This window comes from Malus domestica, chromosome 06, assembly GCF_042453785.1.
Source record: "Malus domestica chromosome 06, GDT2T_hap1".
NCBI lineage: Eukaryota > Viridiplantae > Streptophyta > Magnoliopsida > Rosales > Rosaceae > Malus > Malus domestica.
Genome location: NC_091666.1, coordinates 17,657,911 through 17,729,999, shown reverse-complemented (window position 1 = coordinate 17,729,999; position 72,089 = coordinate 17,657,911). Strand labels below are relative to the sequence as shown.

General features: G+C 39.9%; 4 protein-coding genes and 1 pseudogene across 10 annotated transcripts; 3 read left to right on the top strand and 2 right to left on the bottom strand.

The window, feature by feature from the left end:
- Positions 1 to 8,868: 8,868 nt before the first annotated feature.
- Positions 8,869 to 9,499, top strand: LOC139196681 (major strawberry allergen Fra a 1.06-like). The gene is made up of 2 exons (XM_070823045.1): positions 8,869 to 9,081; positions 9,201 to 9,499. The coding sequence occupies exons 1-2, from the start codon at positions 8,898 to 8,900 to the stop codon at positions 9,497 to 9,499; spliced, it is 483 nt and encodes a 160-aa protein (XP_070679146.1). The 5' UTR covers positions 8,869 to 8,897.
- A 16,628-nt stretch (positions 9,500 to 26,127) lies between these two features.
- Positions 26,128 to 31,073, bottom strand: LOC139197033 (uncharacterized; annotated as a pseudogene).
- A 4,156-nt stretch (positions 31,074 to 35,229) lies between these two features.
- LOC103437156 (uncharacterized) lies at positions 35,230 to 41,818 on the bottom strand. 5 transcript variants are annotated; one of them, XM_070823484.1, is made up of 13 exons: positions 41,437 to 41,818; positions 41,237 to 41,345; positions 41,014 to 41,046; positions 40,494 to 40,618; positions 40,165 to 40,299; positions 39,057 to 39,133; positions 38,611 to 38,873; positions 37,742 to 37,798; positions 37,471 to 37,639; positions 37,290 to 37,347; positions 37,121 to 37,206; positions 36,974 to 37,030; positions 35,230 to 35,891 (listed from the first exon to the last, which is right to left on the bottom strand). In XM_070823484.1, the coding sequence occupies exons 1-13, from the start codon at positions 41,609 to 41,611 to the stop codon at positions 35,796 to 35,798; spliced, it is 1,440 nt and encodes a 479-aa protein (XP_070679585.1). In that variant the 5' UTR covers positions 41,612 to 41,818; the 3' UTR covers positions 35,230 to 35,795. The 5 variants fall into 5 exon arrangements, with proteins under 5 accessions (XP_070679585.1, XP_070679587.1, XP_070679589.1 ...); XM_070823486.1 differs by having other exon boundaries at positions 37,471 to 37,536; XM_070823485.1 differs by lacking the exon at positions 35,230 to 35,891 and adding an exon at positions 36,732 to 36,864.
- Positions 41,819 to 51,908: 10,090 nt separating this feature from the next.
- LOC103437157 (plant UBX domain-containing protein 8) lies at positions 51,909 to 56,832 on the top strand. Of its 3 annotated transcripts, none has more exons than XM_008375612.4 (11): positions 51,909 to 52,108; positions 53,114 to 53,184; positions 53,290 to 53,878; positions 53,977 to 54,057; positions 54,131 to 54,246; positions 54,323 to 54,530; positions 54,647 to 54,835; positions 54,907 to 55,038; positions 56,098 to 56,241; positions 56,326 to 56,382; positions 56,552 to 56,832. In XM_008375612.4, the coding sequence occupies exons 1-11, from the start codon at positions 52,025 to 52,027 to the stop codon at positions 56,657 to 56,659; spliced, it is 1,779 nt and encodes a 592-aa protein (XP_008373834.3). In that variant the 5' UTR covers positions 51,909 to 52,024; the 3' UTR covers positions 56,660 to 56,832. The 3 variants fall into 3 exon arrangements, with proteins under 3 accessions (XP_008373834.3, XP_008373835.3, XP_017188481.3); XM_008375613.4 differs by having other exon boundaries at positions 56,481 to 56,832; XM_017332992.3 differs by having other exon boundaries at positions 51,910 to 52,108; positions 53,086 to 53,184.
- A 2,838-nt stretch (positions 56,833 to 59,670) lies between these two features.
- On the top strand, positions 59,671 to 63,035 carry LOC103409544 (scarecrow-like protein 28). The gene has a single exon (XM_008348366.4). The coding sequence runs from the start codon at positions 60,577 to 60,579 to the stop codon at positions 62,626 to 62,628; it is 2,052 nt and encodes a 683-aa protein (XP_008346588.2). The 5' UTR covers positions 59,671 to 60,576; the 3' UTR covers positions 62,629 to 63,035.
- Positions 63,036 to 72,089: the final 9,054 nt, after the last annotated feature.

Genomic DNA, 72,089 nt, shown 5'->3' with positions numbered 1-72,089 from the left:
TTGTAATAAGGTGGGGTGAAAATACCTTTGGTTCAACCGTCGGCCTCAGAATTTGGATCTGGGTTGGTTGAACTATTTTAGGACCATGTTGAACCGTCTAGAGGGCTACGGGAGCAGGTCGGGCACATGGGCGCTAGGCCGCCGCAATTTGTCCTACTTGGCCTCGAACTGGAGGCACGTTGGGCTCGAGTTAGGCTACATCTTGTGTCACGGTTGGTGCGGTTTGGGTTGTCTTGGTCTGGGCAACTTGCATCCAAGTGAAGGTAATAGGCGCTAAGGGCTGCTGGCGAGAGCAAGCAGCTGCTTAAGCCTGCGTCTGTTGGCTGCTTGCTCCATGGGCATTTTACCCTAGTGTTCCTCTCGTTAAGTGGAAGATGCCCTGTTGGCCACTACAGTGGCGATTGCCGCTGCTGGCATGGCCATGGTACCTCATGGTGGCAAAGATGTTATCCTTGTTGTTGTGAGCCTCCAAGACCGACAGTGTGGAGCCACGTCGCAATCTTCATCAGTTGGTCCACGTCCTTCAACGTAGGGGATCCCATTGGTTGTGGTTTCTGAATTCCCTACAATTGTAATCTTGGATTTACGAACAAAGGAAGTTGAAAGGGAGAGTCTTCTTCGAGTCTTCAGATCAAAGCTCTCAATGAAAGCACCAATTTGCAGATACAAATAATAACACCCAAGATTAAGGCCAAAAGCCTCATGCACTTATGATGAATGGGGGGCTTTGGCCGAAGAACCTCCGATGCCAAAGTTAGAATTATAGAAATAATGTGTTTAGAAGTTTGCGAGCAACAAAAGCCTCTTGAATTTTAGAGATAAATGAAGTATTTATAGGAGAAAAGAAGGAAGTGGGCCGGCCCTAGGGTGGATTTTGGGTGGAATATTCTAAGATATTTGTGTAAATAAATATCTTGGAGTAATTAGGTAAATATCCTAAATAAATGGAATTAAGATAACTTACTTGAAATAGGTCTTCTCTTATTAGAAATGTATTTATGATAACAATAAGAGATTATTCTATTATAAATACCTTTGACTTTTCCTACGGGCAGGGATGCCTTAAATAGTCGTTGATCTTTGCCTACTCTACCTCAACTGCGCGTAGTGAATGAGGCTGCTCCATGCTCATTTAATTGGGGCAAACTTGTCTTTCTTAGAAAATAATCCACGTGTCAGCTCCATGATTTTTGAGATTATTTTTGGCTCTACAGAGGGAATCAAACCTCACAATGTTCCTTGATGGAATACTCAAGTCCAAGGATGATGAAATTTTCTATTAAATATTAATGGTCCAACATTCAATGGTGTATACTGTATGTGGTGATCATTGTCCGTAAGCTCTTCTGGGATATTTATCACCTCGTTTTGATAAGAGAATATTCCCAATGAGTATTATATCACCTCATTCCCTCTTAGTGTGACTCTATGTTTGCAAGATCGTATTTTGTCCTTACTCCAAACTTGAAACCCATCACCTACTAGGAAAATGAAGGATCAAGTCAGAGGATCCATTACAATATGTATTTTGATGGAAGTATGGTGGTAAAAGGCTTGTCCATATGACTCGGTAGACCCTCTCGATTTCCAGCAGTCGGGGGTTCTTCGTATTTTATAAATTTGAGAGCGTAAACAGTCGACTGAATGTGATCATCATAGTATTTCTTTACATTGCAATGTTCGTACACCATTCTTATCACGACTTGATTTATTTCTAAGGTCACTTTTGCGTATAATAGATCTACACTCTCACCAGCCATAATAGAAAGAACAAATTATCATTAGGTAATTAGGAACAAGTGAAAAGTGCAATAGAATATGACTTTTTCTCTATATTTTGTTGAATGACATATTTTAAATAACGTGTCGACAAGAATTAAAAAAAATATTGATAACATGTCAATAACCAATGATATCGAGATATTATTGCAAAAATGTAACATATACCTAATTTCAAGACGCAAAACCTAACAATTCAGTGGGTCTAACCTCCCCCCCCCAGACTTAGCAATTGGGTCATTTTCGCCGCCTCTGCACCTGCGGTGAGATGACGTCATGCCGACTTCATCATTATGTCACATTACAATTTTTTTTTTTGTGAAGATTAGTTGATTTTGACTGAGGTTGTAATTGCCTTAGCTCAATAGCCCGTACAATAATTGCCTTAGTGGGGTGGAGTTGCTTTAAAAAATTTCAGCAATTTTAACTGCTTCTTGAGCAATCTATGGTACGAGGTTGTTGGCATCAAGAACAAGGGCTTGGAACAACTTCATGACTAAGGTGAACTTAGTTCCATGTGTGAAGACACCCATGATGCTGGCTATTACGAGCTGAGAAATTAAACTACCCTTCTTGGAGATTCTTGCTTAATTAACCCCAAAACATAATAAAATTGAAATACGAAATTTAATGTGCCAATCTATATGTGCAGTAATAACAGTTTATTCAGTTGTATAAAACCAAATTAAGCGCTCCAACATTTTCCCCCTTATTAATAAAAAAACTTCATTTTAGTCCTTGAAAAATATTTTAGAATGAAAAAAAAAATCATTTTGAGACAAAAACATTCTGTAAGATTAAAAACTAATTTTAGTCGCTTGATCCAATGTCCATGTCATCATACATTTAATCACTTGATATATTAGTTATTTTTTATCCTAATCTGCCCTTTTCTTCCTAATTTTAATGTATTAATTACATTTTATCCTAATTTTCATTTTATATATTATAATATACTTTTGTTAAAGACATTTAGGCAAACTAATATTTTTACATAATATACACCGATACACTTTGTGTTCTTCATTTAGGCATACTAATTCATTTAATATATTTTGGTATATCCATTTCGGTAAGACATTTAGATATATAAATTTATATAACAAATTTCGATACAGACATTTAGGTATATTGGTTCATTTTAATGTATTTTGATACACTTGTGTATTTCAATATGTTTTGAGGATGAAAGTTCATAAACCCCTTTTATTAATTTTGGACTTTCATGGCCAACCATTAAAAAAAACATCAAATGAATCCTGTTTATACCATATTTAGGGCCTCCGTATTTAGACCTCGTATAAATACTCGGGGGACTTAAATGTAATTATGTAATAAAGGAAGGGGCAAATATGTAATAAGTGGTGAGTCCTTATTCTATAAAATGACCCCTCACCCTCACAATTAGGGGAGGCTATTTTCTGAAGCCTTCTCACCCTTCTCACATCTCCTCTCACTCTCAGAGCTCTCTCTCTCTCCCTCAAATAAATACATAATCAGTGTGGACGTAGCCCAAACCTTGGGATGAACCACGATACATCTTGTGTTATTTACATTACTTGCAGATTCACGGTCGGATTTACGTTGTTCCAATACCTCCGGTTTTGTGCATCAACATTTGGCGCTGTCAGTGGGAAACGACACGAAAACCTATGTCGGTTCTCTCTCATTTTTTCATCTCACCACTGTGAATCTGCACAAACGCCAGAACCCAGAACCTCCCTCTGAAGGATGATTTTGTGAAAACATGTTCATTTGAATAACATCTATAGCATGCATTTAACAATTAAAAGGCGAAATCATGCTTTCATGCATTCAAAAACAAAACATTACCCATGAAATTCAAAGCCTAGTAGATTGGTGAACCAAGACTCAACTCAAATCAAAGTGAGTTGAGAAGTTTATACCTTTGTAGATTCCTCTTTGCATAAGCAAAGGCTAATCACCCAAAGAGAGGGCCTTCATTCCTTGCTTCTTAGATCCATGGATTTGGATGGAAGAATATGGTTCTCCAAGTTCCCAAAATTGAGAACCTCTAAGTGTCTGCACCAAGGTTAGATTGGAGAAGAAATGAGTGACCTTGGAGGAGTGGGATTGCTAGCTAATCCCTCCAAGGGGGCCGGCCTCTTTAGAGAGAAAGGAAAGCTTTGTGTTCTCTCCAATTTCCTAAAAGAAACCCTTAATGAATTTCGGCTATAAAGTCCTTTATATAGTCCCTTCAAATAAGTGACCTAAAGAACCAAAAAGCCATTCTTCTAACATGGCCGGCCACTTTAAGGGATTTGGGCTTTTGGGCCCTTGTGAATCTTTATTCATTAAGTTGTCATACAACTTAAGTCCATGGGCTTTGACGTTCGAAGCCCATTGGGCCTTAAGGTCCAAAACTATCTCGAGGTCTTTAACGAACTTATTCGTTTGATTAATTAACATATTAATTAATCCTTGCCATAAATAATTAAACCATTTAATTATTCTTACTCATCTCCATTGTTTCTTCAATCTCCACCTTACACGGTGTACGATCCATTAGGTTCCTTTTAGCGAGGCAGTGGGCGATTAAAACTCTTTCAAATCGATTGTGAATTGAAACTTACTTTCAATTCTCCCTTTAGTGTTTATACACGTTTAGGGCTTCCACAAACCAAGAGTGACACCTAGCAGCATATCATGGTTACCCAAGCTAATCAGAAGAGGTTGAGAACCTATTCAGTTTAGGATTACAAATGCAATACGGTCTTTCTCTAATACAATACTCTTGACCACATTGTTTGGTTTGATAGTTTATTCATGTCTACTATCCAATGTAATTCGTGTGCTTATATGATTACCTTGAATGTGATTTGGAACGACTTTCCTAAATCTCACTCATACTCTGGCCAGAGATTCTTAATCATATCATAGAGTATCTCCCTCAAACGGTTTGAAGGTTAGAGATCCCTTGTTGCGCATTCACTTGCCTCTATAGCTAACTGGCTTAACCCCAACTATGCCGTGGACACCCTTCTGATGGAGTGACTTTGACATAATCAAAGATCAAGGACTTAACCACAAGACAACTATGATGCCTCAGGTCAAAGGACTACTTTGCATTATCCCAACCATGAGTTCTTATGTGACATGAATATGAGAACTCTTCGTTGATCGTGTTCAGTGAACTCATTCTCTATTGAGCACCTACGTACTAGTCTTGATGTCACACACACCAATGACTCGAGACTAGTCACTCTCCCTGAGAGAAGACACAACACGTACTGATCTTAACGGACTATCAATGCCCAATTGGCAATCCTATGATCAGGAACGTTTAGGATGTGTCTACGAAAGAATGGTCTCATGAATCTAACTTTTTTAGATTGCATTCTCCCAATCACATATTCTTTGGACTTATCGTTTAAGCATATAACATTTATATGAGACGGCTCAAACAATAATCTTTGCCCTTGATATTAAACTAGATTAGTTTAACATGTGAAATGTCTGTAAAGTATCATCATATGATTGGTTTTAGGGCACATTTCCAACACCCTCCTGGAGCTTTTCCCAAAAACCAAGCTCTCTCTCTTTCTCTCTCCAAATATGCAAAAATCCAAGGCAGAATACATAACTCTCGTATGTCCGCATGAAAAATCAAAGACCAGTCAAGAACCCAGAGATAGAATCTTCATCATCTGCAAATGCATCCGCTGCATCAACTTCATCGTCTTCTTCACCACCTTTATCTGGGAAGTGGAGTAGAGATCCTGAAGATGAGGTTTACCTAAACAGTTCCCACTCTTATAAGCGTTATCTCAGCGAGATTATGGCATCTAGTTTGAGTGAGGTTTACATCTTGGGTCAGGTCAAAGGAGTAAAGCGTGGCGAAGAAATCCCCAAAACGGTGTCGGCTCAACCGCCACAGAAGCAGAATCCAGCCCATGTAAACGAAACGGTACTCCAGCGCTCTTCAGCTTCAGCTGCCACGGAAACGAAACGGGTTCCCAAGCTGTTCACTTGTACAACCAAATAGTACTCCAGCCCATGTCGTCGTGCATAGCCTTGCTGCCTCCGAGCTCTCTGCCTCTGCCATCTTTTTTCGCCAAGAAGGGCACTAACACAAGCACCGAAGCTGCGGCAAGCGAGCTACTGAAGCTTCTGTACTTGAATTTGTAGTTGGGCCGGCTAGTCCATTAGACCTCTCCAGCGTTCTTCTCACGGCTTCCTCACGTCTTTCCCAGAGGGAGGACAATGAAGATCTCCAGTGCTACCAGGATCGCTGCCCTCACAGAGAACCTCTCATAGGCCATCTCCTAAAGACCAATGATTCCCAGGGGTAGATCTGTGAAAACACGGAGTCAGCCATGGACATTCCCTGCGACGACGTCGTCGTGATCTAGCCTGGGAAAACTCCCGACGAGCCGTCCGTCTTCACCATCAAACTGCCCCGACACGTTCTTTCGATGACAATTTCAGTATAATGTGGTCTGAGAACCATTTTACAAGTTCAGCAGGAATGCAAATTGGAAGCACCGACAGAAACAATACTTTTGGGACTGTGGAGATTGATAAATCTGGGTTATTGTGGTGTTCTTAATGATGGCTTTAACTTTTATGGCTTTTTGAATCGATGGCTCACTTGAAGGGATGGCATTTGCATATCCCACAAAAAACCTGTAAGGTTTGTCAAGCACCACCCCACACGGTGCCAGAGCAAGCAGTGAGGATGCCCATCACCATCTCTTGCGAATACCACGAGAAAAGCAAAGACAGAGGTGCAAAGCAAAAGTGAAAAGAAAAAGGAAAAGAGAAAAGAAGAAAAGGGGCAAAATTATAAGGCTCATATTATTACGATTCCTTTTGTCTACAAAATGAAGAAACGGAGAGAGTGCAACGGAAAGCAGAAAGCAGAAAGCAAAAGTAAGAAATAAACACCCCATCAGAATGATGTAATTTACTTTTTTGACAGATGTATGATGTAATTTATTTTTTATCTCTCGGAGACATCTGTATAAACCCCATCAGAGGGTAAAAAAAAAAACGGCAAAGCCCAAAATAAATGGGCTAGAATGTTGTGTAGAGGGCAAAGGCCCATAAACCCAAAATTATTCGGCAACCCGCCGCTATTACCACCAATCAGGTGATCAAAAGTACGCCCAGTACTCCAAAATTATTCAGCAATCTGTCGCTATTACCACCAACCAGGTGATGAAATGTAGAACCCGTACTCTAATATCATTTGGCAACTAGCCATTCATGCCACCAACCAGGTGATGAAATGTACAACCCGTACTCTCCTTCATGCCACTAACTAGATGATCAAAAGTACGCCCAGTACTCCAAATTATAGATGAGCATTACTCATGTCATTCATACGTAAACATTCAAGAGCATCACTTATGACAATCATACATAAACATTCATGACCATCATTCATGTCAACATTCATGAGCATCACTCATGTCAACATTCATGAGCATCACTCATGTTAACATTCATGAGCATTACTTATGACAACATCCATAAGCATCACTCATGTCAATCAACATAAACATTCATGAGCATCACTCATGTCAATCAGCTTCAAAAGCTTCATTTACAGAGCTCTAGCTTCAAAAACTTCATTTACAGAGCTCTAACTTCAAAAGCTTCATTTACAGAGCTCTAACTTCAAAAGCTTCATTTACAGAGCTCTAACTTCAAAAGCTTCATTTACAAAAGCTCCAGCTTCAAAAGCTTCATTTACAGAGCTCTAGCTTCAAAGCTTCATTTGCAAAGCTTCACCTACAAAGCTTCAGTGCAGGGTATACAATTACCGCATCCGAACAACCGCCACTTCGGCCCATACATGGATTCAATTTGAAGTCTCCAGCCAACAGACTCTATTGACCGAAGACTTGGGGGACTACATTATGTACCATATATTGGGCCTCAACTGGGCCTCATGAAAATACTTGGGGGACTTAGCCCATTATTTATGTACTGAGGAGCGAGCCCTTGTTCTATAAAAATGACTCCCTCACTTTCATTTGAGAGCACTTATGAAAAATACTTGGGGGACTTAGCCCATCACTTATGTATTGATGAGCGAGCCCTTATTTTATAAAAGGGACTCCCTCACTATCATTAGAGAACATCAACTCTAGCCCATCATTCATGTATTGAGAAGTGAGCCCTTATTCTATAAAAGGGACTTCCTCACCTTCGAACGCCACAAGCCGAGCCAACCAAGGCAACATAAGCCACAAGCCGAGCAGCCTTGCAACATGTGACAGTTGAGCATCATTTCAGATTGAGCACTGCCTCATATCGAGCATCAGTTCAAGACAACATCTAGTTACTTCAGCCCACGCATGGACTGAATTTCAAGTCTCCAGCCAAAAGACTCTCTTGACTGAAGACTTGGGGGACTTAAATGTAATTATGTAATAAAGGAAAGGGCAAATATGTAATAAGTGAGGAGTCCTTATTCTATAAAATGACCCCTCACCCTCACAATTAGGGGAGGCCATTTTCTAGAGCCTTCTCACCCCTCTCATATCTCCTCTCACTCTCAAAGCTCTCTCTCTCCCTCAGTAAATACATAATCAGTGTGGACGTAGCCCAAACCTTGGGGTGAACCACGATACATCTTGTGTTATTTACATTTCATGCAGATTCACGATCGGATTTACATTGTTCCAAGACCTTCGGTTTTGTGCATCAACAAATCTCGTCGGTGGAAATGAGTTGAACTCTTGCATGACGGCGTAGGTTTGAACTTCGTCGGTGACTAATCTAACATCTAATTTAACAAAATATATCGTTCAACAAAAAAAAAAAACATCAAATGAATTGAAAATTCAAATTAAATTGTAAAAAGTTAAAGACCATCCAGAACCCGGCCCCAATAAACATTTTGTTTAATACAGAGTCTAAAAGCAAGTGTTGAAAATAATTCGGCCCCGAGTGCTTTCTTTGATAGTTTAGGACATATCTGATTGATTTTTAGTACCAACTTGGATAAACTGGTAGACAAACAAGAAGGACCACCATCGAACCACAACATCAGACTCTTAGTTGTGATCTATAAATACCACCCTCAGAATTCTATACTAACCAGCATCAAACTTTTCTTTGATCACTTTCCATATCCAAAGTTCATCATGGGTGTTTTTACATATGAAACCGAGTTCAGCTCTGCCATCCCTGCACCTAGATTGTTCAAGGCTTTTATCCTTGATGGCGATAACCTCATCCCAAAGATTGCTCCACAAGCAATCAAAAGCACTGAAATCGTTGAAGGCGATGGAGGTGTTGGAACCATCAAGAAAATTACCTTTGGTGAAGGTTAGCTAGACAACCCTCAATATTCTCTCCCTCTGTTCATATGTTTTATAGTTGAATGAACTCCAAGTTATTAATAAGACTTTTTTTGTGTACTAATTTTTGTTTTAATTCATTTGCAGGCAGCCAATACGGGTATGTTAAGCATAAGGTGGATGGGATTGACAAACACAACTTTACATACAGTTACTCTATGATTGAAGGAGATGCCTTGTCTGACAAGATTGAGAAGATCGCTTATGAGACCAAATTGACCGCATCTCCTGATGGAGGATCCATCATCAAAACCACTAGTCACTGCCATACCAAGGGTGGTGTTGAGATCAAGGAAGAGCATGTTAAGGCTGGCAAAGAGAAGGCTTCCGGTCTCTTCAAGCTTCTTGAAACCTACCTTGTGGCCAACCCTAATGCCTACAACTAAATCTGATGTTATGCATATTTGTAATTTGTGTGTTACCCTTGTTGTCTTCTTGACATAAGTTCAAGTTTTTTATTTTTTTGTTTTTCATTCAGTGATGTTTTAGTTGGAAAAAGACTAAGGGTATTGATACCTTTGTTTCAATAAAATCACTATAATAATAAAAAGTTAAATGTCCAATACTAGCAATACAATGATTGAAGATATAGGGGAATCGATCCCCTCTTGAGTTTAGGAGGTTGAGCCTCCTGAGCAAATCACACGGGCTACAAACAAGGGATCCCTCTAAAAGTTATAATAATTGTAGCCGTATGATCAAAATCCAAAGGCCTATGGGATTTGCTCAGGAGGCTCAGCCTCCTAAGCTCAAGAGGGGGATCTGTTCCCAAGATATAGAACCATATTCTTTATTAGACTATCAACGTTGATTGTTATACTATGAACATCTTGTTACAGAATAAACATAAGTTATTACCTATTGTTGTCATTCACTTTGAGCTACCATTTAATGGATGAGTGGTGTTAATGTCACCCACCAATCTAATTTTCTCACCCCACCTTATATACCCATCCATCACTAAATGTTAAAAAGTAAAAATGCTCTTTTCTCACCCACCTGATTCTAAAAAACCTTGATGTACCTTTTCTTTAGGGTAAATTATATAATACCCCCTCAGGTTTGAAGGGAAACCCCCTATAGTCAACACTTATCAGCAAGTAGGGAGTGGAAGCCAGATCCAACCAAATGAGAAAACCTCGACCTTCGGAACGGCAGCGGTGCCTCCCCCTGCTTTACTTAATACTTCACCAAGTCAACAGACATATCAATCTCAGGGCAAAAGGAAAGATTTCTATCCTTACCAGTCTCATTTTAGTAAAATGAGTAAGGGATACTATCGCGATAACCAAGGGTATCGCCACGATAATGCCCACCCCTAGGCAGTCAACACAGTGGGCTAAGCACGTGTTAGGACAGGCTCTACCCCAAGGTATGAGACATACACACTTTTGAACGCCACATGCGTAGCCATTTACCCTAGCATAGCATACCTGATACCGAAGCCAATGTTGAGGCAATCGGGTTACAAGCCCACGAAGAACACGGGCACGTTTTGCTGCTACCACGAGCATAACGATCATGACGGCGAGAAGTGTATCACCCTTCGTGATCATATTAAAGCTTTGGCACGTGAAGGAAAAATTGATCAATTCCTCCTTCACCCTCCAAGGGGTAACTGTAACCAACGCCAGATGAATGTGATATATTCCATAAGTGGTGGCACACCCATATCTAAATCTTCCAACAGGGCTATGAAAAATAGTGAACGAGCTTTAAGGTCTGGCCACCAAGTGTTTCACGTGGAAGACATCAGGGGAGGTAAGTATCAAAAGCCTAACTAGGATCTAATATGTTTCTACCCTGAGGAAGAAAGAGGTATCATCTACCTTCACAATGACCCACTGATTGTGGAAGCTCACATAGCCAACTTTGAAGTACGACGAATCCTAGTAGACACGGGGGCTTCGGTCAATATCATGTTTAATGAAGCTTTCAAGGCACTTAATGTAGCTGAACACTTGCTCGATCGCTCGATTTCTCCTCTGATAAGCTTCTCTGGTGATATCGTGCAACCTATATGGAGCATACACTTACCTTTCACCATTGGTACAGGCCCTTACACAGCTACCATTACCGCTAACTTCCTGGTAGTTGATTGCCCAACGGCATACAATGTCATCTTTGGATGCACATGCATCAATGATCTCAAGGCCATGGTATCCATACATATATTGTTGATGAAATTTCCAACCCCCTATGGCAATGGTTACATCAGATGAGATCAACTTAGTGCACGGTCATGTTACAACACTTCGATCAAGCAACAACACCTGCCTGTGTTTAAAGAAACCTTTTCTATACATGACCAAGTCATAAAGACCAGCCCGGACAAAGCCAACTTAGATCTTCACGGTGGCAACAGTCAACCCAACGATCGTTGAGATGACTCTTTCACCCAGCAAACATAACCCGCTGAAGAGTTTGAGAAGGTTTCTATATCAAAAGATTATTCAGATTGCATGTTGAAGATTGGCACCACCTTGTCACCACTTATTTGGTTGGCATTGATCTCTTTTTTACAAGAGAACACTGAGCTCTTGGCCTGGTCATACTAGGACATGCCAGGCATCTCTCCCGATATTATATGTCATCGCTTGAGTATTGACCCCAAGACCAACCTGGTGAGACAGAAGCGAAGATCTTATGACGCTGAACGATACGAAGCAATGAAGGCAGAAGTTAAAAAACTCAAAGGCATAGGCTTCGTTCGCGAAGTCAATTACCCAACATGGGTAGCAAATGTGGTCCTTGTTAAGAAAAATCCAACCAAAGAAAGTCTCTTGCTCCAAAAGGTCTTGTGGAGAATGTGTGTCGACTACACCGACCTAAACAAAGGATGCCCGAATGATAGCTTTCCTCTTCCTCTCATTGACAGACTTATAGACTCTACGGTAGGGTGTGAACTCCTGAGCTTTATGTATGTTTACTCAGGATACAACCAAATCCTTATGAACCCTCCGGACCAAGAACACACAGCTTTCACTACTGACAGGGGACTATATTGCTATAAAGTCATTCCCTACGGCCTAAAGAATGCAGAAGCGACTTATCAGAGACTAGTCAATTCAATGTTCGCCAAACAGATTGGGAAGAGCATGGAAGTTTACGTTGATGATATGCTAGTCAAGAACAAACATGCTGACCAACTGATGCGAAAATTAACTTAACACACAAATTTAACCCTTTTTGACAACTGTAGTATAATTATAAGTAGGGATCGTTATGGACCGGGGATTATGAGGGCTTGCTAATAACCTCTAAACTGACTCAAAAACATAAAACTAAACTTAAAAATACTTAACAAGACTCACAAGACTCAAAGCAAACTTAAAATACTCAAAACAGCTTAAAATAACTAAATAAACTTAAACTAGACACTAGGAATAACTTTGGACGAAAATTGACTTTTACTTGAATCAAAACATTTAAAAACACAAATTAAAACAGATTCTAACTAATTAGACACACTAAAGTCAAGGGGGATTGAGTTTTGGACGAAGTTTAAACAAACAAACAAGTATGAAAAACTAGACAGATTGTAAAACAAATTTGAGAAATAAGATGATGGAGGGGAATTATGAATGATAATGCCCCAAATTAACTGTGACATCACTAGTTAACCCTCAGATTTTCCTTGTTTTATTGGATTGGATGACATCATTCGACAACCCAAAACATTCTTTAAAAGTTCCCTACATGACATCATAATAGAGATACAATCAAAGATCATTACGTTTAATGAAAATCTTAAGCATTGACAAAGCACTTGCAACTATGACATCATGTCACTCATGCTAGGAATTAAACTTAACGCGATCGTTTATAAGCGACCTCCACTACATGTGAATATAAGTTTGTAACGATTATGTGAAACTTCCTTATATTCTAGCAACGGATTTATGCATGCCAATTAAGTGTCGACCCTTAATTAACAAATACAAATAAGTTATCAATCAAATAGTTCAGCCAATTGCATTCACGATTCAAGAGTTCATAACTAGAATTTATCAAATTATATTGCACACATAATCATGGCTTTGAAATCACCCCTAGCCAAGAGGGGCTTAGCCACTCATATTTACAACAAAACGAAAGGAAATGAATTTAAACATTAGAAACAAAAGAAAGAAAACACCTAAACGCTCCAACCATCCAAGTTGGACTGCAAGCACGTCCAAGCACTTTCCTTCCCTTCCTTTGCTACGGCACAAGGTGTTGGTGAGTGTTTGAATGTTTGTTTGTATGAAGGGATGGATGTGAAGATGAATGGATGTGTTTGGATGAAGGTTGTGTTGAAATGGGAGTGAATGATCTAACAAAGTATGAACTCAATTTATGTTACACACACTTCCTTTTATAGAGGAAGTGCATGGCAATGGAGGGGAACATGCAGTCGTGTAGCAATTGAGTGCAATAATGCATGAAATCTGAAATGATGGAGGGAACAAGTAATGGTGTAGCAATTGAGTGCAATGATTCAATGTAATGATGCATGAATCTGAAATGATGGAGGGAACAAGGAATGGTGTAGCAATTAAGTGCAATGATTCAATGTAATGATGCATGAAATCTGAAATGATGGAGGGAACAAGGAATGGTGTAGCAATTGAGTGCAATGATTCCATGTAATGATGCATGAAATCTGAAATGATGGAAGGAACAAGGAATGGTGTAGCAATTGAGTGCAATGATTCAATGTAATGATGCATGAATCTGAAATGATGAAGGGAACAAGGAATGGTGTAGCAATTGAGTGCAATGATTCAATATAATGATGCATGAAATCTGAAATAATGAAGGGGACAAGGGTGATGATGCACGGCATAGGTGGAAATTGGAGTGATTTATGGCAGAAAATAGGAAAGGGATGTCTCCCTTGCACGGCAAGGAAGAGAAATGGTGAAGGATGATATGGCTTAGACTTTTAAGGCAGGTTTAGGACTTGTAGAATATGTAATGAAATGTCCCAAAGTATTTAGAAACCCTTCATGTGACTGAATCTTTGGTAATTTAGATTAGAAAAGGTAAAGACAAAATAAGGCAAGTTTGACTAGTCTTTCCTCTTTCTTGATGGTTTCCTTGTCTTCCTTGGTCCTCTATTTATTTTCTTCCTTGGTCCTCTTTCTTGACGGTATCGGCTTCAGTAGTAAGTTCCGTTCTCATTCGAAAGGATGGTAATGTCGAACGGCCTGTCTACTACTCTAGCAAGGCCTTACAAGATGCAGAGACACGATACTCTAACATTGAGAAATTAGCTCTAGCATTGGTCATGTCTGCTCAAAACTTCTCCCTTACTTCTAAGCACACTTCATCATCGTGTTTACCAATCATCCTATTCGACAGATACTCCAAAGTCTTGACACTTCTAGGCGAATGATCAAATGGGCGATATCATTGGATAAGTTTGACATCTCCTACCAACCAAAGCCAGCTGAGAAGGCCAAGCAGTGGCAGACTTCATCGCCGACTTCACATATCCTGTTGACATTGTTTCTACGCCTAAAGAAGTTGTTTCATTACCCTCAGAAACTCAGAAAATAGAACCAACAACCCCAACATGGAGTCTATATGTTGATGGTTCGTCCAACCAACAGGGTTGTGGAGCAAGACTAGTCTTTACGACCCCTGACAAAGTGGCGATGGAGTATGCTCTTCGTTTCACTTCATGGCGTCAAACAATGAGGCCGAATATGAAGCCCTCCTAGCAAGCTTACGTTTGGCCAAACACCTTGGGGTTAAACGAATTGATATCTTTAGTGACTTCCAATTGGTGGTTAACCAGGTCACCAATAACTTTGATGCTAAGGACAGCTTCATGGCAGCATATCTGGCACAAACACAATTGTTGCTCAAGCACTTCCACTACCAGATCACCCAAATTCCTCGAGCGGCAAACAGTCATGCAGATGCTTTGGCTCGCCTCACCTCAGGGGTGGAAGACAAGATTGGGAGAAAAATTCAGGTCGAATTGTTGGCAGCACCAAGCACCATGGATGCGAAAGTGTGCAACTTACAATAGGGGGATAGTTGGATTACCCCGATTTATAGATTCTTTGCTCATGGCACCCTTCCAAATGACAAAGTCCAAGTTAAGCAGATTCGATACAAGGCTACCCGTTACTTAATCATTAACGACCAACTCTACCAGCGAGGTTTTAACCTACCATACCTAAGATGCCTTATACCCGCAAAGGCGGAAATTATCCTTTGGGAAATACATGAATGAGTCTGCGAAGATCATGCTGGATCTCGATCCCTAACACACAAGGCTTTTCGCCAAAGATATTACTGGCCAACACTCCACCAAGATGCTATCAGAATATCTCGCTTATGTGATAAGTGTTAACGCTACGCAACTATTCCTTATTCCTTTCCCGAGCCGCTCACTCCTATGATCAGCCCTTGGCTCTTCGCCCAATGGGGACTTGATTTGATCAGCCCAATGCCTACAGGGAAGGGTAAGGTCCGCTATGCAATCGTTGCAGTGGACTACTTCACAAAGTGGGCTGAAGTAAAACCCCTTAGCAACCATTACTGAGGTAAAAATATAAGACTTCGTATGGAAGAACATCCTTTGTAGATTCGGCATTCCTAATGCGATAGGCACTGATAACAGGCGACACTTCGACAACAATAAGTTTAGGATGTTCTGCTCTAAGTTTAACATCAACTTATGTTTTGCCTCCCCAGCTCATCCCCAGTCTAATGGACAAGTTCAAACCATCAACAAAATAATCATGCGAACTTTGAAAACCAGCTTAGACAAGGCTAAAGGTTGTTGGCCAGAATTTGTACCCCAAGTTCTTTGGTCATACCGCGCTTCGTATCGAACATCAACAGGAAAAACCCCTTTCTCACTTGCCTTTGGTACAGAGGCAGTTGTCATAGTTGAGCTTGAGCAAGCAACGTTCCGAGTCCAGAACTACGTGCAAAGCAAAAATGACAAACAACTTACCCTCAACTTAGATCTAGTTGAGGAACACAGAAACCAGGCTCACTTGAGGAATGTCGCCTACAAGCAGCGCATGTCCAACTACTACGACTCAAGGGTCAAACCTCGTTCTTTCAAAGTGGGGGACTGGGTATTGAAGAAAAGATTACTCTGCGACAAAGTCCCGAGTGAAGGAACATTTAGTCCAAACTGGGATGGACCATTTGAAGTTGTTGGCATCAGTCGCCCTGGCTTCTACAAGCTTAGAAGCTCTGATGGCAAGACCCTTGGCCATCTATGGAACGTTGATCACTTGAAGTACTATTACAAGTAAACTCACATTGTACAAGTGTTAAGCTTTAGCCGTTCGGCATCCTATGTAACGAAGACTATTTGGCATGAATTCAATAAAGAGGTGATTTAGACAACTCGGTCCTAATCCTCTTACATTCCTAGCAATGAAACACTCGGGTTTAAAGCTTCAACATAAATGCTTCCAACATGAAACAAAGTCTATGTCAACAAGACTACAAATAAACGAACAGCTTCACAGTATATTCGTTCAATCATACATTCCAACACATTTATACATAAGCCAACTGTGCTTTGAAAGGGTTCAACACACTTTGTGTCATTCGACACTTGCTACAATGTGCCTCGACACCTTGCCCTTATTCTCACCAACCAGGTGATGAAATGTACAACCTGTATACTCCTTCATGCCACCAACCAGGTGATGAAATGTACAACCCGTACTCTCCTTCATGCCACCAACCAGATGATGAAATGTACAACTTGTACTCTAATATCATTTGGTAACTTGCCACTCATGCCACCAACCAGGTGAAGAAGGAACTCATATTCATGCCATCAACCAGGTGATGAAATATACAACCCGTACTCTCCTTCATGCCACCAACGAAGTGATGAAATGTACAACCCGTACTCTAATATCATTTGGCAACTTGCCATTCATGCCACCAACAAGGTGATGAAATGTACAACCCGTACTCTAATATCATTTGGCAACTTGCCACTCATGCCACCAACCAGGTGAAGAAGGAACTCATCTTCATGCCACCAACCAAGTGATAAAATGTACAACCCGTACTCTAATATCATTTGGCAACTTGCCATTCATGCCACCAACCAAGTGAAGAAGGAACCCATCCTCGTGCCACCAACCAGGTGATGAAATGTGATGAAAGGTGATGAAGAAACTCACCTTCGTACCACCAACCAAGTGATGAAAACAACTCATCATTCCACCTACCAGAAGACGAGTAGTACAACTTGTACATGTGAACTTCTAGCATTCATAAATAATAAAAAACCCTCAAGCTTAACAACTCAACTAGGGGAGCACTTATGCCCAACAAGAGTTATAGTCACCAACAAAGTCTTATTGCATGCCAACAACAACTTTAGTGCATGGCATACTAAGATCAAGCTATTCAGCCCTATTGCATCTCCTTCAGACATTTCCCCTCTGTAACAATGCAAACACTACAACTCGTAGAAAACTTCACACACTCTTGATCAAGATAGTGTGAAGCAAAACCAATTTATGGTGCCAACAAGAGCTTCATCAAAGGAGTTCAACCACAATTCTCAAAAGCTTCACACACTCTTGATCAAGACAGTGTGAAGCAAAACCAATTTATGGTGCCAACAAGAGCTTCATCAATGGAGGGCAACCACAATTCTCAAAAGCTTCACACACTCTTGAACAAGGCAGTGTGAAGCAAAACCAATTTATGGTGCTAACAAGAGCTTCATCAATGGAGGGCAACCACAATTCTCAAAAGCTTCACACACTCTTGATCAAGACAGTGTGAAACAAAACCAATTTATGATGCGAACAAAAGCTTCATCAATGATAGGCAACCACAATTCTCAAAAGCTTTACACACTCTTGATCAAGACAGTGTAAAGCAAAACCAATTTATGGTGCCAACAAGAGCTTTATCAATGGAGGGCAACCACAATTCTCAAAAGCTTCACACACTCTTGATCAAGACAGTGTGAAGCAAAACCAATTTATGATGCCAACAAGAGCTTCATCAAAGGAAGGCAACCACAATTCTCAAAAGCTTCACACACTCTTGATCAAGACAGTGTGAAGCAAAACCAATTTATGGTGCCAACAAAGGCTTCATCAATGAAGGGCAACTACAACTCGTAGAAAGCTTCACACACTCTTGATCAAGACTGTTCGAAGCAAATTCAATTTATATGGTTCGTCCAAACCTTCAACTACTACAAGGTGTGGCTTGCATCACAATCTCTTGCTCAACAGTGTGGAAGCAAAATTTGTATATGTTGTCTCTCCCACATTTTCAAATTTCTAGTTTCCCAAAAAATAATAATAAAAAATATAAAAAAAATTGGGAAATTCAACAAAGCTTCATCAATGGAGGACAACTACAAATTCTCAAAAGCTTCACACTATCTTGATCAGAATAGTATGAAGCAAAATCAATTCATGGTACCCAACAAAGCTTCACCAACAAAAGCTTCATCAATGGAGGACAACTACAAATTCTCAAAAGCTTCACACTATCTTGATCAAGATAGTGTGAAGCAAAATCAATTCATTGTACCCAACAAAAACTTCAACTCCAAAGCTTCACCTACAAAGCTTCAACTCCAAAGCTTCACCTACAAAAGCTTCAACACAACACAAAAGCTTCACCTACAAAGCTTCAACACAAAAGCTTCACCCACAAAAGCTTCACCCACAATAGCTTCACCTACAAAAGCTTCACCAAGAAAAGCTTCACCCACAAAAAGCTTCACCCACCACAAAAGCTTCACCCACAAAAGCTTCACCCAAAAGCTTTACCCACAAAAGCTTCACCCACCAACAAAAGCTTCACCCACCAACAAAAGCTTCACCCACCACAAAAGCTTCACCTAAAAAAGCTTCACCCACAAAAGCTTGACCCACAAAAACTTCACCCACAACAAAAGCTTCACCTACAAAAGCTTCACCCATCACAAAAGTTTCACCCATAAAAGCTTCACCAACAAAAGCTTCACCCACCACAAAAGTTTCACCTACAAAGATTCAACACAAAAGCTTCACCTACAAAAGCTTCACACTATCTTGATCAAGATAGTGTGAAGCAAAATCAATTTATGGTACCCAACAAAGCTTCAACCTCAAAGCTTCACCTACAATGCTTCAACACCAAAGCTTCACCTACAAAGCTTTAAAATATATATATTCGGAAATTCAAAAATTCAAAAATTTGAAAATTCGACAACTTTCAAAAATTCAAAAAAAATTGCCTAGGCCTCCTCTTCTTTAGGCCTAACAACTTTCATAACAAATATATATGAAGGAGGAGTTTTGGGCTACCACTTAGAAAGGAAATGCCTCATTCGTCAACTTCCTCAACTGGAGACTTGGGGGACTCCTACCATATGCTAGTGCACCTTGATACTCGAAAGTCTCACGACCACTCAATGACTTAGATTTTTCAAGTCTCCAACCGAGAAGTTTTCCTCACTCGGGAAATTAAAGGAGCACTACCTCAACATACATGCTTCACTCATAAAGCTTCAACATACAAGCTTCAATAAAAGAAAAAACTTAAAGAACTTATTGAAGAAGGCCTTGGTGTATTTAACACAATACGTTGAAATAAAGCAAAGCTTGTTTATTGATATCTCCGCTAAGTTACAAATATGTACATATACATGAATCAAAATAAACAAACAAGAGGGAGCCTTCACAAAGGTTGCTCAAAAGAAGTCTCAGCAGTCTACAGAGCCCCAGAAAGATGAGGCACCGGAGGGTGATTATTCGAAGCCTCAATACTAGGCAGAACCCCAAAAGGGTGAAGCACCGAAGGTTGATCATTTAGAGCTTTATTACGCGGTACAGCCCTAGAAGACGAAGGCAATAAATGCCTTTGGAACAAACCCATAAACCTCTGATGATCAAGTAAAATCTGACCATCAGATTCCTATAGCTGGTCGAGCTTTCTCTTCATGTTTATAGCATAGTCATGTGCGAGCCTGTGCAACTGTTTATTCTCATGCTTGAGCTCTCTGATCTCCTGTTTGAGACTTATCACTTCAGCCGCCAATGATTCAACTTGGCGAGTTTGAGCAAATAGGCGTTTAGCCATATTAGACATAGAACCTGCACACTAAACACTGAGAGCCAGAGAATCCTTAACAGCCAACTCATCAAACCGTTTGGAAAGTAGTCTGTTATCTTTGGGAGTGAGAAGGTTCCTGGCCACCACCGCAGCGGTCATATCATTCTTCATCACAGAGTCTTCAACGGTAAGAGGACCAGTAAGGGATAAAAAGGATGGGCGCCATATGTTGTCTTGAGAAGGTATGGCAGCCTCTTCACCAAAGTTCAAGTCAAAACGACGGTCGGATGGTCCAGACATTCTCAGAAATGATGAAGGAGAAATGAGGTGCAATAAATCTCTGAAGTACAAAAATAAGGGGAAAATTCCTGCAAGCAATAACTCTCTGAACGTACATCTTAGACACAATTGGTGCCCCTATTAAAGAAAGGGTAACAGGGCCGTTGTCAAAAATCGAAGAGGCACCACTCTCCGGATTTCGAGAAGCAGATTTCCTGAGTAGACAATCCCCACACGCAACATCAGCTCCTCGGGTACCACAAGTAACTTTGCCAAAGATCTCTGACAAATTTTAGACACATAAATTTTGAAGGTCCAGCTACCCTACCATTACCCATAAGGGTAAAGGAACAACACCACTGCTTGATAACTGGAAAGTCCATGTGTGTGTCAACCTCTGTGCTCCGTGGCAAGGCAAACTGGCAAAAATGCCCAACCTTTACTCACATCGAGAAAACACTCCCAACAGGATTACTTGCTCAAAAATCGAAGAGGCACTGCTCCCCGAATCTTGAGAGCTAAACTTCCACCAGGATTGTTTTCTCAAAAATCGAAGAAACACCGCTATCCGACTCTCGATGGCCAGACTCACAACAGGATTGCTTTCTCAAAAATCAAAAAGGCACCGCTCTCCGAATCTCAAAAGCCAAACTCCCAACAAGATTGCTTTCTCAAAAATCGAAGAAGCACTGCTATCCGACTCTCGAGAGCCAGACTCACAACAAGATTACTTTCTCAAAAATCGAAGAGGCACCACTCTTCGAATCTCGAAAGCCAGACTCCCAACAGGATTGCTTTCTCAAAAATCGAAGAGGCACCATTCTCCGAATCTCAAGAACCATGTCCCCGACAAGATTGCTTGTTCGAAAATCGAAGAGGCATCGCTCTCTGAACTTCGAGAGCCAGATTTTCTTGGATAAAGCTTATCTGTAATCTTCACATGCAACATCAGCTTTTTAAATACCACATACCACTTTTTCAAAGTGCTCTGACAAAGTTAAAACACGTGAATCATGTAGCTCCCACTACATTGCTATGACCGAGAAAGGTAAAGGTACGTTACTACTCGCTGTTAGGACAATTCCTATATATGTCGACCTTCATCCTCCACAGCCAGGAAAACCTGCAAATAAAAAAAATGCTTAACTTTTCTTCACATTCGAGAGGGCACTCTCAGCAGAGTCTCTCGAAATGCTCAGCTTATTTTCCCCCCGATAATACCTCTGCAAACAAGCCACACCAGAGCCAAAGTATCTCATATCATCAGGGTTAAAAGCAAGAGTATCCCATATCATGCTTTTTCCCTGTCTTTTCCTTTGGCCTTGTTCTTACCTGCAAGACAAGGAGAAAGAGAGCAATCAGTCAGCACTTGGAATCAAGCTTCCAGTCAAGAACTGACTACTTGGAGCCCCTTGCCTGATTACTTACCTAGCATTGCTCTCGAGTACTCATCTTCAACATCTTATGCTTCCAAAGAAGATACCACATCTGCCTGAGGAACAGATAGGGCAAATGAGAAGGATACAAGGAAGCATGTGGAGACAGTGTAACAGAACACGTGTCGATACATCCACTACTTTGTCAACAACAAAAGTATCACATATCATCAGGGTCAAACGTACTCTAGATTTGATGGACTTATTTTGACCCTCAAATTCTTGAGTCCGCCTTATACTCTAGAGGAAACCAGAAAACCCTCCAGCCTAGTTCAAGAATAAGCCTGTGGAAAGTTACTTCTTCAAAAGCAAAAGTATCTTATATCATCTCTTCTCCTTTTTCTTCTCTTTATCCTTCTTGCTACCTACAAGATAGGGAGAATGAGAATAATCAGCCAGAACTCGAAATCAAACTTGCTTGGAACTTTGATTGCTTACCTTGTCTGTCACCTCTTTCGGCAAATCTCCTAGCTCGGCAACTTAGGGGACTCCTACAACATGGTTTGTATTGCGCTTGACCAAGCCTGAAACTACAAGTAAGCTTCAAGTCAAATTGATACATTACCTTGTGCATCTTCACTGATTAAAGATACCACCCCTGGATGGAGGAAAAGTACTTCCAAAGAAGATACCACATCTACCTATGAGACAGATAAGGCAAGTGAAGACGATACCACACTTCGGTACTTAGAAGTTTCGTGATTACTCAATGGCTTGGATCTTACAAGTCCCCAACCGAGGAGCTTCCCTCACTTCGAAACTTAGGGGAGCACTGTTTGTACCATACTTGACCAATCCCAAAACTACTGAGCACCGGTCAACGTTATACCATCAAGGACCCAGAAGAGTTTCCCTCTAACCAGAATCCAATCAGAGCGCGACACGTGTCGACATCAGAAGCTAATAATATGGGAAGGACGTACGGTGATCACCCCAAAAACCTTCACTTACTTGGAGTGGCATTTGATGCTTCATATATAGCTCTTGTCTAGCAAAAAGCCAAAGATCATAGCGTGTTCAAAAAATTTAATGGGCTTGATCCCAGACCCAATGGGACAAAGAAAGTGGGAGAAACGAATGAGGATAGCATTTCTCTTCTGCATGTCCATAGAGTTTTGAAAAATCCAAACATCTCAAAGATAGAGAGGTAGGAATTTATCGAACGAACCGCACTCCCGAAGCATGTTCTGCCACAAGAACCTAATTTGATGCTCACTGTTACATGTTTGCACGGTGTTTAATTAGTTAATTGTATTGTCCTGGGCCAAGGACCAACTTCATATGTATGTTCACATGCACCGTTTACATTCACTTTGGATCCAAAGTTAGGTGTCAGCCTGTCCCTAGGTTTGTTGTTTGGATTCATAAGTGATGCGCTTAACACCAACTTCACGTGATGTAGCACTAGAACGTAAAAACCTACACTAGTATGTTCATGCAGCTACTTTCTGTATGACTTGTGTGCCTACATAGATAACTAACAGTGATTTTCATAGTAAGGATTTTCATGACAGTGATTTGAGTTCTCATGATGTGATATTTCGTAGTAGCACCCTATATCCTTCAACTCATTTATATTGTAGGGTTCCCTGGTACCTTTTATTATATTATTACTTTGGGAACTTATATAATTGTTTTATAGTGAGGGGTTACAAGTTTTCAAAAGGGTTTCAAAAAACTATATTTTAGGCCACTCACCTTTTTTTGCCCCTCAGGACATAAGAGATAAAGTTTGTGGGAGTACAAGAATTCAATGGAAGTAGCTAACTGTACTTTGGTCAAAGTAGTTTACATATGTATTAAATAATCATCCTTATGGATGAGACTTCTTTTGTTTTTCTGCGCTATGCTCTGAATTTCATGTTTTGTAATAAGGTTTTTTCACCAAATCACGTTATGCACTCTGGTTTATTTATTTAAAGTTTAATTTATTCACACTTTTACACATCAAACACACTTTATGACTTCGTCACCGTCCCCATGTCTGACAACACATCATGACTTGGACATGTGGACATATTGAGTTGGGGTGTGTCAGTTTGGTATTAGAGCATAGTTGTACTCGGTCCTGCTCTCAGCACACATGTGATGGTGAGCACTAATCTTTCTTGAAATCTCTGATGCTAGAACCATACCTCATCTTCGAGCTTGTATGGGTACAGGTTTTCAAGACTTCGTGGAGATTGGAGCGGCCATCGCTGGTGCCTTACAGAATGTTCTATGTCCCTCAAACAAGAGTCCATTGAGATCACCGGTGGCCTCAAGGTGAAAGAATTATTTGGCTCCAAGACACCTAAGAAGGCAGAAGCATGAATCAAGCATGTAGAGAAGACCTTTTTTAGTCATGCAGCGCCAAGGCAATTTTCCAAAAGAACAGTGGGCGCATACAGCTACATTGTTCCTACAAAAGGAATCATAGTCTTGGTGGAACCATGAAAGAGATCTATCGCCAAATGCTGACAAGGAGAGTTGGACTCTCTTTAAGACTTGCTTCAAGATCAAGTATTTACCGTCGGAGTATCGAGTCCGAAAGAGAAGCAAATTCATGGATTTGAGGCAAGGCAACATGACGGTGATAGAGTACCACAAGAAATTTAATGACATTTCTCATTACTGCCCTGCCATCGCCAACAACCCTTCTGAGACGCTACTACAGTTCAAGAAATGGACACGCAAGCAGCATCGATCCCTGGCATCACCATTCACTGCACTACCTAGGGCTGGGTTTGGTTGGCAAACTGTGCCAAATTCCTTGTGCCACCTGCTAGCCACATATACAAACCGAAAATCAATTACGGCTAGCGAACTGTCTTCTTGCGGTTGCCAAAAATTGGTTCAACCAAAATTATAGGTTGGTTCGGTTGGTAAATGGCACAATCGGTGGTTTACATTGCAGTGCATTATTGGTCCTTGGACCCTTATGAAATATATGCGTACATCTTCTAACTCCAAATAAGGGGATACAACAGAAAAAATTCATTTAAAAATAATACTGGAATGCAACAGTACTATGAATGCGTAAGATATGCATAAAGCATCGCAATACAATAAATCCCCAAGAGAAGGGTTTCATAAATATTTACCTAAATTTGAAAGCTGATGAAGAAGAAGAAGAAGATTTCTGGCAGAGATAGCAGTTGGCCGAATGACAGGGAGGTGTGCGTTGAAGAGAAGAAGAAAAATGAGAGAAGGCTGCTGGAAGTCGTGCATATATTTTTTAAACCCTAAAACTAAGGAATCATTTATTTTCTAAATCCTAAAACTGAGGAGTCAAGCATGTAAAAAATACCTAAAATATGTAAATAATATATATATATATATGTTGGTAGGTATGGCATACCGCCGGCATACAAATTCAATTACCAAAGACATGCCATTAATTGTCGATTTGGTAAAATGCCAACCGATTAAGAAAATATGTCAAACTGTACCATACCATTATGAGACGACCTGTATGGTTCGGTCAGTAAATCGGTATGGTTCGACCATATGTTGATTTTTTGGTTTCTTTACGGGGTGAATTGCTTCCCGCACACCCCGCCTAATAGAAAAAAATACTTGTCCTTTATGAAGAAGGCTAGACACTAGAACCATATATTTTGGTAAAGTTATCTAGCCTACAATATGGGAACATCACTCTAGTGATGGAAGTCTATTCTGTGTGTGTTGTGGGGTATGTGACCTTAACATCTTTAAAGACCACTCCGGAAAACAATTATAATAACCTTCCAGACCGTTTCGATACTGGTTTGGGATTGTTTAAACTCAACCAATCAATCCAGGAACTGAGCAATGATTATTTTAGTAGTTTAGGCAAAATCTTCTCATGGTAACTCAAATTATAGCTGAAGCGGCAAGATTTCCATATGGGGAGCAAAAAATTTGGCAATCTATGGATTACAATGAGTACACCATGGATCCATTGTTAATTAGTTTGCAAAAAGATTGGGGTTCTATTCACCCAATTCTTTTGCAATGAGTAGCCTTGCATTTGGGTGGACAGTTTACCCCAATTCTTTTGCAAACTAATAAACAATTGATGGACGATATACACATAGTTATCCGTAGACTGCCAAATTTTTGCGTTTGGTTCATTGTCGCCTCCGACAGAGGTTCTTTGGTAAGTTATATATTCTTATAATCAATTTAGCGTTTTTTGAGTGGTTCTTCAAGCAACACATGATGTGCTCTTATTCAGTTACCTGGAAACAACATAAATAATATCTCAGTTACGTAATTGGGACTCGCAAAACTCGTTGGCATGCAGCGTCAGTTATAGACTTATAGTAGTTGTCATAACAAAAGAATATAATAGGTTTACAATTGTAGAATGTCAGAATTCAACAAACCAGAGTAGCTCCTTGACGGGCAATGTTTGCTGCCTATCTTAAAACCGACAGTTTTCAACCGTTGGATGAATCACACCACACTTTGAAGGAGTGCCTCCTTCAATCAGTCATCTCTCAAATATTGTACCACATCTGATTGTCTGACCTAAACCACATTATATACTTATGATTCTGAGCTCCTCCTTACAGACAAGGATTCAACTTTCTGGATTAGGCCCTTCATTCTCTGAATTATGTCTTCAAACGATGGACGTTGTTCCGGGCCGCTGATCGTTGTTGGCAAGAAAGAATGGTTTAGTTTCAACTCGAAAGTTTGAATTTCAGTTAACAAAACTGAGCTAGATAGCTGAATGTACGTACCTTTGCCAACAGTCTTCGATGATGGACACGACTTGGGGGTCGAGGCCTTCTGGTATGTCTAACCTTCTATCCATGAACCCTACAACTCCAACAACCTTTCATTTGAAAGGAACAATTTTGAGTGAGATTTGAGAAAATCAAAGAGCATCAAAGTGTTTGTGCCATTATGCGTGCACAAGCGTGCTCATTGAGAAAAACGAGAGGGCACCTGCAAGGAATTAAGGTTATTCCATGGGACCGATTGAATCACTAGTTCCCACAGGATGACACCAAAGCTATACACATCTGACCTGTTTCAAGAGAGGAAAACTCAGTATCAGATGTAAATGTCACCAAACGCTTGCTCAATAATGGAAGAAAACAAGATATACAGGCTCGATTATTGTTAGATAGTCGATTACAGTGCTATGACTGCTCGACCGCTACTTGGATTGGCTGCCACTAAATTCCAAGATCATATGATTCCATAATTTCTGAACTACGGCATAGCAGACATAAAAATGCCCACGATGCTCCATAAAATTCTCATCTTATAAAACGGTAACTTATGAAAATATGATTCTATGTCTGGACATGCAAGACAAGTTATATAGATCAGTTTTCAGAAATTACTTCTCGTTAGATGGTTCGTTTCGAAGGACTTCAGGGGCCATCCACTGAGGCTGCATTTAGTAAAATAAAGATGTCAAAGTGAGATTATTAAATAAAGGTGGTCACTTTAATCAGCAGAGATTCAAAATATCAACAAACAAGAATCCTTCATTTTTCTGTTTCTCAAATTTTTAGGAATGTAAAGCTATCTGTGAGCACACTCCGCAATTAAAAGTATCTTTAGAAGGACATCCTTAATGTTCCTCTCCCGGATTTTGCACTCAAGAAGATTGCATTCTTCAACTTCGACAGGCCAAAGTCTCCAACCTGACAGAAAAACACTAGTCTAAGCAACTGGTGTATACTCAATCTACTTGAATAAGTAGTGGCCATCGATTAATTAACATTACCTTGACAGTCCAATTCTTATCGACCAGCAGATTAGACGACTTCAAATCTCTGTGAACTATAGGTGGATTTCTATGATGCAAGTAATTCATACCTCTAGCCTGTAGTATAAGAGTAAATTTGTTATTCTATTGACAGCTGAAAGCCGGAAAGGCTTATGTGAAAATGGTAACTGATTCGCATGACTTTGCATATACAAAACTGCATAAGCATTAAGCACTGTAAAATGTGAGCAAGACATCCCGATGTGAATGACCAAAGTTGGATTTGTGGTTGTTTCATGCATCTATAATTCTTAGAAAGCATAATTTTGGTTGTAACGAACATGTGAACACAAGCAACAGTGTGCAGTACAGGGAGAGAGAAAGAAAGAGAGAGTAGTGTAGACGCACAACATCAAGAACCATCACCAGCCACCGTCTGATGTCTAATGTCTGATTGTTCTTGTGAAGTGTTTAAAGAGACTTCCCCTGGCCAGATAAAATGAAATCAGTTTAATTACTCGTCCATAATTGCCATATGATAAGGAGAGAAGTATCTGATGATATGCGCATATTATGGCTTCACGAGATTGGTTTGAAAAGAAAACAGAAAATATACCATTCAGGATGATACCAACAGACCAAAATCAAAGGCATGGCACCAAGTAGCATAAAGTAACTCATAAAATATTTAACACAACATGAAATACACTAGCTTAGCAGCAGTGCGTCAACTCTTAATATCATTCACTGACTAGTCATTGAAAAGTAATATAGTTCCAAATACCTTGGTAAATACTCTGTGACGATGGCAAGGCGTTCTTGTGAGTATACTGCTCCCATAAACAACAAGACATTAGGAGGTCGCAATCTTTTCATTATATCAATCTAAAGAAAGAAAAAAAGGGATTCTGGGTTCAGCTTCCTTTCTCAAACAACATTTACAAACAATAAAAGTCAACTGAGAATTTATAGCACCTCCTTCTTGTAGTCTTGTAAAATACCCTCGCTGTATTCATTCTTAAAATAAACCTTAATAGCAACATCCTACACAAAAGACACAAAAAACATTATTCAGTCAAAATGTCAAATTATTGATGTTGAGTAAGATATTAAGGACACTGCAATATAGACATGTACCAATCCATTCCAGATACCACAGTAAACAATGGCACATGAACCTGTGAGGCAAGAACAAACCATTCAGGCTTTTTGAATTTAGAGCAAAGGACACTAGATGTAGAACACAAATAGACGCCTCTACCTTGTCCAATAGTATCTCCCAAATGCAAGTCATCCCACGAAATCTCACTCTCTTCTCTTCTCTGAAATTAGAGTCTTTATCCCCCTTGCTTGAACAACTACCACTGCTGTATGAATTTGGTAGTTGTTTACCATTTCGTCCTTGTATCTCCAACGTATTCAAGTTGCATTCTTCAGGTTTTGGATCCTTCCCATCCACTTGGTAGCGTAATCTTGGCAGTAGATAACCTGGTCTGGGTGACCCAAAATACTCATTGTGCTCCCTTGAAGATGCTAAATCGGAACCCTCACCTGAAGGACTTGAGTTTTTGTGCCCATATGCATTTGAATGAATTCTATTATCATCATGAGAAGAATTCCCTTTGCCGGGTCTTTCTTCCTTACTGTTTGTATCAACAAAGTAGTGGCATGAACTAGATGCTTTTGACTTTCTTGGGGAATTAGGATGCTTACTCACTTCATTTCTAAATAGAGAAGCACCAGTCCTACCATATTGTTGAGAGCTTCTATCGTCATCTTTTCCACCTTTGTTGGTTCCTATGGTACGCAGCTTTGCAAAGAACTTAGCTCCCTGCAGCCATCTCACCAAAATAGTTTAGACACACTCTACAAGGGAATAAAAAGAAAAGAAAAACATAGAAACCATGATTTAGTATGACAGAGACTCACCAGTTTACCAGGTTTTTCTAAGTCAGCATCTTTGGTGTGTATTGTAGAGTCCTCTCTACCGTTGTTCATTGCACTTGAATTGCATACATTATCTTCGTTTCTTGATAGAAGTCTTGAGGCCTGATAAGTTCACCAGCGTAATGAGTATAGCAAAATTTCAGTTAGCTGAATGAAATCAAAAGAACTGTGATTGTATAGCAAATAAGCACCAGATTAGAAACAGACAATGCAATATGTGGCACTGCTGCAATATGTGGCGTCGGATGCTTTAACTGCAATCCTTTATATTGGACATTGGCACGATCCTTGAATGCTTTCACATTGAATGCTTGTATTCTATTAAACAATGCCACGTCATTTGAAATGGTGATAATACCGACAAGCTCATCTTTCTCATACAACAGGCTTTTGGTCACCATCACCATAAATATTTCTCCGGACCTCTTCTTAAGAGGGAACTGACCTGACCATGATAGCCCAATGCTCAACCTTTCCATGATTCTCTTTAGAGGTGCAAATGATTCCTCAGCAATGAGGATCTTAGCATCTCTATGTCCAAGGACTTCATAGTCCTTCCATCCATAGAGATCCTCCGCTTTTCGATTCCTGAATTAATACGCGATGCAGTGTCAACAAATATCAATTTTTGGAGCAATTTAACTTCACATGGGCTAGCATATGTCTGCTGCCATCTAAAGTGTTCGTTATTAAGATTTCAAAAATTAATTCAACATACAACATTCGTGACAAATTCAACTTTAGGGATACAAAAACCCAGCGGCCTACTACTACTCACTTGATTGCGGGATTTTATCAAATAACAAATACCATCTCAAACTTGCATAGCAAGTGTCGGGTTTTATCACAAAAGATCTTTGTGATATATTATATCAAACACTTACCTTACAACATTCGTTTGTGATTATCTAAAATCCTTGAATTAACCTCAAATTCTCGATCTTGAACTAACTTTTGAAGCAATTACTTTTACCAAAATCGCAGTTTGTGAAGTTAATTAAAAAATAAAAAACTGTTTCATCGATATCACATATACAGTACCACCACCCTGAAAAATCGACACAGTAAAAACACATATAACTTCACGAAACAATTAAAACGATGTAGTTTTTAGCGCACGAACGCTTACCAGTAATTGATCTCTCCGTTGGAAGCTACGCAGACATGGACGGCGTGGCCTATTGAATCCAACACGGCTTTGTACGTACTGCCCGAGAGGAAGAAACCGGGCACGTTGAACAGCGAACCGGGATAGTCTGACTTCAGCACCTCATCCTCCTCTTCTCGCTTTTCCTGCTCCCTCCTCCTCTGGTGTCCGAGCTGGTGGAACTCAGCTCGGAGCCTGGCGTGACTGGCCTCCAGGCTCCGGCAACGATCGAATAGAACTTTGTACAGAGTCTCCGACGGGTCGTGGGCGGCCATCGCCGTGGATGCCGAAGTGTCGCGATGGCGGGGGAGGAAAGGGGGTGCGCAATGCGCATAGCTGCTAAATGTAGCGGTTTTTTTTTTTCCTCTTTTAGTTTGTCATCGCGCGAGCAGGTCTGCCCGAAACGAAATGCTTCTCTGAAATAATATTTTAATTTTTTCTTAATTATTTAATTCGCTGTGTCTACGGACGCGCATACGATCATACGAAGTGGTATATAAATTATGAATTATGTGCATTAAAAGATTAATAATTTAAAAATTAAAATTTTTCATTACTTCTATAAAAGTAAATAGTGTACATGTTCCCGTCATAACTAAAAATTTCTCTAAATGCCGAGAGGTGTTACTGCCACGGCGCCATTGGTTTGCGTAAACAGATGGGTTGATGACTTTCTTTGGCACCACACAAGCACTAGCAGACAGATAGGTTGATAACTTTCGTTGGCAATTGTTTAACCCCAACCGTTGGATCGTGTTGTTGATGACTTGAAGCATGAGTTCATCCACACTGTTCGCTTCCTTTCGGCTTGCACATATTATGTAACAAACTTTCTATGTTGGCAATTTCATTTTGCTAGTGGCCGACTTTATTTATTTAATTATTTAAATGGAATCTTATCGGTGGCTTTGTTTCGATATTTTTTTTTTTGCTGAGAAGATTTATAAAGTCATTTTAGTTTCTTTTTTACTACTATTGTGTGATTCACGAACGTCAATAATCAAACTCAGAATATGTTGTATGAAATACCGGCATAGAATTCGTCTCTCAACTATTGGGCCAGCTAGTGATTGTTAGTGGGTGACTTTAGTTGAATCCCCATTTTTTTTATTCAAAATCTCTTTGCATATGAGTTCAAACGTAACCATAAAACTACCATGCAAGATTCATTTCGTTTGGATGTGCTTTTAAAATAAGTGAAAGTAGTTTTGGTGAAAATATTTTTAGAATCAATCATTGGTTTAAATGCAAATAAATCCTAGAAAAAAAAACACTTCAAGTGCTTCTTGAATGAAGCACCAATTATTTTAATAGCACATCCAAACGAGCCTAATATTATCTGCAAAGAATCTCAACGTTCACTATGCATATTCACACTTTCAAAATCGCAGAAATATCATTCAATAACTATTTTATTTTTATTTTTATTTTTAGATACTGAAAATTCATTCGATAACTGATAATGAAAATTAAAAAAATAAAGGAGTTGTTAGCAGCACTCTAAAAATTTCATTATACTCCTGTTGACCCTAAAAACTACCAAGCATACGTGGCGCGCAGGCCGAGTAATCTATGAGCTAATTACGTCCTTCGGTTGAATGCGGGGCGTGCCAACTCGTCGGCCAAGCTCGGCCGAGGAGTAAAATTTGTTGATGTTGCGTTGGGTGCGCTGCTGACTTCTAAATCTCACGACTGCGACCGAGGAAGGAACACTTTCGGCCTTCGGGTTCTAGAGCCTGAAGACAAGGCTGCTAGTTCTACGAAGTTCAATATCAAATTCAGCTTTCAATGTGCCGAATGTAATAACTTGTAACACCTCACTTCACCGAGAAGGCTAATGAGATGACCTCAACCAATAAGGATTCGAAAATCCTTCTCGACCGAGACTTGGATAGATAACCAGTCACCCTCGACGCAGTGCTATCTATGCCGACTGAAGATGCTGCGAGACTGGCTGGTTCTACGGTGACAGTGCTATCTATGTCGACTGAAGATATCACGGTTTGCCTTCACAGTGCTGTTTATCCAAACTCAAGGTGTGTTGGCGAAAAAAAAAAGGAAGTCTCAAGGTTGTTGAGAGAATTTGCGCAGGGCAGTTGTGTGTTGAATTGGAGGTCTTTTTTCTTGTTACAACACACCTTGTATTTATAGCATTCACTTAGCGCAAAATCCAACCGTGACCATTAATCACCACAAATAACAATCGTTATGCGGAGACGATTATCCAATCAAAGTCATCGCACTCGACGTCTTTGGTGCTAACCACGCATTTCAAGGCATGCCAATTCCATCTTTGCTAAAGATGAGCATTATCGTTCAAACTTCATTTCCAAAGCCCTGGCATTTCAGGCTTTATCCACTTCCTTTGGCAGCCACAAGTTTGCTATTAATTACCCCATGCCTGCATCACATTGGCGCGCTTCACGTAGCTATACTTTCAAGTTGGACTCCACCTTGGTTACCAAATGATGCCCCCACGTGCTAGGATAATGCATGATGCTCAATCCACATGCTAAGAATCCCAAATTAAATTCAACTCTTCTGCTTGCTTTGATATAGTTTGCTTCACATTTAACTTGTATAAGAAAAGTGTTAAGATAATTATTATTAAAATATAATATCATGATTAAAACCACAATATATCCTTCAATAATAATTATCTTAACTATTTTGTCATCCAACGGTTGAGAGTTATGTTCATCAACGACCTTGATTGCACAAGCCAATAGTGTAAAATCGGGTCCAAACAACTCCTCACAAGTGTATTTTTCTTTTTATGTATAGAAAATTTAGAATGCAAAATAAGTTTTTTGAAGTATCAGTAACAACTCCTTGAAATGTCAATAACAAGTTCTAAAAATAAAAGTTGCTTTATTAAATTTTCAAAAATAAAATTTACAGTTTCGATTTTTATTATTTTAAATTGAAAGTAGCACTGATCTAAGGCCGTCGATCAAGATTTTGCAACGGTCGTTTACTTTTTTTTTTTTTTTTTTTTTTTTCTTCCGAATAAACGACACTGTCAGTTTTAAAACCAAACATCAAACCCGCGCTCCCCCAAAAAAACCCAAAACAACCGCCCTTCTCCTCCGTCTCTCCCTCTAACACTTCCCCAAATAACAGAAACGATGCGAATCCAAACGCTGAAATTGGGGCACGAAACCCTCCTCTTCCTCATCTGCTCCGTGAGAGAAGAACTCCGATTCCGGAAACTTGAACTGCACTAAAAAGATCGTGGCGATTGTCGCGGAAGTTGTGCAGGAGAATTCGAGTTAAAATATGCCAACTTTCCGTACACCGCCTATTCTGACAGTGAATAAATCCGCAGCTTATGCCTTGTACGAGCTTGCTTACATACGGGTGACGAAACCCAAACTTTGTTGTTGAATTGTTCATTTGATTTCAATCTCGGCGTGTGTTGTGATTAGGTAACTTAACATCAACGATGCCATGGATCATCATTTCACTCTAGAATGCTAATAAAATAATCTAAGATTATGTACCTAATTACAAGACAATTGTGATATCTAAGGTCTAAGGACTAATTTGCACTACTGTAACAATTGGGTTCTTATTGACATAAGTATTATATTTAGTACACATACATAAGATCTCGAGGCAATGCACTTAATCTCGGTCAATGCACTTAATCTCCATTAAGCACCTACACACTAGTCTAGTCGGGAGCTCTTCTCGCCTAATGGTCTGAGGCTGACCATACACCTTGTTTCCAAAACCTTGCACATACACAGTGTGTACCAGTTTTACCGAATTACAAAATGTCGCCTCAAATAATCCAACGACTAGGAACAATGTTTAGGATGACACATATGAAGAGGGTCTCGTTAACCCATATTCTCAAGAATTTCGGTCTTGAAGTTACCTCTTAACATATGTATTAAAAGTCATCCATGGACTCACTATTAAGATTACAATGGTAATCCTACTATAGAGCCCTGTGATTAATTTGTAGACTAATCAATGTATTACCTTAAGCAATTCACTAACCTTGATTGTTTTAGGGCATGCAACCAACACATACAATACTCACTCTTGCATTATAAAGTGTTAGCAATGTGGTCAGCTTACGTGGGATAATAAACCGACTGGAAGAATATTAAATTGATATTAAACCGACTTGATTCTCTTAGTTACTCAACCCAAAGGTCCGAAATAAAAAAGAGCATACAAGAAAAAATGTGTGCGAGAATCACTTTGTTATTATAACGACACACCGAATCAGTTGTGGTAATCAGTTGTGATGTACCATAGGCACCATTCATATATTTTTTGAGAAGAATAAAGGCAACATTCTTATATGACCTCTGGACAGTCTACATGGGGAGATTCACACGTTACAAGCATCCAATACCTAGTTGCTGGTAATCAAGACAGCATTTTTCAAAACATGTCTCCATTTTAACAAAAAGCAGAACTGAAATCTGAACCTGGACAAGAATATGAACTCAGCAACCTTTTTCATAAGATGTCTAGAATGAACAGAGTGAGATAAACGACGTCGTTAACTAAATCAGACTGTAATGTGCAGTTAACTATAACAGACAGTAATGTATGAACGACAGTACGATTCATTCTACAATGTAATTCAAGTGACAAAAATGTTAGTGAAAACTTCCATCTACAATGCAAAGACAGTTTGGCCTTCGCATTGAGAATACATTAAACTGGCTCTGTAGACTCTACGATGTATACATATAGAACTTTGTTCAGAAAGTGAACACGTTGTACAAATGACGGCATGACTCGATTACCACCATAACCAAGAGGGGGGTCTATAATATGTTAAGAATAATCTCTGTTTAGTGTACTCATAGGCATCAGGGAGAAAAAAGAAAAGAACGTGTGAAATATTGTATCACGTAGTACAAATCCTCTATGTTAACACAAACCCCCAAGGTCAATTAAAAGCGAAAGAAGGTATTGAAACTCTATATAGATGCTGATGTAAACGTGTTCAAAAACTAGTAATGGCCTTCTAACCCGTTGTAAACACAGCCTTGAACTGTTGCACGCAATCCGTTAAATGAAGAGCCACTGTTGTTAAATCACTTCTGCTGCAAGGAATTTTCTAAGAAGCTGAACCATCAGAGACAAACTTCATTTGTAGCAAATGATCAAGATTTGTCAACATGAATCTTTGTGTTCGATAGCTTTCTTAGCTTCCTGTCATGATTGAGCATTGCACTTACACTCTCAATCACCAAAACAATCTGCACGGTCCAAAGCATAAATTAGTAGAGAGGGATAAGCCAAAATATTCCATCAAATTAACAGATCAATCAAAATTGAGAATCTGCCTTTGGGTTTATCAAGTATTTTACAGCCCACATAGCTTCACCTATTAATAGGTTTTCCATAATCAGCTGATCTAAAGCGGTAACTGTTGATGCATAAAATCAGCGAGGACTTTGGTACAATAGAAAATGTTAAGTTTGTGACCTTCGCTAGATTGCTCCGGTCACTAGTGTGAATAAGTATGTAAATGGATAGGGACAGGGAAGCAAACACAAGATGTACGTGGTTCACCCAGATTGGCTACGTCCACAGAGTAGAGGAGTTCTCATTAATTGTGAAGGGTTTACACAAGTACATAGGTTCAAGCTCTCCTTTAGTGAGTACTAGTGAATGATTTAGTACAAATGACATTAGGAAATATTGTGAGAGAATAATCTCTATTTATAGAAGAGAGTTTCTAGTTTCATTCTGACATTGACACGTGTCGTGTTGTGATTGGCTTCTGATGTTGACACGTGTCGCGCTATGATTGGCTTCTGATGTCAACACGTGTCCTGCTATGATTGGCCTCCTGGTTGGAAGGAAACTCTTAAGGGTCCTTGACGGTATAACGTTGATCGGTGCTCAGTAGTTTCGGTATTGGTCAAGTATGGTACAAACAGTAACATTAAGTAATTTTAAGTTACTGCATTTAGATTGACAATTTTGAATGCGTGAACTGGAATCAAATAGGTCGTACCCAGTGCACAAGGTGAAGAAACCTTATTTCCCTTCTAAACTATATTGGCAATTAATACTTGACACTAAGGTGGTCATTTTGCATGGTATTCAAGCTGATACGAAATGATCATGCTTTCAAGACTTATTCATTCAAGTGTGGAAGTATGTATAGCAGGGGTGATGACTTCCTCTCATGGTTTATTTCACAGAAATCTAGCTATGAATCACCTACACAATAAGCGAAGGTACATTTTTTCTGCCATAGAAACTCTTACATGAATCATCTAATGCTCCAAAGTATTAATGGACGAAGAATAATTGATCAGAGTTTACAAACCTGCAAACAAGCATAAGTAATTGCAGTAGCGAAGTAGAAATTTGCATTGCCAGTGCCCTGCAAGTTTGAAAAAAAATCCTTATTCATAAGAACATTTGTATTTCATGCCAACATTCAGAACAAGTGCAACTATAGAGAGAGCCATACCCTCCATATCCATAGGTTGTGCATAACAGGGCTAAGGAGGAAAACGCCAACATAAACGCTGAAGAGGCAGAACGAGAATCGCATTTCTGCATATCATAAAATATAAGGTTTAATATCTCAAACCATGTCACATGCATAAAGGGAACAAAAAGTGAACCTACTAACTTGCCTGACAGTTCATTAACAAACCAGCCCAACAAACCAATGTACAGAGCTGAATCTCCAACCTAAGCAAAATTCAAGAATAAAATATCAGGTCCCCCATCACATAATAAGAAGCACAGGCATCGAGACTTTAGCTTCAGTACCAGTGTAAAGTAGGAGACTTCTAAAGCACATGGGGAACTTACAGAAGGATAAGATTTAAGCATTGAGGAGATGGTGATGTAGACAAAAGCAAGAAAGCATGGACGATGCTTCAGCCGTATAGCCAATGGAAATATTATAAATAGAATATTCATATGGAAAACGATGAGGAAGAAATTTCTGAAAAAATCGAAGACCTCTGCAAAGAAATACCTAAATCAAAATATTACATGATCGATCAGATTCATGCCACGCCCCAAAAATAAATTTAACTACGCTAAAATCCACTTGCAAAATAGGTAAGTTGGGACTCACCATAAGACACCTATATTTGGAGACAAATCTTGCACAGTGAGAATGAAACCATACATTCTGCAAAAACCCGCCACAAAGTTTAGGAACAATTTAGACTAGTGATTTTATTGACTAGTGTTTAACAATAAAATAACATGTCTAAGAGCAACCCATGTACGGCATTTATGAGGCAAAAAGCAAATGCTCATATCATTAAGCGCAAGCATAAAAGTCCAACCATATATTTTATTGGTCAGTTAATCATGTTCTGAACTAACTCACACAATACGGATCGCGCAACAAAAGGATTTACTTCCATTACAACTATTTCATATGGTGGCTTTTCGGCACAAGAGATAAGATCATAAGGCTTTCCTTGGGACATAATTGGAAAAAATCATTATTCAGTTCTTAAAGGAAGAACCTTTTAGTAGCATCAGTCTTCACTTTTCATTTTCCTTTTCCTTTTGTTGGTGGGTCGGGAGGGCAGGGGGATGGAGACTACGCCAGGACATCCTGTGCAGAGCTAGTCTATATGCAGCTGTGCTTCCCTTCATATACTAATTTGACCATGATTTTCTAGGCAAATTGGAATAGCTTTAAAAACTTTGATATATTTAGTTTGTTTTCTTGTAAATTAATTTTCATATGCAATTCTACTGCCTCAATGTTTACTTATCCTGAGTTTTACATGTGGATTGGATGACCTTTACGAACTGTAAAGTAGCTTTTTATTTTCAATTGACTCCTTAATCACTCATTAAGGACTTGGATCAGTCATAATGCTCATATGATTAGTCCATTCTCTTCAACAGTTTTTTTTCAAATCATATTTTGCACAAACAAATACAAAATTTGAACAGAAGGAGATGCATATGTGCTGTTGATACCTTTCAAACATCTCCCGGAGACTACCATACTGTTTAGCGGATACGCCACAGAGAAATAACACATAGGCTGACCACACAATAGCCCACAATAAGAAAAGCATGACAGGTCTCCAAGAGAAAACACGGGGTAGCTCTGATTGATTAATAACTTTCTCCTGTTGTTGACAACTATCAATTGACATGTTATCTTCAGCTTTACCATATCTCCTCAGTAGCAACAGTTTCCTCGGAGTATCTGGACCGTATCCTAATAAAAGAATCATCTAGCAAAAAAAGGAATATTAGTTACTACTACGCATGAGTGGGCAAGAAACACACAAAACATGCCTGAGAATTATATTCTTATATTTTTTATATTTCGATAAGAAACATAACTTTATTAATGGATTGGAAGATAACTTCTTAAATTCATCAAGCACGATAATTCAATGAAAAAAAGGGCATACTGGAATTATGAGAATCATAGGATAAAGAGACAGATGTGTTGCCATGACCCATCCAAAAGCAGTCAAGGGAACCAGTCCTGCAGTACATCAAAAGAAGAATAAATAGGAATATTCAATTAGGAGTTTCAAGGATTTTAAAAGAGTTTACAAATCCATATGTATTCAATCAAGATTTTAAATGACTCAATGGAAGTCCATGGGTATTCAATCAAGACTTTAAAAGAGTTTATAAAACACCACAGAAATCCAAGTGTATTCATTCCGGATTTTAAAGTAGTTCAATTAGGATTTGATTTTAAAGTATTTTAAAAGATGAAGGATTTCAATGGATTTGGAGAGATTTTATTAGTGCTTTTTAGGCTTTAGGGAATCAGGCCTCTCCCCCTAAGATTTCTAATGATTTCACTCAAAATTCAGTCTGTGGAACTCCGTTAAACTCCAAGAATTTATAACTCTTTTAAAATCCTTTAAACTCGTAATTGAAATTAAAAAAAATACTTTCCTTGACCTACATACCTTCACCCATTCCAAAATCAAATTCTAATATCTCGCCTTAAAGCATACATTAGAGAAAAATATGTCAAAAACAATTAAAAAGAATACTTTCCTTGAGAAAGTTTCAGAATTTGGAATCAGAAAATTATTCATTTACGAAATAGATGTGCTAATGTCATATGACTGGAATTGCATGCTATCATTACCACTTAAGTCCGCAAATCCAGTCATCAAGTGATACTACTTCACTTAGAATTATAGTAAAATCTTAAAGAACCAAATTCATTTGTACAATAAAGTTGTTTCCTGTAATAAGATTATAATTTGTCTGTAACTAACTTCATGTCACAACTCACAACAATATAAAGGCGGCTACTTGTATGGGTAATACCTATGACATGAATGCCTATATAGTCTCAAACTATAAATAAGAAATCTTGTAACCAAAGTTGAGAATGTATTAGATTATTATTTTGAATAAATAATAATTCTCCTGAACAAAATGACAAACAGAAATTGAAAGAAATATACTGAAGAGTCTTAATTATAAAACAAAATAATTTACAAAAAGCCAATAGAAACATTTGAATCAGAAGGATTATCGTTTACTTGCTTTTGCATGCTCCAAACAGGGCCAGTATGATGGCAAAATTTTCAATTGGAGATGTTGACAAACCCACACATGCAACTATTGTCAAAGGATTCCATAGGTACACAAGAGCAGCAATATCTCCAGAAGGGAGGACCTCTGAAAACAACAAATATAAGCAATGCATCAGCTTGTGAACGGCACTGGGGTAGGCATAACAGTTTTGGATTTCGTTCAGGGAATTCATACAAGAAAAAACATGACTATTCCAATAGGAGTTACGGTAAGTATACAACAACAACGACAAAGCCTTTTCCCACTAAGTGGGGTCGGCTATTAAATAATAAGCTTACCACTGCTTTCTGATATCGTAACAAGATCTAGTAACTTCAAACTCTGCCGGTATGCAACCTGAAGAGTCTGACCAGTAGCACGAATAAGCATGGCATTCAATATATCTGCAACCACAAAAACCAAACTGTATCCCAAAATGTGTTGATATCAACTGTCGGACTAGATATTCTGAATAAGTCAAACAACAAAAGAAAACTACAGAACTCTAAATTATACGTGTAATGTGCCATGTTTATATGACATAAAGATGAATTTGTTGTCACAATTGAGCCAGTGGACGTGTTTTCGGTTTGGTAAGTTCTCAACTACAATCAAATAAAGTACAAGGAAAAAAGAATCCGACAAATCATATTATACTGCTATGCAAATTCCCAATATTGACTAGAATGCACTATCATGGAGAATTATAACGGGTTGTCATGCTGTGACATAGACTTTCCAAATATCATGTAGCACATGAATTCGTATAATGGGCAGCACAGAGAGGGAACAATGGAAAAGATACAAGATAATTCTTACCTACAGAGAAGATGATTGGGTTGCCCTTCAATTCTGCAGCACCAATCAAAATATCCAACAAATTACCAACTGATAAACAAAAAGAGAAAAATCCACCACCAAAATTTCACATTTACTTAATTGGGATTCAATGAAACCAAACATGACCCAATATAAATCACAGAGAGTAATGCCAATGGGAACAAATTTTGGAAAAGGGAAAAAGCTTTAGCTGAAACGGTACCGTTTGACGGTGAGTGGCCCGAGAAGTGAGAGTAACAAAGGAGATCCATGGTACATAGATCCTGCATATGGAGACATTGACGATTGCTTCAACCAGTAACCCTCAGCCACTGCAAAAAAAATACCAAATTAAAGCAAATTAGAAGATAGGTGAAAGTTTAGGTCTTTGAGAAGCTAGAGATAGAGGGGGGGCGTGTGTACGGCGGCGGAGGCTGGTGAGAGGAGTGGAGACTTCGGGGCGGGAGGAGAGGTTGAGATTCTTGGGGAAGTAGATGAGGACGAGCCTGAATAAAACTGACGCCGCCAGCCATGTCCAGAAGCTTCCGTGCTTCTGCTTCTTCCTCTTCGTGCTCTGATCCTCCGTCTTCGCCTCCATTTTTCTGACAGCTTTGCTGTGTTTTTTGGGAGCGCAGTCACTGGGGGAGAGAGACGGAGACGACTCGGACGAGTTTGAAAGGTATAGATCGGCAGCGTTTCACTATTTCAGATTGTTTGATTGCCGGGTGAGGACCGAGGAGTGATGAGTATGGAAGTCTTTTCCCTATTCTTTTTGTGTGTTATTTATCAATTTTTCTTAAATTGTACCTAGCTTTGATAGTGGTACAGAAAATAAATAGTTAAGATTGTAATAGAAAATTATGTGGTAATAAAGTATTCAGAGGATAGGACATGTGGTAAAAAAATTAGGATTTAAACCCTTGTAACGAAGTTTGTTTAGATATATGCCCAAAACCGAAACTTATGTCCTTCCTCGTTAGTAAGTCTCACATGTAAGGTTAAGATGGTCATTTCATTCCTTCCGTAGGCGCTCTTTTATTTAGGAGCAAATCAACTAGGTTTGGGACGACGATGAAATGATGAAATCGCTAGAGTAATAGGTGTTAACTACATTGAAAAAGAATCAAAGAACATTAAAGAATTGAGAATGATTGAAGAACTAAAGAGATAAACTTTAGGGAGAGAAATGAAACTTCTATATATTTGAGGAAAAATGACAACTAATTACATTTGTAAGTTGAAGTACATTATATGTTGAACAATAACCACAAAGTAACTAATTAACCAACCAACAACTCATTTAACCACTTAACAAACATTTTAACAACTTAGGATGATGTGGCATTAGTTACACAATAACCAATGATCAAGAGACCTATGTGTTTATCCCCCTTCAATCTTAGCTAGGGTACCAAGCCTGAGATTGTAGCAATGTAAGCGAATTGTAGAGCCTGAGATTGCTTCAGACTTTCATTCTTTAGAGGTTGATGTGCAGTCCTTTTCGAGCATCCTTGATAGGAATGTGAAAGAGTGTGAGACTATCTGACTCAAGGTCATCACTAAGCTGGCCTCTTACTTGGATTTGTTTAACAAGTGCCTAATAAATCAATACTCACCAGAAAATGTGAAGAAAAAGTAGCAATATAGGAGAGAATTTAACACAGTAAAATATTGGTCCAACTATAGAGTGTTTGCTCTTGTCCAATGTCAGGATGACTACATAGCTTGTACTCCAAAGGATCCAGAGTGGATAGTAAATGAGTTGCAGTATGATCCAAGGCAATACAAAAATAATAAATACCAAGCTAGCAATCCTTTTAGCACCACCATATTTGGACATCATATTTGGACATATTCCCTACCTCTAGGAACACATCACTAGCATCATGAAGAGCTAATACAATTGAACCTAAGCATGCAAATAGCTGGATAAATGAGCAGCAACATTAGAATTCAAACATTTCTTAATGAGCTGCTTTTTAGCTTTCTTCTCTATAGTTTATGGGAACACCAAATCTTTCTGCAAACTAAAACCCTTACAAACAGAATGTAGGAACCAATTCTCCAAGACCTGAAACAATTATGATGCACATATCCAGAAACCATGACATCCTGTATTCCTCTAACCAGAGATTCCTTTGCCTCTAATCAGAGTTTCACAAATAATAGCCTTTTATAAAGGAGTTGGAACACATCCACATGCCAGTATATCAACTTCTAAACGGAATTACCTTTTGTGGGATTTACTGTCAACAATCTCATTCAATATTGGCTTCGGCCTTTAATATTTACAACAACAAAAAATTAACAAACTACATTGTGGCATCGACCTTAACTATAATACCACGAGATCGCCCTTTGTGGATTTTACCAGAAATAACTTCTTTTAATAATGGCATCGGCCTTCATATTTTCAACAATAGAAAATTAACATCTATGTAGGATTACCCTTCGTTGGATTTACCTACTCATAACACGAGATTACCCTTCGTGGGATTTACCATAAAAAACTTCTTAAAATTTCATTGCTTTAAGAAGCTTACAACCAGAGTTATAGTAGATATGTGACGACCCGTCCTGAATTTATATTTGTTTTATCCCCGATAGTGTGGAAATTACCATTTTACCCTTGAGCTTTGGGTTATAATTGTATAAATGGATTAAGAAAATGGGAAAAGGGGCTTAAATAATGGACCAATTTTATTATGTCCTACTTTGTTGGACCCAATAGAAATTTAGGGTTAGTTGGGAGGAATTTTTAGTCTTTAAGGGATAGCCCAATTAGAGCTTAGAGATTTTTAAATGGTGCTCAATCCGAATCACCACACACTCACACTCACACGTGCAACCCTCTTTCTCTCGATTTTTTGTGTGTCTGTACAAACCGTACGGTCATCTCCTCATCTAGCTTCAGCACTCACGGATCGAGGTAGATTAGGTGGTTTTTGGACTCCTTGCAAGCTCAAGAGTCGAGCCATACCCTTAGTTGGACGTGAAGACCTGTAAAAATCAAGTTACCCGAGATCCGGCAAGGGGTGCAAATTGCTCCGTGGTGATCGCGAGTGTTTCGTGGAGTTTTGAAGTTCTAGGAGGTCTTAAAACCACTTCACGAAGCTTATAAAGGAATTTTGGACGTCGGGACACTCGAGTTTGTCGAGTTGCAGGGTTGGGCGAGCTATTGAGATTTTTCCGACCAAATTTCGTTGGTTTTAGGACTCCAAAGTGGTAAGATCATGTTCTCCTTGTTGAGAGCTTCATTTTGGTACAAATTTCATGAAATTTGGTGTTGAAATGAGTGAGATATTAAGGTTTGAAGTTTTTCCAAAAACCGGCGAGTGCAGCGGTGACCGGCGCCAAACTCCGGCGAACCAAGGAAGGAGAAAGGGAATATTTCATCAACTTTGACGGAATATGCTAACGGAGTCAGGTAAATTAAATGGTATATTCCATTATTTAACGGAATATTCCCTAACGCCAATAGGGAATCCGTTAGTGTGCCAGGCACGTGCCTGCGAGTGAGCGGCATGTGGGAACTTAGATTTTTTTTCTAAAAATATCAGGATATTCGTGGGGTTGAGTAGGTCACGATGGTATATTCAAATACCCCAATTGAGCAACGTATGAGAGGTTATTTCCTAGTTTTGTTTATGTGCTTAAAATAACGTTAAAATAGTTGTTTCACATATAGGTGAGATGTTTCTTGAGGACGAGCGCAGTCAGGCGAGGCTCGGGGGTTACGACCTTACCACATACCAGTGAGTGGGCTTTTGGTTTTCAATATATATATATATATATACACTTTACGTTTTTCCCAGAAAAGTTGATTTAAATGATTTTATGATTTAAATGCCATGTTGAATACTTTATATCTTAGAATATGCTTCTAGTAGTTATGTATAATATTGTTGATGCTACGGACGCACATGTAAGTTCCAGGTGAGGATAGGTATTAATAATTATGAGTTGCATTATGATGGTTATACATAGATGCATTTAGAGCTCATAAACCTGCACCCCGGTGTTAGTGCTCCCGCTCGTGGCCAGGCACAGTCATTCACGTGATGTTCACCTCCCACACCGCACGTTCACCTTGGATCCAAGTTTGGTGCACAGTCCTGTCATACAGACCACTATAGATGGTTCCGACTCGAAGGTGACCTACGATTATTCGCACAGTCTTCACGTGATCATAGCACTTAAGCGTATTTATTTACACCTAGTCATATCGTACAGACCACTTTAGATGGTTCCAACTAGTGTGCAGGCATATTTGATGAGTTATAGGTTCAGCCGTACAGGCCATAATAAGTGGATCCGGCTAGCATATTAATTTTCATTGATTTACTTCACCTGGTTTACTTAATTCATTATGTTGAGATATTTGGCATGGCGTACATGTGGATTTGACTATTTCAAGTGTGGTTTCAATATAGATAAGTATTGTATTTTCTGGGAAATTATACAGGTTTTACGATGAGGGGTTACTAGCTTTGATGAGTGAAATGGTTTTGAAAAGATTTATTTTTGCCCACTCACACTTTCTGTTTTGCGCCCCTCCAGGTTTTAGGTAGGTGTGCTTGTTGGTGGCTTGTGAGGAGACTACGGCAGTTCTGACAGACATTATTTAATGTAGGATCATTTCTTTGGTATTGTATAATTAGTATTTGTCCTGCTGGACTGCACTTAGGCTACCTATGCTCTGATTATGTGTGTTTACACTTAAATCTCATCACTCGCACCTATTTATTCGTCTAGTGTAAATTAGTTAGCTTGGTTTTTATTTACTCACATTTTTATATCTTTATCACTTTCGCACTGCGCACATGGCTACGTCACCCTCACGTGACGGCCAACATGCCTTGATTTAGGTCGGGATGTGTCAAGATACATGCGACAACTAAGCTTGTTAGACTTGATATTATAGGCTGTGATGGAATAAAAATACTTCCATGAACTCCTCAATATACTTCTTAAAATTTTTCCTAGACATCGTACTTCTCAATTTGGCACAAGTCAGCAGTAGTAATAGATTCAAGAAGCAATTAAGAATAAAGTAGTCTTCAAGCAGAGAAACATGAGCAATTGGATATATAGATGATATCTCCAACTAACACAAATCACTGGTAGATACATCAAGTTATCAAGAACTAGGATTTTGGTGAATTAAGAGAAAGTTGCCAAACTTGGGAGATACAGAAGCAACCACTAAAGGATCATAAAGAGAAATCACCAATTGGAGGAATTTTCCCATCTCGTTCCACTACTTCCAAATGGATTGATTCCAAAATCAATTAGACATCGTCTCTTACATTAGGTCTCTGGCAATCGATCGAGTCCATAACATCTCTGATCTCACTCTCTCACTCCATTGAAATCTTCATAGCAAAATGAAAAAGCCAACAAAAAACCCAGTTCTCTTATGCATAGTGACAAACCCATGGCAGACAATTAACGAGTGTCACAAATTTCCATAAAATTTTAGCAACTCCATCAGACACAAAGAAACCCATAATCAAAAACCAAAGATATGAGCTTTTCATTCACATAATTTGACATCTCTTGAATTTCTTCAACATGGGTCATAGATCAATTGAACCAAGAATTCATAAACGAATCATACAAAGACTCCAAATATATCACAGATGATTGAAAATAGAACGTTTCTTAAATCTCTGACTTGAGCAATCCATCAAATAGTTAATCTCGAACACATGGCATGCAAGATCGCTAAGTTCTAACACTAAATTTCATTGATGCATAAGATCGAATAGGTGATAGGCAAACTCACTAGCCAACTGTATTCAGATTACACCACAATTTTAAAAACCCATTATCTCCAACAATCTCTGCGCACAATCTAGAAGGAAAAATAACCTAGAAATTACAAAATGATGAAGAGAAAAAAAATTGAGAACGATTGCAGAAGCACTAAAGAACTTAAAGGAAGAGAAATAAACCTACAAGATGATGAAATCTAATGAAAACGGAATCACCAGAATCCATGGCGTGAGCCTAGTGGCTCTGATACCATGTTAACTACATTGAGAAAGAATCAAAGAACATTAAAGAATTGAGAAAGATTGAAGAACTAGAGAGAGAAATGAAACTTATGTATATTTGAGGGAAAATGACAACTGATTACATTTGTAAGTTGAATTACATTATATAATGAACAATAACCACAAAGTAACTAATTAACCAACTAATAACTCATTTAACCACCTAACAAACATTCTAACAACTTAGGGTGATGTGGCATTGGTTACACAATAACCAATGATCAAGAGACATCTGTCTTCAATAGGTGGAGTCCTGGTGACTCCGTTAGATAACCATACTTGTTCCACAAGACACACGATTTGATCCAAATATGGACACAATTAGATCCTTTAAGTCTTGGAGTTCTTACAATCTAGAAATTGGTGTGCGCCACAAGTAATCATAAGTCCTAAGAGGATGCAATATTTACTTCTAGATACCTTCTAGGATTTTTTCGGGTTAGAATAAAGATTATATTGTAAAAAGGTCTCTCTCCATAGTTGTTTGGACCCAAATTTACACCATCGGCCCGTACAGTCAAGGCCGTTGAATGAGTATAGCTTCACATCGTTAGATGGAAAGTGAAGACAATTTTAATAATGAATTATCTTAATATTTTCTTATGCAAAATAAATGGGGAGGAAACAAGCACAATAGTTCAAATTGATATGTGATGTTTGGCGCGTGGACGTGTGGTTTAAATCAGTTTGGCCTGGTTGCCAGATATGCATGTATGCGATAAAGATGAAATTGAAATGGTGATGTGGTCAGAATGGCTTTTGGGATTAGTCAAAGACCAACAAACTTGCTATGCACATGGATTTTCACTAGCAATGGATGATTAGGTGGCGGCTTTAATTTTGCATACGACAAATAAAGATGGGTTATATTAGGATTCTATCTTTGGCTAATAGCGTGTGGAGGTGATGATAATGATTATCCATGGTTCCATGCAATTTAGGATTCTATCATGATGCATATGATGATTTTCAGTTGGGCGATGAGTGATGAAGGGATAATTATCCTAACACAATTGTGTGGATATGATAATCAGCAAGATTAAGTGACGATTATTCTACCTGGAGTAATATTCCAAGAATCGTGTGCTGTAGCTACAACTTGAGGGTGAGGCAGTTCATTCTTATAAGTACAAAGTCGCGAACAACATTGAAAGCCCCCTCCAATTTAACACATAAACTGCCTTGCGCAAATTTTCGCTCTACGCAAAACCTCTCAACAACCTTGAGATTTTTTTATTTATTTTCTTTTTCCGCCAACACATCTTCAGTTTGGATAAACAACACTGTGACGGCAACTGGTGACATCTTCAGTTTGGATAAATAAAATTGTTGCCCTAGAATTAGCCGACCGCGGAGCACCTTCAAATAAACAGCATTGCGTCGAGGCTGATTGGTTACCTATCTAAGTCTCGATCAAGAAGGATTTTCGAGTCCTTGTTGACAGAGGTCATCTCATTAGCTTTCTCGGCGAAGTGAGGTGTTACAGATTACTGGGCTCGGCACATTGAACGTTGAGTTGGTTTATGATTGGATATTCACGAGTTAGTTTTAAAGTTCGGCATTCTGACGGTCGAACCACATTCACCATCAAGACATACAGCTATTTCAAGTACTTGTGTTCGTATAGTTTGGTGCCGGTTCGGTGTGCTTATATGCTTACGAATATAATCACTATGACGGAACCCGGCGCCAACGATTTGTGAACTTCGCAAGACTAGCAGCCTTGTCTTCAGGCTCTAGAACTCGAAGGCCGAGACATGTTCCTTCCTCAGCCGCAATCATAAGATTAAGAAGTCAGCAGCGCGCTTGACGCCTCATCCACATATTTTACTCACCAGCTGAGCTCGGCCATCGAGTTGGCACCCGTACATAACCGAATGATGTAGTTAACTTATTGATTACTCGGCCTGCGCGCCATGTAGGCTATGTAGTTTTTAGGGTCAACAACATTATAAGTACACTCGTTTAGGGTTTATCTCTGGTAACGCAATCTGAATATTTAAACTTTCTTATCCACTGCTTGAGTCTAAAACTATTCACTAACTTGACTGTCAGAGACCTTTGGCTGGTACACCCCCACGTCCTAAGCTTGCTCACAGTTGTTTACTGTTTTGTAGGTAGCCAAGTTCGAGCTCTTCCTCCACACACGATAGTGCACGAATTTGGTTCCAACAATTGATGCTTTCATTAAGTGTTTAACTCTTATTCCTCTTGGCCAAATTATTCTACCAATTGACATGTCTGAAAGCTCTGTTAACAACGATGACCTAGTTACCCTCTAAGGCGACGTAAACCAAGGATATGACGGGACCACCGTCATGGATTACATGTGGGAAGACAACATGGAAATTTGTCCATCCCTAGAAAGCATCTGGCGAAGCGCACTAGTCATAGAATCTGCAAGACTCACCAACATGAAAACGTGCATCAAGGACCTAAAAGTAGCCGTTTCTTGCTTCAAAGAATTAGCAACCTAAAGGACAGAAGTAATAGATTTGACTTCCGAAGAACTACCTTAGCGCCCTACTCTTGAGGAGCATTGTAGGAAGTCTAGAAGGCTTCAGGGTCTCTACCATGTCCCATGCATAGGAAAAGAAGCATTATCTGAAGTGAAATGCATATATGGTGAGCAAGAATATTTGGGGAACACCTGGAAATAAAGAACAACGGCTTGGAAGTAACCAAGAATAGTGGCCTCCATCAACAAACCACTAACCATAGATTCCAACATCCCCATGTTCTGCGATTGAATCTAGAAGATGTTCACTCACCTCACGATGATGCCCTCATCGTCAAAGTGCAAATCTCGGGTCCTGGTCGACAACTTACATATTGGCTACCAAAAATTTAAAACACAACTTGCAATGTTCTGTACCAAACCAAAGAACCATCATTCTCCTTTAACTCTGTTTTGTTTTTGCCATGGTATGAACAACATAAACAAAGTTTGGAATCTCAATCATTCGGAAATAAAATTTTAGAAACACAACAAACGGATTAAGAAATTCAAAGTAGTATTGAGAATATATCTATGTGTACCTTTTTTTATATAATTTATATTTATTAAAATAAAATTATTAATTCACGTGAATGTACAATACTTGATGAGACAAGTATAAATTAGGGGTGTGATATCCACACATTCCATTTTACTTCTCACACACTTTTTTAATTTTAGGCCGTCAGATCAAATGAATTGAAGAAAATCAACGGACATAAATTATCAAGGGGTGTGTGAAAAGTAAAATGGGGTGTGTGGATAGCACACCCCATAAATTATAGTATGTTTATATGATATATGAACACCAAATCTTCTCAAATAAATAGAGTTTTAGTACAATTGGATGTAGTGTTTTGTTGATGCACAAAACCGGATGGTCTTGGTACAATGTAAATCCGACCGTGAATCTGCATAAACTGTAAATGACACAAGAGTTATCGTGGTTCACCCCAAGGTTTGGGCTACGTTCACACTGATTGTATTATATTTCTCTGTTGAAGAGGGAGAGAGAGAGCTTAGAGCTTAGGGGGTGTGAGGAAGCTTTGAGAGGGGGTGAGAGGCTTAGGGTTTGTGAGGGTGAGGAGGCCCTTTTATAGAATAAGGGCTCCTCCCCTAATTACATATTTGCCCCTTCCTTTATTACATAATTACATTTAAGTCCCTCAAGTATTTATACGAGGTCTAAATACGAGGCCCTAAATATGGTATAAACATGTTTTTATCTGTTTGTTTGACAAATGATGTGATAATTATATTAAATATATGTAAATTACGATAATAAGGCTTTAAACCTAGTGTTAAGAGTAAAATACACTTCTCTAGCCAACTTCACTTGCAATATAACCCAACCAAAGCTAAGCCTTTCACAAATAGCCGTAAGAGCCATGTTCTATAAGAATCATTGAGCTAAAATTTTTTGACGTACCGTACGAGTTTGACTCAAAATTTCTGACCCACTAATTACGAGCTTTTGAGATTTCAAATTTTCTTCTCATTATCTTTTTTCTTTTCCAAAAGAAAGGAGCCTCATGCCTAGTATGCAAATTTACTATTAAACCCAAGTTGATGTGTCCTTTATAGCCTTCTTAGACAACAAGTTATCCGGGTGTGCTTGTACGATGTGTCAAGTGTCAACAAGTTATCTGGGGTGTGCTTGTACGATGTGTCAAGTGTCAACAAGTTATCCGGGGTACGCTTGTGCGATGTGTCTCTGATGCTTTTTGCGCTTGTGCGAAAAACACTTTCACCATTTAAACTTTTTGATTTTGCTATTTTTTTTTTAGTTTAAATACAATGACATATGCTAGAAACCGGACTAAGTCACACACTGAACGAGTTAGAATAATTAAGACGAATCATTCTACTTAAATCAACTTTAATAGTCGATTTCTATTATTTCTTTCTTCCATATTCTTGATGGTGGTTTGGTTACGTCTACAACCGAAATGGAACCCGAAGTCTCAACAAGAATTTAATTAATTTAACCCCATTATTTATAATTTTTTCGTAACCATTGTTTCTCACAAGGTTGAACTTAGTATCCTTAATTTACAAATAAAGCGAAATATTACTGAATCTCAATACTAAAGTTTTTGTCACTGTACTACGGTCTAGTGATATTCTTCTTTACTTGTAAGTGAAATGTATTAGGTGTGATTTTTGTCAAGGACGAATTTGAACCACATTAGTGTTAACCTATTGTGGGGCTAAGCTCACATCCTTCCCTTATTGTAGATAATATCGTTAATTCGAGAGTTTTTTTTTTTAATCCCAAACAAACTGTAGTCCAAACACGGCCTTAGCCCCCAATATATACGTGTATACACATAAACACATAATACAGCCCATAATTTCCACAAAATTCAGAAAACACTCCGGAACAAAATTCAGAAATCCTAAAAACCAGCAAACACTGAGAATCGGAGCTCCAAAAATTACTTGAAGTTCTTCCATGGCGAGGCCTAATCAGGAAGCAATCGAGACCTTCATCAACATCACGGGCGCTTCCGAAACCATCGCCGTGCAAAAGCTCGAGGTAACTCTTCAACTCCCAATTCAATTCTGAGTTTTGAATCCGAATCGCGGAATTAATTCTCGATTTCTAGGGTAATGTTGCTATTAGGGTTTTTGTTGCATTGGGTTGTGAATTTTAATTAGGAGTTTTGAGTTGGAGAGTATGTGGATTGATGTTTATTTAGAATATTTGAAATTTGGATGTGGACTATAGTTCGTTGAGATAAAGTGTGTATTAATTGGATTGCTATTTGATTGTATTATTCATCAGCGAACTACTCTTTGCTAAAGTTATTGAAAAATTCTAGTTAAATGGTGGGCTCTTGATTATGGAAATCTGAAGTAGAAACGGAGTTACTTGCGCTACTCGATTGATCACGAAAAAAAATTGAAGATTTTTGTTAGGGTTGTGAATGGACAGCGGGTAGAGGATAGATGGTTGTTTTAGCATAGTGAGATTACCATTGTACGGTTAAAGGGTTATGCTTTTAGTTTTCTCTTTGATCAGTTAAATGCTAGAAATATGGGTATTAGAGGTAGTGAACGGTTGGTTAGACGTTGGATTATTTGAAGTTAGAGGGTTTGTGAATGTACTGGTACCTGCACAACTTTTTGGGTGTTGAATAGTCGGTTCAACTGTATCTGATTACAGCCATTGATAAGTTGGTACCGTGACTATAGATGCTGAATGTATCTGGTTGTATCTATGCTGCAACTGTTTTTTTCTTGGAGTTAGATGCCTCAATACTTTGTAGTGAGAAAGACAACTTACTTCAGCTCCATCTAATACAAGTTATACAACCTTCATATGAACTATGGTTGTTTCTTACCCAATTACTATTACAAGCAAACTATTTAACTTATATTTGACTAGGTTTATGTTTTATCTCTTGGATTTTTGAGGAAGCTCTTTCCTGTTTGACTTATTAGACAACTAAGTCGAAAATGAATAAAAATATAATTTCTTTAGCATGTTGACCTATTTATTATTTCTTATAGATCTTCTGTTGTATTTGCGTGCAATTAGGAGCATGGTGGCGATCTCAATGCAGCTGTGAATGCGTACTTTACTGAAGGAGATAGAAGCACATCGGTGAAGTATGCTTTCATTTGCAGTTGCTCATTATTAAATATTTAGTATGACATATCATCAACTATTGGACGTTGCCCCCAGCTCTAACATTTATGCCTTTTCATGTCCAGTGTGCATGATACACCTGTTTCAGCTCAAGATGATTTTATGGATATCGATGATCCAGTTTCAGTTGGACCTTGGAGAGATCCTCTATCACTTCTATCTGCAACCGTTGATATGAATCCATTTTCTAGTCTTAATCCACACTTTGGTAGAACCATATTTGATAGTAGTACAGATTTTACAAACCGTACTCCATTTGTTACTCGTCCAAGAGAGGTGAGGGAGATCCCCATTGAAGTCAAAGATGGCGATCAACCATCTGGCCATTCTGGCCGTGATCCTATCATTGATGATGTCACTGGAACAGAGCAGGGATATGGCCCAGGTATCCCTGGGACTGTTATAATTGATGAGGAAGATGATGATGATATTCCAGCTGCCCCAACTGTTCAGGCTGGGCAAAGGAGTGGACCGCAAGATATGTCTTCAGGTGATGGATCTCATCACCCAAATTTTGGACTTAGTGCTCCCCGATTTGATGATGCGCAGGATTATAGCAATGATATTGAAGAAGAAATGATTGAAGCTGCAATTGAGGCTTCAAAACGCGAAGTTGAAGAAAACCAACCAAATCAACAGTTTGGTGCTTCAAGTGTATGTGCAATAGCCTACAGCTGTTGGGTTGGACCTTGTGTTCATGGTTTATATAATAAGTGATTGTCTTTGTATTGCTTCTCTTCTTGATGCCGCAGTTTGATGATAATCGGCCTCAGCAAAGGCCGCCTCAGCTAGAGGATCCTGAACTTGCACATGCAGTTTCATTGTCACTGAAGGTTTGCTTTCCATTTTTGTTTTATTTTCCTTATTGGTATCCATATTATGTCGTTTAACATGAACCGAGTGCAGACAGCAGAACAAGAGAAAACATTGCGTGGCCAGGGGGAAAATGTTGGCCCATCAGAAACTGTACCTTCTAAGGAAGCTGAGGTGGAGCTGGGAAAGTTAGCAGCATCAAATGGAAGGTATATTTCTTGTGTTGCTATTTGCTATTGAAGTGTTATAACATTATATCTGATGAGGGTGGTTTAAGTGTATTAGGTTGGAGGCAGGAAGCTCATCCATCCAAGAAGAAACTGAAGATGTGGAGGAGCAGCCTCTTGTCAGACATAGGTCCATGCGCATGTCTTCTGGCTATGTGGAGACTGCAAAAGAAGTTGGAGCTGATGAGGATAATGCACCTTCAAGTCCTGGAGAGCAGGATATGGGTAGTCATCCTAGGCACAGTGACAGCGTCTTCCCTTCTGAGGTATCTTCTTCTTTATGATATTATAACTTCTGGTGAGTGTTTGAAATTGTTGTTAATTGATCATGTTGATAAATGTTTACACCAAGTAAAACTGGACCTTGTTTTTATAATTGAAGTGGGGAGGCATTTCTTCAGAGGAGCATGACGAAGCAGTGATGCTTGAGGCTGCAATGTTTGGTGGAATTCCTGAAGGGACTGGATATTGCCTTCCCTATGCTATGCGGCCTGACAGTTCATATGTCTGGCCATCACCTCGTCCTCCTTCACCCTCTCTTACAGCGCAGCGGTTGATACGTGAACAACAGGTTTAAATACTGGAAATAATGGTTGGCCACCAAAAGTGGTGTGACTGGTTGTACTAACTTGATACGTGCAGGACGATGAATATCTTGCATCACTTCAAGCTGACAGAGAAAAAGAATTGAAGGCTATTGTGGAAGCTGAAGCTCGTCGTGAAGAAGACAGACTAAAAGAGGAAGAATTGAGGAGGAAAATCGAGGAGGAGCAGGTACTATATCTACATATGCACACATGCTTTTATTAGTTTTAGATTATTTGATGTTGGTTATGTCACTCTCTGTCTTTTTCTCTACATATATCACTCTTGCAAGGATCGTTCATTGGCTTTTTTCCTTTTAAATTATTCTAATTAGCAGTATGTTGTATGATTAATCAAACTCAGCTCTAAACAGGACCTTTTTCTCTATTCATTTAAGTCTCGAACCCGAGAGCGGTAGGTCTCGGGTTCGAGACTTGGGAGCAGCCTCTTCATAAATGGGGGTAAGGCTAGCCGACATTCACCTCTCCCAGACCCTGCGTAAAGCGGGAGCCTTGTGCACTGGGTACGACCTTTAGTGAGTTTTCTAAAAAGTGGCTCTACTCCATATGCGCATCCCATCTTGAACATTTTTTCGTATCCTATTTTTCTTTTATTTTCAATTTTTCTCAAAATTTGAAAAGTTCACCGCCCTTACTTTTTGTTATTTTCATTCTTCATTTTTAAATTGAAAAAGATAAGAAGTGGGAATTTTAAAATGAATGAGTTTTTTTTTTTAAAATTTAGGATGGGAATGAATGGAGCCACTTCTCTATAAATAGTTGTAGGTGTCGTTTTGCCAATAAAATCACAAACTTTTTGACATTTGAGATGGAAAATGACTAGTAGTTTCTACTCCAATGAATTATATAGTATCCTGTATTTTTAAGCCAGGCGGAGTTAGGAACTAAAGTTTATTATGGAGACTGAATCAAGAACTTAATGGACAATAATTAGTTTACTTTTATGTAAAAGAAGACTACGAATTTAAGCATTTTGGAAATTCTGGTTTTCATCCATGGATTTAGTGTCGGAGATTTTTTTGGTATGAGTGACACTTTCTGCTCAGACGGTATTACAATTCCCAAATGTGGTGGGCAATTAGTACTTTAATGTGAAAAATTTGCATTCACTGCGTATGTTCGTGTGTACTGACAGTGACGCTGAGACATAATTGGACAACTCATTTTTTCAGTGAGTTCTACTTTCAGAGTTGCTAATATCTTCATTCTCTATGAGCCTTCCTTGCAGGAATTGGAGAGACAATTAGCAGCAAAAGAAGCTACTCTCCCTCAAGAACCAGCATCAGATGATGAGAATGCTGTAACCCTTCTGGTGCGAATGCCAGATGGCAGCCGCCACGGCCGTCGATTTCTCAGGACCGACAAGCTGCAGGTAATTGTTGAGAATGTACATGTCTTTAACTGAATTAACTCTTTGCCCATCCTCCTTGCTAAACAAGTGTGTGACTGTTTGCAGTCTCTTTTCGACTTTATTGACGTTGGCAGAAGGGTCAAACCTGGCTCTTACAGAGTGGTGAGTAAAGTTGGAAATTTATTCAATACCCATTTAACTTTCAGTGATTCCATGTTGTCAATCTTTGGAAATTGTTATACCGATTTAATTGTTTTCAGGGAGAAAATAGAACAAAACTGCGTACGAATGCAATGAATCCTAAACATCTCGAGATGTTAATTGTAAACAGGTGAGGCCATTCCCCAGGCGTGCTTTTAGCGAAGGAGAAAGTGCATTGACGCTGAATGAACTTGGACTTACCAGCAAACAAGAAGCTTTGTTTTTGGAGTCGATATAGCAGCTGGCTCTAAAATGTAGAAAGGTAGAACCCAGTTTTATTTTATCTGCATGTATTGTTGAATGAACTCCTGGTTTTCAATTGGTTTTTGGGGGGTGTTTGGATGAAATGCTTCATACATGGATTTGAGGACATGGGCAGAATCAAATTTAAATGCAGAATAATTAAGGTCATTTTATGTTTCCATCAGTACCACTATAGTTAACTAGTTTCGGGGAATGTTTTCTATATCTGTGGTACTACATTAGATTGAACTTCAATCCTATGCGTTCAGAATTTTCAACGATGTGTTCTGATGTCGTTTTCTTATTACTACCGCTATTTTGCATGATTTTCCTTGTGTGTGTTCATCTTGTGGCTTTTAGATGTGAAACGGCTACCGCTTATAGACACGATTTCCGACCACCCATCACTCAACATCGGCATTAGGTCGCGGATCAAACACTAGTTGGCTCCTTGAACGTAGCATGTACATTTTTGGCACTTGCAAATCAAAGATGTCAATAACTAATCAAAATATACAAAAAATTTATGTTGCGTCTGAGTATCCCAAGTTTTTTAACCATTGAGTCTTTGTCTTTTGTGTGTTAGGATCAAAGATCAAACGGTTAAAATGTTGGGAGTATCGGATACTTCGGAGAATCATAAAAATTATTTTAAAATTTTTGTTTGAAAATTTTGAAAAGAAGAGTTTTTATGCACGTGTAAAATCATAATTTGACGAGGAGAAGGAATGCTTATATGCAAGATCCGGTTGGAACCTTTGGGTGTAGAGGCCGACCTATTGAGCTTTATACTGTTAAGGCTTTGTGAGGAGAGCAACTTTTACAGTATGAGACGCCATAGGGGTGTTATACTTGTGTCATCGAAGTTTCTCCCCTTAGCTCTTTTTTTTCCTCTTAAAAGAGGACTAGCTGGGGGTTTCACTACAGCAGTCCACCCTTCAAAGGGCTGAGAAGATTCACAGATGTATTTCAACCTCCTCCTGGCTACTATCGTATGATTCACTAGCGCCAAGAATCGAACCCAGGACAAACCGTGTGAAACACGGGCGTGGAATTCGAAGAAATGCTCTTTTTATTTGGTTTTGTTTTTATTTTTAACTCTGCATCCGAATACTCTAAAAAGCAGAAAGCAGAAAGTGAAAGGGGTAAACGGTAAAGAAATGGTGCTAAGAGACAGTACTTTTGGGTGTGGAGGAATATTATCATTTGTTTCCATTTCATCATCCCTCCTTCGCGGCAACTTCGTTTTGGTGATTCGTTTTTGGTGTTATCAACGATATACATTTTACAGCATCTCTACTACTTTTACAGTCTTTTTGCAGTTTCACCTTTTTCGTCTGAAATCAAGAGAGTTAGCAGAAATCATGACGTATTCGGTTGATTTCATCCAATTTGTAGCATTTGGGGATATTAGGTTTTCAATATCAATCATGTGGCATGGTAAAAGCCAAACCAAACTGCCCCTCATAGGCTTGTACCTTATCTCTCTCCCCCATCCCACCATATTAGGTTTTGGAACATTACTCCTTTTATGTAAGAGCATCTTCATAAGTCGGTAGAAGACAACGGCGGAGCAATAAAATTGTCCTTTTTTTTTCACTTTAAACAATAATTGCATTTGTTTAAGTCCACCAGTTTGGAAGGAGGAAGGCTAAGGGCAATGACGATTATTATTCACAAATATATATATTTTAATTTTTAATGGTTTCTTTGTCTTATCCTCCACATGTCATTATCGTCGAAGATTTTTGCTAAGATTCTCGACCATTCATATAGTGTCACGTGTCATTTTCCATTCGTAATACCCGATCCGATTTTTAGTAAGATTATCGACCATTCATATAGTGTCATGTGTCATTATCTAATCTTATGATCTCCTTATTTTTCTCTGTAAAAACCCTTCAAACCTTCAGATCTCTTCACACCAAGCCTCCTCCATCCTCCATACTCATCTTAATTCACAGATTTTTATAAAACAAGGTTGTAACGATGAATAATAAATTACCTTCAAATTCAGCATTCTTATGCTAGATATACAACTGCTGGACAATCTTAATTATTTTGGTTATGCATAACTTAATAATGCACTCACCCAATATGCTGTTTGCAAATGAGACAACACATGAAGTTAACTACATAATTAAGTATAAACTAGACATTCAAAAGAGAAAGCTAAAATCAATTGTATGTGGGCACATGACTGAGAGGTTTTTATTCATCGATGATACATCAAGTGACGCAGGATCAAGTGTGCCTCACGTTGGAAGTGAATTTGATCTAGAAAGAGAAGTTGGTGTTTGATGCATGTGAACCCATTGTGGGTTTAAGTCACGCACATTTATGAGTAGAAATCAATAGCACATGAATGAGCAACTGCCGATAACACTTCTCATGTTGGAAGAAACCTTGAGTTCGAATTCCCGTCTGTCGATATTCCGTCATGTGTTAATCAAAAACGAAAAAAAAGTACAGTGGAAGAAGGTACACATGGCAGAAGCTTTGATCACCACGTGTCAAAAATCTGCCTGGTCAGAGGGCCCATGAAAGAAGTTAAGGAAGTTGAAGCATACGTAATTAAGTTAAGTGGAAATTAAGCAAAATCCAAAAGGCCCCAATGATGACTCTACCCAAACGGTCGAGTGTAGTGCAGGCAAGCACAGGCACGTGCGTCCCACGTGTATATTAGCAGACTCCACTCACCCCTACCAAAAAGAAAAAATAAAAAAGATGCAGATTGTCTGCCTCCTATTACTATGCTTTTTCCATATCCTTTTACATTGTGCAATCATGGTTAAGCCATATTAATGTTTTATATTAATTTTTTATAGAAATAATAATACATGTTAACGTATTTTAACTGTGACTATAAAAATAGGAAAAGATGACGTGATCGTACAAATAAAAGGAGATGAGAAGGACATGGTAAAAGCAGAGCGGACAATCTGCCTCCAAAAAACAGAAGGACTAAACCCTATTTCCGTACACCAAACCCCTCCCCCCAACGGTTATATTTCACCGACAACCCCCAACGGTCATATACCCCATCACTCTCTGCAGTCTGATCTCAATCCACGGCCCACAAATCCCAACTCCCCCTCAAGTCTTTTCCCAACACCCTTTTCACTCCTCCCTGCCCTCCATTTTTCACACAATTTACTAAATTGAATACAAAATTCCATGATCAAGACAGTCATGGAGATTGTCTAGAGAGAGAGAGAGAGAGAGAGAGAGAGAGAGAAAGAGAGAGAAAGAGTTGCTTGTATCTTCATCTTTTTCATGCATTCAAGTTTAAAGGGTTTTTGGGTTCTGCTTCTGCTTCAGCCATGGTGGTGATCTCCATGGAGGATTCAAATGCTGGTCGGGGCCTGAAAGTTTCTCAGAGTTTGATCATCCGCCACTCTGTTTTTTTCTCCATGGTGATGCAAAATCACACCTTTTCTTCTTCCCAATGAGTTTCCTCTGAACGTTTCGGAATCCGATGATCTTGTTCTTCTTGTAGGAATTTATTAAAATTCTTTGATTCTTTTATTTGGGTTTGGGAAATTTTTTTAGCATAATCTGTTCTTTGTTGCATAAACAAAATAGATATAGGAAAAACAACACTTGTACACAAACACCATTTGATTGATTTACTCACTCATCGGATTCCTATTTGTTGATTTTTTCACACACACTCACTCACTCACTCACTCACATAGTCTATCTCTCTAGATTTTCTCTTTTAATCTCACATATTCATTCCAACGTTCATACATTTTTCGAAAACCCGAAAAGAAGAAGAGATAGCTTAGGGAGATCAAGAAAGAAATTGAAACAAAAAACATTGGGTGGGTGGATCTTTAACTGCACAGAAGTTAACCAAAGATTTACAAAAACGATATTGAAAAAAAAAAATCAGGAAGATCATAGAATATGTTGGCTGGTTGCTCTAGTTCCACATTGTTGTCACCAAGGCATAGATTGAGGAGTGAAGCAGCAGCCCAGTTACAAGCTTGCAGTTTCCAGCTACCATCGATGAGCACGCAGAGATTGGACTTACCATGCAGTTTTCCCCGCAAGGACACTTCAAGGTCACAACCCATTAGGCCTGTGGGGCTTTCAGTTGAGAAATCGATCGATTCGAAGGTGGGGAGTTGTTCCCTGAAGCAGAGCATTCGGCTGCCTCCTCTGGCTACAACCGGTCCTGTGTCGGCAACGGCGGAGTTTGTGGAGGCGGGGAAGGAGAATCGTGATCAGTTTTCGGGGGAGAAGAAGAGAGGGAAGAGGTTCGCAGAGCCGGTGGATGATGATGAGTCTTGCAGAAACAGGGCAAAGAGGAAAAGGGGTTGTGGGGATAATGGCGGTGGCGATGAAGGCGGCGGTGGTTTGAGTTTAGGCCAATTGGGTGGTGGGAATTTTTGGTTTCAGCCTGGTTTCCAACTCCCTCCGCCGACGACTCAGCTTCCGTTTTCTCTGACATGTTCAGGGGATGACGAGAGGGTTTGTTATGTTCCGGGGGATGCGATTTCGCAGCCTCTACCATTGTCAAACAGTCCTTGGTTGGACTCAATTGTGACTGAGATAACTGACTTAGGTAAGAAGGATGGAGGTGGGGAGGCTAGCCGTGGACTGGTGTGGGAAGAGTCAGCCGCGTCGAGTACTTCATCAGAGAGCCAGAGCTTGGCATTGAGTGTAAATGAGAGTGCCTCGGAACACGAAGCGGGCAACGGGACTAGGAATCCTTATGTCCCACATGGAGGAGCATGGGTTGTGGCAGAAGAGGATGATGATGATGATGAGAGTGAAGCAGAGCATATAGGGTTTGAGCTTGTTAGCTTGCTTACAGCTTGTGTGGAGGCAATTGGGTTGAAGAACATTGCAGCGATCAACCATTTTATAACTAAGTTGGGGGAGCTTGCTTCGCCGAAAGGAAGTGCTATAAGACGGCTTTCTGCTTATTACACTGAGGCATTATCTCTGAGAGTCACTAGGCTTTGGCCTCATGTGTTTCAGATCAACGCTCCTCGAGAGTTTGATCGAAGGGACGAGGACTATGGGATTGCGGTAAGGCTTCTAAACCAGTTTAGCCCAATTCCAAAGTTTGTTCATTTCACTTCAAATGAGATACTGCTGAGAGCTTTTGAAGGGAAGGACAGGGTTCACATCATAGATTTCGACATCAAGCAAGGGCTGCAGTGGCCTAGTTTGTTCCAGAGTTTGGCGTTGAGGACCAATCCTCCGAGCCATGTTAGGATCACAGGGATAGGGGAGTCGAAGCAAGAGCTCAATGAGACGAGAGATAGGCTTGCTGGATTTGCTGGGGCACTGAATCTGCCTTTCGAGTTTCACCCGGTTGTGGATAGGTTGGAGGATGTGAGGGTTTGGATGCTTCATGTCAAGGAGCATGAGAGTGTGGCTGTGAATTGTGTTTTCCAACTGCACAAAACACTTTATGACATGACAGGAGGAGCGCTGAGGGATTTCTTAGGACTCATTCGAAGTACAAACCCAACAATAGTTCTTATGGCAGAGCAAGAGGCTGAGCACAATGAGGCTAGGCTGGAGACAAGAGTTTCCAACTCATTGAAGTACTATTCTGCTATATTTGACTCGATTGGTTCTAGCCTTCCCTTGGGGAGCCAGGCCAGGATCAAAGTAGAGGAGATGTTTGCGCGAGAGATTAGGAACATCGTTGCTTGTGAAGGAAGTGATAGGTTGGAGAGGCACGAGAGCTTTGAGAAGTGGAGAAAGTGGATGGAGCAAGGAGGGTTTCGATGCGCAGGGATAACGGAGAGGGAAATGCTTCAGAGCCAGTTTCTGTTAAAGATGTATGCCAATGAGAGTTACGCCGTGAAGAAGCAAGAGCAAGACGGAGCAGCAGGGGCACTTACTCTAAGTTGGATGGATCGACCTCTTTACACAGTCTCAGCATGGACAACAGTTGATGTAGCAGGCAGCTCGTCATCATTTTCGAAACCAAGTTAAATATAGCCGCATATTTTAGTTTCTTCTTAGTACACAATAGTCACTTTTGATTCCATTGTTGCATAGAGAAAAAGGGATACACAATTCTTTGTAGGTAGGGGAAATCTGTCATTAGCATTCAATTCATTCGTTCTTTTGTTGCAGATAAATTCTCGGTCGGATAGTGTCAGAATCATTTGTTTTGTAAGAATTACAGTAGTCGTAGGTTGATATTCGATTTCAATTCTTCGCAGTTCATGTTGTTGTTAGTATTTAGAGTCAATTCAATTTCTGTTTATTCTTTGATTTTTTATGTAATGTTGAAATTCTTTATTAAATCAGTCAAGTAAAGTGAAGTCATATTATCTGTTTGGTTGATCATTTGTTCTACTTTGTATTAATGGATCATTGAAAATTCCATTGTTACATATGTATGGCTTTTTTGCTCTCTCTCTCTCTCTCTCTCTCTCTCTCTCTCTCTCTCTCTCTGTGCACTATTAGTCTGCAAATTCTATTAAGCAGCAAGTAAGCAGCACATACTTAAGAAGTGACAGTGTCACGCATACAAAGAGTGATGAGTACAAAACAAAAAGCTAGAAAGCACCTTGTGGAGCAAAAAATAATCACAATGTGACACGTAGATCTTTGGATGAAAAGGACAAGAATACCCTTGAGGCACATTAGGATTCCTACGCGCAAGCAGCGGGCAATCATCCCTTAACCAAGTCAAAAGTACCCTAAATAGGTAACAATTCAAAACGTATTTCATCCATCCTCATCAAATCCTTTCCACAAGGTAACTCCAAAATCTTTCCCTTTTTATTATACTAATTAACTAACCAATTAGACAATTATTCTATTAATTGGCTAATTAATTAGTTAATTATTCAATTATGCCCAATTAAACACAAATCAAGAACCTAGTCCACAAAGAGAGCCAATTGGCCGGTCCTCTCTCACCCAAGGAGGCTGGCCACACCCCTATAAAAGCCCTCTAATTCTCTCCAAAACCCAATTCCAATTTTCTTGCTAAATTCTCAAAATTCTAACTTTGACATCGGAGGTTCTTTGGCCAAACTCCCCCCCCCCCCGGCAAATTCATCGTGGGCAAGTGAGGTTCTTGGCCTTAAGCTAAGGTGTTATTTGTTTTGTAGGTGCAATTTTGTCCAAAATCAAGGAGGAAGAAATTTGCATTCACAAATTTGTGTTTTCATTGAGAGTTGAGTCCCACACTCGTAGAAGACTCTTGCATCCAAGGTTTTCTATTTTCTTGTTCATTTGTAGATTTTTCGTAAGTTCTTATTTTTAGAATTTTTTATTTGCAAAAATTCTTTGATAAAACATAAAAGAGAATTACAATGGCTAGAAATTTAGAAAATTCAACAAGTGAAAATTCCGATATTCAAGAGATGGGACCGCGGTGATCCACGAGGCTAAATGTGACAATAAGCGGAGTGGCACCACCACTACGAGGCTCCACCATGGCAACCACCACGGCTCAAGCCGTGCCATCCAAACTTGCATGGGCCCAAGCCCAAGTCGTGCCATTCAAGGCCCACAGCACCACAGCCACGACCCAAGCCATGTCACTCCAAGCCCAACACGAGCCCAACGCATTGCTAAGCTAAGCCCAAACCTTGTACTTGCGTGCGCCACACGCCGAACTGCCTACTCTCGTAGCCCAGCCTATTCCTGCAACCCAGCCTGCTCATGTGACTTCCCAAGCAGCCCAAGTCGGCCTAAGACTATCTCAACCATCCAGACTTACCATCGAGCTAGGGGCATTCTCCTGGGGGCATTTTCACCACATTTTTCCGTGGATTTGACATTTCCCAACTCAAATCTCGTGCCCGGAGTCTACCATCCTTCTATCGCTCAAGGAGGCACATTCCTTCCAAGCTATTCCAACTCGAATGGTGAACAACACTTGTCCTAACAAGTCATAACGTTGACGAGCGCCATTGCACAACAGATGACCTTGGTGAATCAGCTCTTGCAATGCAACCCAAATGAGGTGTCCCAAAGTAGGACAAGGGCAGACGAGGAAGCTTTCCAGCAGCGTCCTGGCAAGCAACCACTCAACCAACCACGACCGAGCATTCGGCCAGCATACACTCCTGATTGGGCCCCTGAGATAACATATACTCCCGTATTAGCACGCGAAGGAGTGTGTAATCTCGACTAGGCCCATGGACGATATACAGTCACGGTTGAGGCCACGCTCCTATAATCAACATGAGCAACCTTTTAGGCAAAACGTTTATTCGCGACTAGGCCCCGTAAAGAGCATTCTCCACATCACATCAGAGTATGTAGCACGACGAACAGAGAGAAACAGTCACTCAATCTAGCTCAAGTTCAATAGCAGACTACAAAGAAATCCCTTGCCTACTAGGAATCTACCTCATGCATTGCAGCTGCAGCATAGACGAGCCGAGCATGGAGAAGAGCATCTTAGACCAATAGGTTAAGATCGGGGGCAGCCGAGGGCTTCGCTACCCCCAAGAAAGGCAAATTCAAAAAGAGGTAGAGAGGCTCCTTAACGAACTGTTTCATGATTTCCAACGCAACGAAGTGGCCGATGAAGCACTATGGTAGGATATGACCAACATGAGCAGGTCACCCTTCACGGACGAGATCGAGTAGGTAGAGCCTTCACGCAAGTTTAGCATGCCACACTTCACATCTTTCAAAGGAGATGGAGATTCGGAGAGGCACTTGAAGCACTACCGAAGTACGATGGTATTTTATATGAACAACGATGCCCTTATGTGCAAAATATTTGCCACCACTTTACAAGGCGAGGCGCAAGATTGGTTTCAAACCTTTCCGCCACGATCCATCTAAAGTTTTGATGATTTTTCCTTGGTTTTCACCAAAGAATACTCATCATATCGCTCGATCAAGAAAAAGTTCGACCACTTGTTCAACATGAAGAAAAACCCAAAGGAGTCGCTCCACGATTACGTGAAGAGGTTCACAGCAGAGAAGGCAAAGATCGTCGGATGTGACGACTCAATAGCAAGTGTAGTCTTTCAAAAAGGACTCCCAGCAGACTACCTACTGTTCGGAGAAATGATCATGAAAGAAGATCTGATTTTAGCAGACTATTTTGCTTTGGAAAAGAAGCATGCACTTTAGGACGAGGCTCGACGAGCAGACAAGGCACCCGAGCAGCCTTAAAAAGAGTCAGCAGTGGCTCAGAGGAATGAGGATGGGAAGCAGTCCAACAAAAGCAGGTAGGAGGCTAAACGTAAAGATCGACCTAGGACCAAAGAAGGCTTGAGATCACGAACTACTCTAAGTTCTCAATTTCGATCCACCAAATCCTTCGCGACATCAAGAATGAGCCATGGTTCAAGCTGCCGAAACAATCGAAGGGAGATACTTCTAAGTTGGATCACACCAAATACTGCGTATTCCACCACAATCGATGATTGCTACACTTGGAAAAACTACCTAGGAAAGCTCGTGAAAGAAGGCAAGATCGACAGATACTTGGACAAGCCAGTTGCGTAGCCTAGAAGGAATGCAGATGATGACAATAAGCCACTAACCAAGACGATTCAAATCAATGGCATCTGAGCCGAATCCGAGCACTTGGGGGCCACCATCAACTCTAAAAAGAGGAAGATCCAGCAGGCTTTACTAGTCTCACAGGTCTATGTGGTTGACACCCAACTTGGACCCATTATTGGCTTTATTGAGCAGGATGCAGAAGGCGTCGATTTCTCACAAGACGACGCACTAGTAGTATCTGTCCAACTAACCTATGTTATAGTTGACAGAATGATGGTTGACAATAGAAGTGTAGTCAACCTACTTCAATTCTCAATCATTCAGATGATGGGCTTGGAAAGCATAATTATACACTGAGCAGAGGTACTTACTGGATTCAACGGGCACATCTCAACTGCCATCGGTAACATCATACTCGACGTAAAAACATCGCCAGTTATCTAAAAGTAGACGTTCACGATCGTAAGCGACCTATCTCCCTACAATGGGATTCTTGGGAGACCTTGGTTGATCAAGTTGGATGCCGTCACTTCCGTCAAGTATCAAAAAATCTGATTCCGTATCCTGGGAGGAGGAGTCAGAGAGATTAAGTCTGACTAGGCTGTATCTTGATGATGCACTGTGCAAGTGTTAAAGGAGCCAAAAAAGAAGATATTTACCCCCGTAGAGGCTACCAAAGTTTAAAAGGACGAAAGGGTTACCAAATAGCAATTACAGCAAGCGGATAAAAAAGATGATGCCCAAGCAGATGAGATAGGATGGACACCCGAAGAGGACGCCGATGATATCATTCTTAATCCCCAGCAGCCGGCAAAGACGGCTAGAATCGGCTCACGTCTAAGCCCAGCCGAGAAGGAAGAACTCACTGCTTTCCTTAGGGAAAATCGAGACGCCTTTGCATGGTCACCTTCCGACATGCCCGACATTAATCCTAAGGTAGCTTGCCACAAGCTGCACGTTGACCTCGTTGCCAAACCGGTGATCCAAAGGAGAAGACATTTCACACCCAAGTGAGTAGTGATCATCGAGGCAGAAATTGACAAGCTACTGGAGGCCGGATTCATAGAAGATGTAGCACACTCAGCATGGCTTACCAACGTCATGCTAGTCGTGAAGAAAAAGAAAGGAAAATGGAGGGTTTTCGTAGACTACACCGACCTCAAAAAAGCATGCCTAAAAGATCCTTATCCGCTTCACCGGATTGATTTATTGGTAGATTTAACTTCTGGAAATCAGCTACTCAGCTTCTTGGACGCATACTTCAACTATAACCAAATAGCCATGTATGAGCCCGACAAGGAGAAAATTGCGTTCGTGATCGAGCGAGGCACTTACTGTTACAAGGTCATGACCTTTGGCCTCAAGAACGCGGGATCCACTTACTAAAGTTAGTAAACATGATGTTCAAGAAGTAAATTGGGGTAACCATAGAGGTTTATGTCGACAACATCATGGTAAAGGGCAAGCAGCGGTCAGGCCACTTCTGCAACCTAGCGAAAACTTTCAACATCTTCAGAAAATATAAGATGAAGCTTAACCGAACCAAATGTACGTTTGGAGTATATTCAGGTCGATTCCTAGGGTACTTAGTAACCCAACGAGGAATTGAAGCACATCCCAAGCAAATTCGAGTGATCCTAGAGATGAAGTCCCCAACTTCCTTGAAGGTGATCTAAAGCTTGACTAGACGAGCAGCTGTCTTCAACCGCTTTCTCTCGCGGTCCACCGATCGATGCAAGCCCTTTTTCAAGGCCATCAAGAGGGCACAATGAGACAAATAGGATGAAGAGTGCGAAAGAGCCTTCCAAGACCTGAAGAAGTATCTCACATCACCTCCCTTACTATCCAAGCCGGAAGCAGCGGAGGAGGACTTATACATCTACTTGGTAGTCTTAGAAGTAGCAGTGAGCTCTGCCCTTATTCAAGAAGAGCTGGGGGTTCAACTGCCGGTATTCTATACTTCTAAAGCTCTTCTCGATGTGGGAACTAGATAACCGAAGATCAAAAAATTGATTTTGGTGCTAGTTGTTGCAGCTCGAAAGCTCAGACTATACTTTCAAGCCAATACAGTTATCGTCATGACTCAATATCCTCTACGATCAATCCTACATGGTCCGAATGCTTCTCAATGAGTGATGAAGTGGGCATTGGAACTTGGCCAATACAATTTAGTTTTTTGACCCCACTTGGTGATAAAAGCCCAAGCCTTGGCGGACATCATAGGAGAATTCACAGTAGGCCTCCTAATGATAAAATACTTGATGGTGAAGAAGCTTGCAATTTATTCCAATTCCTAGCTAATCACCAGCCAGACTACTGGGAAATACACGGCAAAACATCCAAGGATGATGCAATACATAGAAAAGGTATGCAAGCATCTTAAGGCATTTCAGACTTCCACTCTCACTCAAGTTCCGTGGGCAATGCCCATGCAGATGTGCTAGCCGGCTTAGGCTCCGCTCTTGACTACTAACTCAAACGCTCGATTCTGGTGGAGTATTTAGACAAGCTAAGCATAGAAGCGGCCCCGACAGCCAAGGTGTCACAGGTTAGTATAACTCCTAACTGGCAAAGTTATATTATAGACTACCTAGTCAACGACACACTCCCCATGGAAAGGTTGAAGTCTAGAAAGCTCCAAATAAAGGTAGCACGCTACTACATGTGGAATGGAATTCTCATCCGAAGATCCTACACCGAACCATATGTCTGCTGCCTAGGGCCTCTCGATGACTTGAAGGTTCTAAGCTCAATCCACAAAGGCATTTGTGGAAACCACTCCGGAGGCCGATCCTTAGCACAGAAGGCTTTTAACGCAGACTACTATTAGCCTACCATGCACCAAGATGCTAAGGAGTTAGTGCAAAAGTACGAACGCTGCTAATGCTATAAGTTGGTACTAGCACTGCTTGCTAGCGAGCTACACTTGTAGACGAGTCCTTGGCCGTTCATGAAATGGGCAATCGACTTGGTAAGACCTATGCCGTCTGCTACTGAGGGCAGAGGCATGATGATCGTGGCAACCGACTATTTCACTAAATGGGTAGAAGTAGAGCCCATGATGACCACGACTCAGGCAGACATAGAGCGCTTCATATGGAGGAATATCATTTGCCGATTTGGCATCCCCCAATCCATCGTCACCGACAACGGCCTGCAATTCGTGGGCAAAGATTTGGCGAAGTTCTTCCAAAAGTATGGCATTAAGCATCACATGTCCACGCTGAGATATCCTCAAGGCAATGGGTAGGCCGAAACATCCAACACGACGATCCTCGACTACCTCAAGAAGTCCCTTACCAACAAAAAGGGTAAGTGGCCAAATGAACTCCCCGGATATCTATGAGTATATCGCACCATCAAAAGACGAGCAACCGGTGATACTCTTTTCTCTTTGGCATTTGGTTCGGAAGCGATCATTTCTCCCAACATCATCATGCCAAGCATTAGTACTCTACTGCCAAGCATTGAGCATAACAATAAGGAGATAGACATAAGTTTAGATCTGGCAGAGTAGAAGCGCGAGCAGACCGTCATTTGCATCGCAGCCTACCACCAGCAGCTCATTTCCAACTACAATAAAAGGGCCAAGATCTGGCAGTTTCAACCCGGAGATCTAGTCATAAGAAAAGCCTTCATCACTGCCCACATAGAAGGCTCTAATAAGATGGATCCCATATGGGAAGGTTCGTACTAGATCAGCAGAGTAGGCGGCAAAGGTAGTTACACCCTTGCCACCATGAACGATAAAGAGACCGAGAATCAATGGAATACCTACAACTTGAGGAAGTACCATGTGTGACCTCCTACCATATCAAGACCTGAAGACTCAAGTAGCTCAATGGGCACCACCTCACAAGCTAAGGACTATCCAATTGTTATGTAGTATTTTACAACTAAGTTATTCGTTCATTTCACTTGTTTTTCAATGAGGAATTCAGAAGTAATTTACAACTTGGCTCGACTTCATGTCTACAACAACTTATCTCTCATGCACTTCAAAAGAAGATCGCACCCTTCTTAGGGACTCACCACAAGGATTGCACCCCCTGAAGGACCAATCATACTCTCCAATGTGAGAGGGTAAACTAATTCCCCGACACCCACATAGGTCTGCTATCCAAAGCAAGAGGATAAACTTTACACTTTGAATATTCAAACGAGGATAAGCCAGGCTGCCCTAGTATAACTAGATGCATAATGGCTTGTGCAATGATTCCTAGAAGTAGCCATGATGGTCTTTTTCAAGGCTTAGCTAACTGAAGGATTATGGGTCTCTTGGCCTAATCCGTAGGGAACCGGGCCCTAGAGACAGAGGGGGCACATTATGCAGTACGCCCTACAGATGGTTGTCCTGGAAACCTAAAGCTATTACTGAGTGCACTAAGGTAGCCTATGATTTTCAGAAGACTACTTGCGGCTTGCCTTTCTAGCAGTAAAGTCAGGCTATACTTATACAACTGCACATTATTGTGAAAGGTTAAACAAGCTAGCATGCATATACGAAACTTTATCCACTGCCGACATGCTATGTAGTCGACAAGCTTTACCATTGCCAAGTGTGGAACAACCTATACCAAATCCTAAAGTGTTGTGGTACTTGCTACGAAATCTACTGAATTGGAGAAAGCCAAGGTTAACAGCCTAAGGGTTACGCGAACTTGTCTACTTCTATAAGTAAGGCATCCGGCTGCCAACCCTATGGCTAACAACTTTGCAAAGTTCTAAACCAACACCTACGGCTGCGTAGGCTACGCAGGCCTGTTTGATTATAGAAAACAGCACGCCCACCACTGGCCTATAAAGTTTAAAGGTTAGGGCATGAACGGAAGAAGCAAAGATGGAGAAAAGCGAAGGAAACAAGTTTTTAAATTTTCTAGCAAAATTGATAAATAACTAGTAAAGACCGAAGGAGTTTAAGAAAAAGTAACAAGGAAAACAAAGAAAATCCTAAAGGCTACCTAGAAGACTACTCTTCAGTAACCTGGACATCCCACTACTACTCGGTCGCCACACTTTCAGCAGCCGCGATGCCTTCAGTAGCGTCACCATTCGACACTTCACTCCCAGCTGCCCCAGCCTGGGCACCAACCTCTCCAACTACTTCACCAATAGAAGACTCAAAAGTAAATATGAGCAAGTCTTCCGAAGAAAAAGAGAATGCCTCGAAGTCTTTACCAGAAAACTCAAAGTCGGATGGCCACCCAAATAGATGATCTACATAACCTAACTTGTAAAAGTCGGCTTGATTATGAGTAAGCAAAGCCTCGTACCTAGCTTTCTCACCCTTCAACTGTTCATTCTCCTCGAGCAGACAAGCACAAACCCGCTGCAACTCTTCCATTTTTTTTTTCTTCAAATTGTCATTAATCTTCAAGGCACCTTGGAGTTACAACACTTGAGGCTCAAGCCTAGCAACAACCTTCTTGAAGTGGATCACTTGGTTGTAGGCAGTGATCAGTTCTTTATCTTTTGCATAAGCAGTGGAGCGGAATTCAAAGATGGCATGCTCAAGATATTGAATCTGAGGTATGTAACACTCAATCTCATTCTTTGCACTTTCATACTTGGATCGCATCAAGCCTAGTCTTCAAATCCATGATCTCTTGGCCGGCGGTCTCAAGCTATAGAGAAATAAGGGTAGAGATATTAGACCCCTTCAAAGCAGCAAGCTCATATTCCAATTTCTTGACTTTTTCGGCCGATGAGTAAGCTTCAGTTGCCACAATTCTTGCCACCTCCTTGGTAGCCTTGGTATCCTCTTGATCAAGAAGCATAAACTCGGCTGCCAAAATCGTCACTTTCTGCATCATGGCCAGCATAGCAGTCATTCTATACCCAGTCGTATGCTTTGCAAAGGAACTTAGGCCAATAACCCCTTTGACGCCATCAACAAACTTGGCACATACATCCATGTCCTCAAGCAGATCTGGTTTCAAAAGCACACAAATCTCAGCACATTC

Bases quoted from the DNA above. Each gene is read 5' to 3' on its own strand.
- LOC103437156 (XM_070823484.1), bottom strand. From the start codon at position 41,611: ATGGAGGCGAAGACGGAGGATCAGAGCACGAAGAGGAAGAAGCAGAAG. The intron at 37,640-37,741 runs GTGAGTCCCAAC...ATTTTGATTTAG, and splicing joins CCAAATATAGGTGTCTTATG to GTATTTCTTTGCAGAGGTCT. The intron at 37,031-37,120 runs GTATGGCTCTCT...TCAAACTTGCAG, and splicing joins ACAACCTATGGATATGGAGG to GGCACTGGCAATGCAAATTT.
- LOC139196681 (XM_070823045.1), top strand. From the start codon at position 8,898: ATGGGTGTTTTTACATATGAAACCGAGTTCAGCTCTGCCATCCCTGCA. The intron at 9,082-9,200 runs GTTAGCTAGACA...ATTCATTTGCAG, and splicing joins GAAAATTACCTTTGGTGAAG to GCAGCCAATACGGGTATGTT.
- LOC103437157 (XM_008375612.4), top strand. From the start codon at position 52,025: ATGGCGAGGCCTAATCAGGAAGCAATCGAGACCTTCATCAACATCACG. The intron at 54,836-54,906 runs GTTTAAATACTG...TGATACGTGCAG, and splicing joins GGTTGATACGTGAACAACAG to GACGATGAATATCTTGCATC. The intron at 56,242-56,325 runs GTAATTGTTGAG...GACTGTTTGCAG, and splicing joins TCAGGACCGACAAGCTGCAG to TCTCTTTTCGACTTTATTGA.
- LOC103409544 (XM_008348366.4), top strand. From the start codon at position 60,577: ATGTTGGCTGGTTGCTCTAGTTCCACATTGTTGTCACCAAGGCATAGA.